At 39.0% G+C, this 72,089-nt stretch overlaps 2 protein-coding genes across 4 annotated transcripts; one reads left to right on the plus strand and one right to left on the minus strand.

Moving 5' to 3' along the window:
* Positions 1 to 24,479: 24,479 nt before the first annotated feature.
* On the plus strand, positions 24,480 to 38,902 carry LOC149298199 (fragile X messenger ribonucleoprotein 1 homolog B). Of its 3 annotated transcripts, none has more exons than XM_089487594.1 (15): positions 24,480 to 24,530; positions 25,286 to 25,338; positions 26,460 to 26,553; positions 29,963 to 30,034; positions 30,702 to 30,850; positions 31,153 to 31,246; positions 32,441 to 32,557; positions 33,305 to 33,475; positions 33,558 to 33,636; positions 35,646 to 35,759; positions 36,780 to 36,934; positions 37,413 to 37,608; positions 37,864 to 38,040; positions 38,351 to 38,433; positions 38,744 to 38,902. In XM_089487594.1, exons 1-15 carry the CDS (start codon positions 24,480 to 24,482, stop codon positions 38,900 to 38,902), a joined length of 1,764 nt encoding a protein of 587 aa, XP_089343720.1. The 3 variants fall into 3 exon arrangements, with proteins under 3 accessions (XP_089343720.1, XP_089343722.1, XP_089343721.1); XM_089487596.1 differs by having other exon boundaries at positions 35,646 to 35,755; positions 36,848 to 36,934; positions 37,413 to 37,612; positions 37,925 to 38,040; XM_089487595.1 differs by having other exon boundaries at positions 35,646 to 35,755; positions 36,848 to 36,934.
* A 9,134-nt stretch (positions 38,903 to 48,036) lies between these two features.
* On the minus strand, positions 48,037 to 51,790 carry LOC149298200 (phe13-bombesin receptor). Its single transcript, XM_089487765.1, has 3 exons — positions 51,360 to 51,790; positions 49,214 to 49,565; positions 48,037 to 48,444 (listed from the first exon to the last, which is right to left on the minus strand). The coding sequence occupies exons 1-3, from the start codon at positions 51,788 to 51,790 to the stop codon at positions 48,037 to 48,039; spliced, it is 1,191 nt and encodes a 396-aa protein (XP_089343891.1).
* Positions 51,791 to 72,089: the final 20,299 nt, after the last annotated feature.

Raw genomic sequence — 72,089 nt, forward strand, 5'->3', positions numbered from 1 at the left:
AGAACTTGACCAGCACCCAGATTACACACACGAATTACAGCCCAGCCTGAGCCATCTTTGTCCCCAAACAGCCCAGCGTGAGCCACCTTTGTCCCATAAACATCCTGTCTGTGCCATCTTTGTCTCATAAACATCCTGTTTTTGCCATCTTTGTCCCATAAACACCCTGCCTGTGCCATCTTTGTCCCATAAACACCCTGCCTCAGCCATCTTTGTCCCATAAACATCCTGCCCGTGCCATCTTGGTCCCCAAAGCTTAAACACCCTGCTTGTGCCATTTTTGCCTTTCCCCAAATCACTTATACATCTATCATACACACAAAACACTTATACACTCACTCAATCTGTCATTTACACAATTCCTTCACATAATTATTCATTCTCTCACTCATTCAGACAAATCATTTACACATATTCATTAATGCTGTCTCACAATTCATTCTCACCATTCATCCAAACATTAATTCTCTAATTAATTCACACAATTCATCCACACATTAATTCTCTCACGCATTCACAAAATTAATCCACACACCAATTCATTCATCCTCTCACTCATTCATACAATTCATCCACACACCAATTCATTAATTCTCTTACTCACTCTTTCTTTCAAGATTCTTACTACCTCCCTTTCTCACAATTTCCTATCCCTTATCACTATCTATCCCCTCTCCTCCCCCTTCTCACTCACTACCAACATCTTCTCCCCCCTTCTCAAGATCTACCCCCTCCCCCTTCTTACTATCTAGATCTAGCCCTCTTCTTACTATCCAAACCCTCTTCCCCCTTATTATTTACCCCCCTTTTTACTATCCACCCCCCTTCTACTACCCCCCCTTGCAGTTCACTTATCCTGCTGAAGTCCTGTGGTGGGAGCGCGAGGCCTCAGTCTCGCTGTCCTGCCACGGCCCGCAGCTTCATCATGAAGTGCCGCACCGCGACCAAGGCCTCGAGCCCCCACCACCGTAGTCAGGGCAGCGGTAGGGAGCAGAGGAGACAAAGGGAGCCGAGCAGTTGCTAAAAACTTTTTCATGTGTGACCACTCGGGGCCCCTTTCTCTCCTCCTCTCCCTCCCGCCTTGGCGTTGGGACGCACACCCCTAAGGCCAGCCCTGCACCCAAGCCTTTAAAAATAGAAAATAAATCCTAATGTGCACAAATCCTATGGCTTTACAGCAGCTGTAAGTTGCAACTCTCCAAATCTTAGCAGATCTGTAATTTTTCTTTTTTTTTCATTTGTAGGGTTAATTCGTTTCCGTGGCAAAAACTCATCAGTAACTGTCCCGATAAGCGCTATAGAGTCTAGGGCGCTCTATAAAAAGCAATTTGATGTAATAATGTAATGTCATTTGACAATTAAGTGCTCCCAGCAAAACCTATGAATGGGCTGCACATTTGATTACACCATGTTAAATACAGGTTGGGATCTCAAACAGCACACTACATATGTTTCTGTGGGGCTTGTTGTGGTCCCTTATTTGCTCAGATGAATAGTTATCTGGTAGTAATGCTCAGGTCACCTTGGCCCATGATTCATATAGGCTTATGTATTAAATACCTTCTCAGCGGTAAGATATTGTTACAATATGGAAAACTATGATGGATGCTAGTAAGGATTCATATGGAAGGGTATTACATTCTATTTATCTCCATATAAAGACAGGATATTTAATTACTTAAATCAGGATGCCCAACTAAAACTCTATTAGCCAGACGTGGTCCAAACTGAAATGTCAGGCCTCCGAATCTTCTAGATAGCCCCTAAGATGCTATTAATTTCATAGTGCTTTTAATATATAGTCATAGCATTAGTTAAAATATCTATGGTCCACAGCTTTACCAAGTTGGGTGGCACTAATTTATTTTACTGAATTTTTACAACTATTAAAAGTAACAAAATGGAAGTGCAAAGTAGAAATTCAAAAATGTGTAGCCTGTGTATTGGTGGGCTCAGTACCATCATGAAAAAGTACTTATCATACACTTAGCTTGGCTTTAATTGCTTCTAAGACACTTGTTCATTTGACAGAAACTGAAGTGCACTGTTTGCTCGTCCTTATACTTTACAGCACCTTGGAGAGCTCATTGCTGAACACTTAACTTCAGTGTAAAAGCATGCTTCATGGACTCCCATTCGTTCTAACATAGGAATTATATTCCAGGATACACACTTAACAATAATAAATGAAAGACTCAAGGCATCCACCCCAAATATCTTATACAAGCAGCCATTCACACAATAATCACGGTATAATGTTAACTTTTTCTATATAGTCTTAACATTTCCTTTATTAAAGCTATTTCCTTTTGCTTTGTTTACGTAAACTATATAAAATTAGCACCACTGAATATAAATACAATATAAACCCTTACTAAGAGTTTTTCTCCTTGTCTCTCAAAGTGTTAAAAACAGGCATTATCTTCTATCAAGTTTATTAAGACTTGAATGAAGGGAAGCAACATTAGTTCAAGGTATTTTAATGTTTTTTTTTCTAATTTAAAGTTGTATAGCACCACCAAGAGGATAAGTTCAGAAATCTTATAAAATGAAAGGTTGCGATATCATTTTATTGCGTAACGTAAATACATACAATACAAAGTACATGTATTTAAAAATAGTATAAAAATGAATAGTATTACACTTTTTTTTTTAAAGTTAGTGAGATTAAAGTGGTTATGATATTTTAAAATCCTTACATTTCTGTTGTTAACAGCACATATGGGATAACAAAAATCACAATTTAAGAGATGCACTGTATGTAAATATCATTTTTGAATGAACAAAATAGTACACATACTTGTAATGGCCTTTTACAAAGTGCTTGTTTTATTCTTAAATAGAAATGCTTACAGATCAGTTGATCCTCTTTCCCTCGTACTGCATTAAATGATGCGCAGCTTGCCTAGAGAATTTGGATTTAGCCTTTGGGTTGCTGGATCAGTATTAGAGCCTTAGCATTTTTTTACTAGACTTTAGAAAGCTGCAATTTAAATAAATGATAAACGATGAGACTAGCTCAGCTGAGAAATGACAACAGTCCTACGGCCCCCAGTCCCCATTCAAGAGAGTTTTAATACACTTCATTCCCAAAGCACAGTTGCCATCTGCATATCACCCACTAGGAACCAATCACCCCTGATATAGTCTTTCCCCTTCATGCATCTTGTACAATTGGTATTCCTCTGAATAAGCTGTGAGAACTATTGTATTGTTGCAAGAGAGTATGGAGCACTTAATCTAATAGTGGGACCTTAATCAAGTGGCCAAAAACATATTCCATTTAGTTACTGTTATTGGTGCTAAATTTGTTCTGATAAAGTTGCATATACATTGCAAGACTCAAACCTTTTATGCATAGACTTGGTATTATTGTTTTAGTTAAACTCATTTATATATGTATAAGTTTATTGCAATAAATTAAATATCATATATATTCATACATTTTCAAATGTTAATTCACTTCACTTGAAAAATTGTCATCATATCCACCCACAGGAGCAGTCTAGGACATACAAGGCAAGCTTTAACATTTATCTTAGTGAGGTGCAGTTGGTAGCCCTTACAAGCACAGTGAACAAAGAGGTCCATGTTTCAATTCTCTTTTAAACTTTCCTACTTTTGTGTGTTTTTTTCCCTTTTCAGTTTTCCCCAAGTTTAAAAGTAAGCACAGAGGAGGACCTCCTTGCTCACTTTTGTTAGTGGGAGAAAAAAACATACCTTGCTTATAAAACCTATGAAGGCTAAGGCTAGGCTAAAAGGTTGATGAATTTCCCATGCAATGGGAGATGCCATTCCTTCCCTAAAGTGGAGCTATACTAACCAAAAAAGAAAAGGGCAAACAGCAAGCGGTGTTAGCCTTCAGTTATAGTAAGAAGATGGATAAGACTGAGGGTGCTACACGAATATACGCTGAGATTACAAGCAACCTGAAGGATGCAGAATCACCTGTCAAAGATAGCAATGAGAATATCAATGCAACAACAATGAGTCAATGTCTACAGAAGTACAATGAGCCTTTCATGATGTAAAGAACATGGCCAGGACATAGAAGATACCGGAGAATAACACCAAAGGAGAAACCAACATCCATGCTCCACAACTTCAAATTACATCACAAGAAGAGAACATCAAAAGAAAAAGCCAGGCCTAAAGTCACAAAAGGAAAATACCTGTACAGCCATGTAGAAAAGCCCCTTTAAATCCCGGGATATATAACCTTCACCCGTCTGGCTTTCCTTTAACTACTACAGATTCCTCGTCGTATGAAACTCCACTTACACCAGTGGCTTAAAACAATGGGTTTATTAAAATAACAAATACATATATATGAGTATATAGAGAAGCGTCTGAAATACAAGGCTCTATGACTAACTATACTATGCTAATGACTCTATGTGTGCATGTAAGGATGGGGTGTCCCTGTCACCTTGATGTTATCCTTCCTTCTTTCTTTCTGGTTCTCTCTCTGTCTTTGTTGCTCACACAACACCTTTATAGCCACTATGCCCAAACAGTCCCAGCCAATCATCTTCTTAGTTTGTGTCCACTCATCCTTAGGAAGGCACAATCTTGTACCTGCACCAGCTGCCTGTAGAGACCGCTCTTGTCCATGAAGTTAGATTGCCCCCACAGTGCCTCAGGGCAAATTCAGGGTGGGTCTCTGGAATGTTGATATTGTCTCCTTTTGTTGTAGGACAAACACATGCTTGTCTCCAGCCCAGATACTATCTCCTGCAGTCCTTTTGTTGTAGGAGATTGTAGATTGTATCTCCTGTTTATTGTTCCCACCTGGTAGAGAGATAGCTCTTTGATGTATTGTGAGTTCCTGGACATTTGGGTTTCGACACTAGTGTAATTCCTTGAAACTGGTTTACTCAAGAGGAATCCCATTGTGTTGGGATCCAGCTGTTGTCCTTGGAGATTAATAGTTGACTTATATTTATTACAAGCCACCATAAAATTATTTAAAACGCACCATTTAAAGAGTGCCTTAAGTCATAAATCACCCAGATATGATGTTATATCCCAGTGCTTCGCAGTGAGTTTTACGGCCATGGAGGGGTTCAGGAACTTTCAAATGAAGGTGATGAATAATAATAACGGGGAACCAGAATATGAAGTAGTGTAGATGGTAATCTTGGCGAAACGTAGTGTAGAAAGATTAACCTTTATTCTTCTAATTTACATTTATCAAAATTAAACTGAAGCTGCCAATCTTCTAATTTAGTTAAATCATTTGACTTCTTCCACCCGGAAGGTCTACCCTGTTGCAGACCTTGTGTCGTCTGCAAACTGACATAACATGTCATACCATTTCTCCTCGTTACCATGTAGAAGATTAACCTTTAAGCTATTTCTCACATAAAGGGCAACCGCTCCTCCTTTTCTACCATCTCTATCCTTTCTGTATAATCTTTTTACTCATTATACCAGGTCTCAGTAACCACCGCTAAATCCACATTATCACTTGTTGTTAATACAAGAAGAGGCAGCAGTCAATCAACTTAAACGTAACTCAGCTCCGAACCCTGACATTAACTCTAGAAGAATAAATACAGTAATCACAGTACAATGAAGCTCAGACTATACTGTATCATTTATATACCGTATTTTCTCGATTATAAGACGACCCTGATTATAAGACGACCCCCCAAAATCTGAATATTAACTTAGGAAAAAAGAAAAAGCCTGAATATAAGACGACCCTAAAGGAAAAAAGTTTTACCAGTAAATGTTAATTCATGTAAACTATTTTTTTTAATAAAAGCTATGATTGAGAAAAATATTTTTTTTGTTTTTATTTCTTGTATTTTCCAGCCTGTCCCCCAGTTACGCACATCTGCCCCCAGGCTTGCCACACCAATATGGCACTGTGGCCCATGATATGCCTTTTAACCCTCTATATGCCACTGTGCCCCATGGTATGCCTTTTGACCCCCTATATGCCACTCTGCCTCCAGAAATGCCTTATACCCCTATATCCCATTCTGGCATTTAGGGGGTTAAAATGCATATTATGGGGCAGAGTGGCATATAGGGAGGTATAAGGCATTTCAGGAGGCAGAGTGGCATTAAGGGAGTTAAAAGGCATTGTATAGAGCACTCTGCCTCCAGAAATGCCTTATACCCCTATATGCCACTCTGGCATTTAGGGGGTTAAAAGGCATATTATGGGGCAGAGTGGCATATAGGGAGGTATAAGGCATTTCAGGAGGCAGAGTGCTCTATTAAATGCCCCCTTAACGCCACTCCAGAAATGCCCTATGCCCCCATTTAACTAACACACACACACTCTCTCCCCCCCTCCCCTCCCCTCTCCTCTCCTCTCTCCTCTCTCCCCTCTCTCCCCTCTCAGCCCTCTCTTACCGGTGCTTCCAGCCGGGGCAGCGGGTTGACGTCGCCTTCTGCTGCAGCCGGAAGGAGGTGGAGTTGGCAGCGGGGGTTTGTATGCGTCCGTCGCGTATACTTTCCCCGGCTGTCAGAGATCAGAGATCTCTGACAGTCGGGGAAGGTCTACGCGACGGACGCAGACAACCCCCGCTGCTAGCCACACCTCCTTCCGGCTGCAGCGGACGTCAACCCGCTGCCCCGGCAATACAGCAGGAAGCACCGGTAAGTGTGTATGATGGGGGGGGGGTGAGACAGGAGGATCCAGGTCCCCTGCAGCGGTGCGGGGGATCTGGATCTTAGTCTCCTAATCAGACTCTATTTGAGGTCTGATTAGAAGACGACCCCGATTAGAAGACGAGGGGTATTTTTCAGAGCATTTGCTCTGAAAAAAACCTCGTCTTATAATCGAGCAAATACGGTACTCTATCTCAACTACTGAAATGAGCAACAGTAACGATTAGCCTATTCGGCAGCCACATTTATAGAAATTTAGCTCATGGCTAAGTACGTCCATTTGGGCTGTGCCTATAGTGAACAGTTATCACAGCAGAGACACTGTATGAAATAACATTTACTTGTCCTCTTGAGCTTTCACACATAGGTAACACATTGTAACAACAATTGGATCAACAACTGCCTTGGAAACACAGCATCAAATCTGCCAAACGCAGGTGAGGATTGTCAGGTTAGCTTGCATCAAGATTCCGAGCCAGCTCACGTTGTACTGGAGCTTTAATCCTGTATTTCCTTCCATGATTTACACACTGTTACTGTAAAACGAAGCCTAACTTTTTATCAGCAGTATTTTCCTAAAATTGATAGATATGACTGATAACATTAATGGAGGAGACGTTAGCCTTCTCACTTATCTGAATTGAAACCAAACTACGCAGGAAATGCAGTTCTGTAAATGGGCGAAATCTGTTTAAACCACTTTATCACGCTCATCCTTAAAATACAGTACTCATTAATTTCTGTGCTACACAGCATCTGGGATCAGAAAGCGGAAGACATTAACCGCATAACCCCTTCATGGTTAAAATAAGAACACTGCAACCTCGGCATTTCCAGCCATCATTGTTAAAGAAGAAGACAACAAAAACAATTAAGTTTGAGTACTTTTATGGTTTATTTCTTAATACATGACTAAGCTGGCATGAATTGGGTTTACATTTCTACTTTCAATATACTGGGACTATAATTGATCAAGAGGCAAACGTTCATGAAGAATGAAGAAAAAAAGCGGTAATATTCTCAAAATCTATTCTGTTAGTCTAAACCAATATTTTATTGGATTCACTGCCACAATAAATGCGTGGATGGGATTCTTTGTTTATTTTCAAGACACTTATCAAAAATATACCTGACAAGATTACTCTGGAGTCCACATGGCCTTGCAGAATAAAATCTTTAAATTCCTTCAAGTGATGTCATCACGCTTTCAGCATTCACTGGAGATGGAACAGTATATTCAAGTATTGCTAGTTTTATTGTAATTTAGCATATACCATATTCTGTATAAATAATTTAATTAGATTTATATTATTAATAGTTAATTATAAAGTTAACAATACAATAGTTTTATAATAGTTGTATAGAGTTGTATAGATGTAGAGCTAGTATGACAATAGTCATAAGTATGATAGATGTAGAGATATTGGTATACTAAAATTATGCAGCATGTACATCTTTTCACATTGATCAATTTACTTATTACAAAAGTGACATCTTAGCACAGAATATTGGGTCAATCTTTAATAGACAACAAAATGTAACCATTGTATTGCTCTGAAATCAAATCCTTTGCTCCTAAATTGGTGTGCAGGCAGCAGGTGATGAGTGCCGCTGAACACATCTGCCAGCTAAGTAAATTGGGTGACTAAGTTGCAGTCCTGTTGCAGCAGCTCTCCCTCCCATGGTCCGACATATCTTGTCACAGGAAAGTGCTCCAGCCAAAATCAATGGCGTCACTTTCTACACATGTACATGTGGTCAGAACATACACCCACCTGCAGCGTTGCACAAGCCAGGACTGGAGCTGACTGGAGGTAAGTATATCATGGAACACATCTTCTGCATGGAATTCAGCTGGGAATTGTGGAAAGGGCAAATGTATATATTGGTGGATTCTACAGAGTACCCCCTGCGTTAGCAAAATGGACAAAATTTAATTTAAAGGGGCCACAAAGCTATCATATGCATTAAAGTGCACATGATGGCCGGAGTGTCCCTTTAGTCACAGGGCTATTCAACAGGACTCTGCAACTGCTATGAGAGTGTATCTGCCATCTTTCCTGCACCTAACCTGATGTTGGGAATGGACTTTCTAATAACAGATTGATGCTGTGTCCCTGCAATTTTATAAATTGTAATTAAAAATTTAAAATAAAAATCCACAAAACAGTAAAATATACTGTTTTGTGATTTATTTATCAAGGTGAATGGGTTGTACAACCCCTTCTTTTTTAATTCAACCCAATTTTATTCATCAGGATATGTAACAGTAAATTGTGATAATTTATGGTGTATGGTTATGGTGCATGCACATACTATAAAAGTCTAATGTACACTTACATGTAGTTAAGAAGTTCATGATATTGTAAACCTCTCTTGACTGATTGGGTCTTTCTCTGTTGCAAGTTTCCCTCTGCGTTCTTTAAAGGAAGAGTGAACATGTGTGCAGCGTTTTGCTATGAGGTTCTTAAGTGTTGCAATTCAAAGCTCTGCTCCACCAGGAATGAGGCATCTGCTCTTCTCTACCTACTCATGAGGAACAACTTTGAGTTCACAAAGAGGAGAACATTCCTTAGGACACATCTGCAAGTAAGTGTTTTTTTCCCCCTGTATCTCGTTGGTTTTGTTGGTACTATTAGATTAATAGGGACAGAACGTTGATCCAGGGATTTATTCTGATTGCCATATTTGGAGTCGGGAAGGAATTTTCCCCCTGGTATGGGGCAATTGGCATCTGCTTCATAAGGGTTTTTTGCCTTCCTCTGGATCAACACAGTAGGGACACAATATGTATATAGGTTGAACTTGATGGACTTTGGTCTTTTTTCAACCTTATGAACTATGTTACTATGTTACTATGTTACTATGATTATGTTATTACATGACTAACCAAGCAAATCCAATGGCAATTAGTTAATACAGCTGCTCTGGTTGGCTTACGGTGACTTTAATACAATTACCTACTTTGATTAGTTGCTCAACTAGGAATCATTTAGGGATGTGATAGACCAACATTAAGGTATTCTTTAGGACTGCAATAATGTGTTATTAATAACTCTATGGGGTATGTAGACCCCATACTCAAAGGAATTTCAAGACGTGCAGGGAAAGATGCGTTTCATGAAGGTGGGATTCTGCAGAATGCAATTGGGATGAGAGACACAAAAATTTAAAGGGACTCCTCAACTATGATGTGTATTAAAGTGCATATGATGGCTCCATTGACCCTTTAATACCTGAAGTGAGAAGCCAAAGGTGAACCTACAAATACAGCCACCCAAATTCTTTTTACAATGGTAGAGTAACTTTATGCATTTACCATTGAACCAAATAATAAATAGAACATAACTGAAGGAAAATGGAACATAGACTTTAATGAAATCATTGAAACGAGGATAAAGAATATGATTAACCACTTCAGTACCATGAATTAATGTTCCAGATGCAAAGCTGAAGACAACCTCTACTTCTATGAACTAGAAATCCACTTCATAAATTACACCAAGATGATTGTTTTTCTCTTTGGCATCGACTGAGGATTTTCAAGAGGGAATTTAAGAGAGTCACAAAAAACCTGCATCCTTTTGTCCCTGTAAAAAGTATTAGCACAAACATATGCAACAGGATTGGCTTTGTCAAAGCTTTCCATTATTTAGACGATGTTTCATGAAAAAGCATTTTTTGGCATTCTAAAATTGCTTGCTGGTGAAATTATGTCTGTAAATGCACAAGAATGTTTGGCAAACTTGAACTTGGCAATTGAAAAATTGCTGCCCTTCAGTGTATCATTACGTGTCTATGAGCTGCATTAAATAGAAAACTTCTGTGCTTACTGTGTTATGCAAGAACAATTGATCTCTTGTGTTTCACTGTGGAATTTTCTAACATCACTATTTATTGCCACTTCCAGAAGGTGCTATGCTATAAACCAGTTCTTTCTCTTCTCCTCGTCGACCTTCTGCATTCTTTGCCATCTGTCCTTTTTTATCAATATCTTCTGCCATGTTTAATGCCTATTTAGAACATCCATGCAACCTTTTTTTGTATCTTTTGACCTCCAGGTGATGTTGACTCAAGTCCTTTGATGTATCGTAATTGATTCTCCAGCAGTTGTTCTGTAACTTTCTGTGATGTGGATTCAATAAGAAGGGCAAGGATCATTAACTTCCTTATCACCTCGGAAAGCCTAAAGTGGAGATCAGACCTTTCTATCCTGAATGACAACTGATCATGCATATGGTAATTGTTTGCCTCAACAGAAAACCTTATAAAGAAAGACATAGAAAGGTGGCGGGTTACATTAATATTTATAGCATGTGCAATTTACAAGTTTATTTCACTTTGCATATTGATATGATATCGGCTTAAAGAATAATATTTATTTAGACATTTAACTACTATTAGGATCTGCATTGCAGCAAGCCACTATTATTCTAAGACTAAAACTGTAAAAAATACAGGCTCTTCTGAAATATCAAGATAGATGAAAATACATAAACCCTATAACTCTATAATAAAATTCTGAGCTGTAATAAAAATATTAGTGCAAGCATATAAAACTCCTAAATTAAAAGAGGACCTCCAGCAGAGCAGCAATAGATCTAAACTACAGGAAGGCATCAGCTTTGAATAACAGCTACTTATGAATTTCTGGAACTTTGAAGAGGAGGCTAACTTTTATAACATACTATGGCTGTGTACTTATACAGAATGTGCAGTGTAGAAATACAAAAAAAGATATGCTTCAACTTCCCAGATGAAACATTTTATTTAATCTTTTATACAAATGTTTTAACAAAGTAAAACACAAACTGTACAGGGAACGACTCATATTTCAGTATTAGATGTTTTAAACAATATTTTTTACACACAAAAAATCATGATTGTATATTTAAATCAACCAGTGATGAACAAAGGCACAAAAATTACTTTTTGGAGAGTAAACGTGTAATAAACAAACTAGTCGACCTGGGCCCACTTCCAGAGAACACCCTCCTGGTCACCATGGATGTTGAGTGCCTGTATACCAACATTCCACACAGAGATGGCCTGGGGCGTAATTAGAAACCACAGGGCCCTGGTGCAAAAATTGCCCCCCCACACACACAGCTGGTATGTGCCATCATTGCCCCCAAACAACTTGTCTGTGCCTTCTTTGCCCCTTGACCCCCCTTCCAACACACACTCTGGCACATATATGCAGACATGCATATACAAGTTACACACACTTGCTCATACTCACTAACAAATACATTCTCGCACACACACAATTACACGTCCATGCACACACACACACAATCAAACATACATGCTCACACACACATAATTAGACATCCATGCTAACAACTATACATACATACATACAAACAAACATTCCTGCCCCACTTACCTCTCACCGCTCCTTCAGCTTTCTGTCCGGCTGCTCGCACCGTTCGAGCAGCCTCGGTTTCACCGCGGGGTCACGTGATGTCATGTGATCCCGATACGTTCCTGCCTCCCCGTGCCGGTTCAAAATAGTTTTCAAAATAGACCCGCGGTCCATGTCTTAAGGGTGGTTTCTAAACTATTTTGAATGGGTATGAGGAGACCCAAACAATGGGTCGCACCAGGACCCCTGTGTTAAGCCAGTGGAAATGGCATACTAGAAACGAAACAACATGGATACAACTCATACAATTTATTCTCACCCACAACTATTTCAGGTTTGGACAGGACCTATACCTTCAGAAAATGAGGACTGCAAAGGGCACACGAATGGCACCACAATTTACCTTTTTTTGGTAAAATTAGAACAAGACGTCTTGTCCATATGCTAAACCTTTGGTCTACCACTGCTACATATTCTAATCATCTGAACAGGCTACCCTAGCATCAACCTCACAATGAGCCATTCGCCAACAGAAATTTATATCACCAATTTTATTCATAAATTGCATATGTTTAGAAGCTGCCTGTTAAATAAATAATAATTTTTGTAGTGCCTTCAACAATTGCTAGAAAAATGAACACAACGGCATCCCTAAAGCCCACTAAAATGCATTTCATTTATAATTGCTTAATACTTAGAAAATGTAAAAATGTGTTTTAAAGGAGACCATTTAAGGCTGGAATGGAGATATTTTCAGTTAACTACGATTTGAGGAACAATGATGATGCACTTTGAAAATGGGATGGAAGAATGACAACTGCATGTGTGCCAAAATGTCTTCATGATATTCTTGGCAATAAAGGAGTTAAAAGTCTCCGAGTATTATGTACCAATACTACACCAGGAGAAAGATAGTCAGGTTATTTTCTTCAGGTTGAAAATCACATTGTGTATTAAATGTACCCTACTAGGTTATCTATAAAGCACATTATTTGGCTTCTCAAAGTTAAATAGAGGTTAAATTGACCTTCCCTTGCACTGAGATTTGCTATGAAGAATTTAAGCTGTTACCACAGGTCACGGCATTCTAACAATGGGATTCTACAGAATGCAATATTAATATCAAACCAGTGTGTAGTTTCTGGTAATGGTCTTTTAGAAATCTGCTACTAAATTATTGTGTAATGTATGACCTAGACTGAATTTAAAATCTAATTAAGCCCTATGGGAAAATGTAAGCATTTCTTCACACCAAGCGACCTTCGGATCAAGAATACTTAGTCTTTGACTGCCCTCTGGTGGTAATAGTGCATCATCCGCATATGAGTGCATTCAGAGATAACCCCAAAATTTTAATATTTTTGGAGGAGCGTATATGCTCTGTAGTTCTATATAAATGGGAAAACAAGTATAGAAAAAAAAAAATCATAAGATACTAAAATATTGCTCCAAATCTCTTGTGATAAATTAAAGGCACTGTTTAGTGTCCCTGACCTCCTCCCTATTATATTCTATGAGTCCTTTAATATGCATTCTTCGAAAACAAAAGCTAAAACAAAAAAAAAGCACTTACCTGACTAAGTTGCAGTCGTGTAGCAGCAGCTCTCCCTCCCATGGTCCGACATATCTTGCCACAGGAAAGTGCACCAGCCAAAATCAATGGCGTCACTTTCTACACATGTACATGTGGTCAGAACATACACCCACCTGCAGCGTTCCACAAGCCAGAACTGGAGCTGACTGGAGGTAAGTATATCATGGAACACATCTTCTGCATGGAATTCAGCTGGGAATTGTGGAAAGGGCAAATGTATATATTGGTCGATTCTACAGAGTACCCCCTGCGTTAGCAAAATGGACAAAATTAAATGGGCCACAAAGCTATCATATGCATTAAAGTGCACATGATGGCCGGAGTGTCCCTTTAGTCACAGGGCTATTCAACAGGACTCTGCAACTGCTATGAGAGTGTATCTGCCATCTTTCCTGCACCTAACCTGATGTTGGGAATTGACTTTCTAATAACAGAGTGATGCTGTGTCCCTGCAATTTTATAAATTGTAATGAAAAATGTAAAATAAAAATCCACAAAACAGTAAATTATATAAATATATATATATATATATATTATACATTTTTAGAACTAGGATGTTATTTTAATGTACTAGTTCAGGGGTGTCCAAGTTTTTCCTGCAGCGGGCCACTTCATCAGAAATGTATATGTTCGGGGGCCCGCACTTATTTTTCACTGAGAGAAAAAACGGCCTTTAATAAGACATGCAGATCGAAATAAAGTAATGACACAAAATCCTTTACAATGCCTCTCACTGATTTCTGGGCCTAGAAGGTTTTGTCCACTGACACGACTACAAATTCAGGAGGGCGTTATATCTCTGGATACGTAAAAATTAAATAGTTCTATTTATTCTAGGGATGCACCAAAATGAAAATTCTGGATTGAAACCGAAACAGAAAATGACCCTCATCTTTAAAAATAAAATACATTTAAAAAAAAATAACCACTTTTAATAAAAGTAACACACCAAAATTGGACAATAAAATACAATAACAATATTAACATATATATAATTGCTAACAGCAATCACACTCCTATCATGCCAAGGCAACCAGTAAATGCTGGAACCTGGGCATGATAGGACTGTGATTGCTGTTAGCAATCACACTCCTAACATTCCAAGTCGGCCAATACATGCTGAAACCTGGCTAGCTGTCCCTTTGTGTATGTGGTCACTTGCAGACTAACTGTGCCATGCCCCCCACTTACACATCCATGCTATCACACATACACTCATTCATATGCACATTAATTCACAGATTTATTCCCTCAATCACGCATATAACCCCACCCCCACGCTCTTACCTGCACTGCAGATCTCTAACTCGCAGACTTACGTAGGGGCTGCTGTTTCTCCCTGTGTAGCTCGCGAGCAACTTCTCTTGTGCCGAACAGCGGAAGCAGGAAGGGAGCGGAGTCATGTGATATGACAAATTCACGTGACTCCGCTAGGTTCCGCTTCCTCTGTGCGGTACAAAAGAGACTGCAGTGCGAGCAACCCACAGGAAAGCAACAGGGACTTTGCTATTCTGTGATACCGGTTGCCCTGCCTGTGGATCTCACGCGGGCCGCACCTCAAGGTCCGGCGGGCCGCACCTCAAGGTCCGGCGGGCCGCACCTCAAGGTCCGGCGGGCCGCACCTCAAGGTCCGGCGGCCCGCACCTCAAGGTCCGGCGGCCCGCACCTCAAGGTCCGGCGGGCCGCACCTCAAGGTCCGGCGGGCCGCATGTTGGACGCCCCTGTACTAATAGTAGCACACTTACTGACTCAATTCCAGTTAACTCACAAGGTTGTTAGGTGGCTTGGTCATCTGTGGGTGGCTTATCTCTCCCATTCCATTCAACTGGCCTCTCCTGAGCAACATAGAAAAGAAAACCCAAGGGATGTCCAAACAAGAAGATCTCATAGGTGTTTAATATTTTAAACCATGACGCATTCTATTTAATGTTATACTGGTTTCCTTGTACTGATTGCAGGCATCACTTTCTAGTGGAAAATGTAATTTTTTATATATATTATTATTATTTTAAAATTGCTACATTGTTAACTGGTATATCTCTTACAATGCTATCCTGAAACAATACAAAAGAAACATTGCTTAAATGATGGATTTTTGCAATCATGATGTTTTAAGGTAGACATGCATCATAAAGTGATATAATAACCTAGAGGAAAAAAGATAGTGGGCACTCAATAGTTGGACTTTAATAAAATCATCATACATTCTTGAAGCGCTGTAAGGAAATTTTAAAAAGTAGCTATCACCTATGTGGACTTTAAAAGAGTATTTGGTCCATCTAGAAAGAGAGGGATACACCTTTTCTCTTGTGCATGACAGGTCTGATAGCTATCCAAATAAATTGTGGTAATTTGTAGGGCAGTTATTGAACTCCATTAAGTACTTTGTCTTGGTAGACATCTGTAAACTGAAGGTCTTAGATGCCCTTACTATTTGGACACATGCCCAGCTGAGCAGTTTAGAAAAAATGTAGACTTAATCCGTTAATATTGCTTGCTTGATAGAAAAGTCAAACTTTTTGCTCCTGGCATCAAACAGAGTTGTCTTTGGGAAAAAATAATTAAATAGATTGATCACCTGTTAAAATCCTGACACAGCAGATTCTGCTCCTAAAGATTTAGAATGTGCTACAATTTTCAAAACTATCTGTATCTTCCCCCAAACTCCGTAGGCTGCTTGAACTAATGTGTTCCTTTTCAATTGCGTCCTCTGGTTTTATAGTACATTTTTATGTTTCCTGGACATAATGACAGTCTAATTTTATTTTTTTTATTTTCATTTAGGTTCTCTTTTCTTATTGTCAGAACACTATACATCAGAGGTTTTCCGAGTCAATTTGAAATTGCTCAGAGGAAATAATAACTTTCTTTATTCATAATGTGCTTTGTGATATAGTTTAAAGGACACATTGGAATAATGTCTTCCCAAGCTGTGATGGAGTGACAGTGCTAAAACAGCTGAGGCATTTCTGCATTGAGCACAAAAAATATACAGAACTAGGCATGCAAAAGTTTATAAAGGAAAGAAAAGGTTTATTGGAGCAAGGATACAAATCACAGAGAGCAGTCACAAGTGCCACTGCGAGAGATTTTGCCTCTTGCAAGATGGCGGCATCCTTTAAAAAAATAAACTGCTCTAGACCCTCCTGAAAACTCTGCAGGTAGAATACAGGTACTGCATTCATTCATGCAAGTCAATGGAGCCCAGATTTCCAATCACTATGTGATTAGTAAATTAGTAAAAAAAAGTAATTTTTAAAAAATTGAGAAAAGTAAAAATAGCTAAAAAAATGAAAACAAATGTGGTAACATTTTAAAATAATTATGCAGTGATGTCACCATCAAGGGAACCATCCAGTTCAAACAAAATTAAGTTTATTTTTATGAGCAAGTACTAACATTAGCGCTGTATCTTCCCAAAAATCCTGACATGGAAAGAGTTAAAATACTAGCATTTCAAATACCCAAGGGGTTTCTACTTTAAAAAAATGAATGGCTCGATGGGGTAAATTGGAGTGGCCAGGTTTAATGATGTTCCAAATAGGACAAAGGTGCAGACTGACCAAAATGGAAAGAGCACACTTCCCCAATGTAGCCTTTTAGCCCCCAAACAACCAGACAAACCCATGCATGGGTGGTATCACTGTACTCAAGAGATGTTGCTGAATACATATTGGGGTGTTGTTTGACAGTAATGTATACCTGGAGTGGTAAATTCATACTTTACCACTGTCTAAAGCTTTGACAAAGGCTGGTGGTAAAATTAGTGCATGGAAATGGTTAAACGGTTAAATACTGGCATAAAAACATTGGGTATTTCTAAACTCTGGAGAAATAGTAGAATCTATTTAGCAGGTTTTTATTAGCTTTTTTTAGATGAGTAAAACATTTTTTAAATGAAATGTTTCCATCATATTTTATTATTTTTTTTATAGAAAAGTAGATGACATGATCAAAAAAATGGTATGATCACCATCACTCTGCTGCTCGTGTGAATCTCAGAGGCTTAACCAGTGAATGTTATTGGCATAACCTTAGCAGATAAAGCTGCTGTATTACAGCCTTGCCCATCATCAGTATTAAAACATATCTATTGTAAATGCTTTGCTCACCTATCACTTCATTCAGGATACAGAACAAATAGAGGCGCAAGGAAATATAATTAGGCATCAAAAATATAATGACAAAGATGCCAGAGCCAAAGAATGCAAATATTTAATTTGACAAAATAGTATTTTCTAGACAAGACAGCTGGTTAAATATAAAGCTATCTCATAAACATATTCAGATTAATGTGCCAATCATCCCAATGAATAAAAATATCCATTCATATGAAGGTGAAATCTTAAAATGTACTTTGACATTTAAAAGCCTTCCCTTCTACTGTTGGGGTGCCCTTTTTGTGCGCATTATTCTACATGTCCGATCCATTTTAGAAAATGTTGGTAAAATCTCTGTTTATCAATAAATATCTTTTTTAGTTATTTACCCTGTTAAGTTGTATTTTAGTTTTATGCCTGCGGCAAAAATCTGCTAATTAAACACATGGTCATAGTTTTAAGTTTAAATGTGAACAGCAATAGTATATTTCAATTTCAGTGCCATCTGATGTTCTGAATGAGTTACGGCTTTTTAAATTGCACTGGATGTATGCCCGTCGCACTAAAACCTGATGTCCATACTGGATGTTATGTGTTCCTTTACAGGCAAGCATCTGTCATGGTGATATTATTACTGCAGAACATTGCGTGTACCAGGACACGGATTTTATCAAATATTGGTTAAAATGAGCAGACTATAAAATCATGTGCCAGATAAAGGCCTTCCCGTCTGTAGACACAGCCAAGTGTTTAACCACGCAAGATCACATTCATGTTTTATGTGCAAGTGTACATTGTGTTCATTAACCTAACGCGATTAACAATTTTCTGCAAAAGCAAACAAAATGAGATTTGTATCAAAGCATTACTGAAAGCTCATTGCCTGCAATTTGCATTTCAGCATTTGATGGCATTTTTATCACCTCTGGGGAGGAGTGCATCTCAGATATAAAGTAAAAACACATAATTCTACTTGACAATCCTTAAAACTAAAGTAGTTTTTATTTAAAATATATATATATAAGATGACATTAACACAATGGAATTTTAGAAGAATAATAGTTTAATTTGTCAGAATGTTGTAAAAATAGGTCAGGATCAGAAATAGCCTATATAAGCCCAACTGATACAGGTGAACAGAAAAAAACAAGGGTTCAATCAGCTACATTAGGTTGCTACCCACATCCTGACCGGATAATCTCATACTCCTAATGCATTCGACCCTAATGGCAATGTTCAGAATTGAGCCCTGACAGGACGGATATGTGCCAGCGACTAGCAGTGAAGAGCTCTCGACCTACAAGAGGTGGAGCTAAATGGCTCTGCTGAGGGTTTCACACTGAAAAACTCTGTAGAGCATATGAAGCGAATTTTAGCAAAGAGAACTGTAAAAAAAATCAAGTTTCTCCTGTGAGAAGGGTTTTCATAATGTACACTTCAATGGAATGATATATTCCTAAAGTTACCGGCTATCTGTATGGTCCTGTGTTCTCGCTTGGCTGACTGCTTAAACAACAATGCTTTAAGATAGTTAAAGGATCACCTATTATGATGTCAAGTAATGCAGTTTATGCTTAACTAAACCAGAAAAGGTTTCTAAGGTAAAAGGTGAAATGCAAGGTGTTATAGAATTATAATTTTAAAGCTTGTGCTAACCATATGTAGAAAACAACTACTATATTATGTTTTAGTGTAACAATAGGTGGAGTTCATGAGAATAGATGACTCTTCCAAGCGACATTATGTTGTTAACATTATGTTGACGGTGTTAACTCTGCTTCCATACCCAACACTGATCCATGTTTTTTGGATCCACGCTGGACAAACATTCTGCAAATATACCTGGACTATCCCCTACTACATAACATATCTGCAACCCCATATGTTTAAAGCCCGAAACACTGCAGGCACCACATCTTAAAATATCCCCCAGCTGAATATATACTCTGGTCCTTGAACCTCTCGCAATTAGCATTCGCTCTGATCCTCGTATCACAGGGATTCCCCGTAATAATAGTGATAAGGGGAATCACTATAGACATTAAGATGATGGCATTACCAAAACTGCTGTATATTTTTTATACAATACCATCATATATCCCACCCAGATTCCTAGTCTAGCTCCAAAACGTCCTCACCTCCTTCATTAAAGCTAAATCTAGAATCTCACGACAGGACTTTTTTTTTTTTACACCTATGCCAATATCTTATAGCTTTTTGTACATTTTATATTATTTTATCTATAGTTCGGAAGTATCATTGAGAGATATGCACAGATATGCTTCAACATAGGAATTTCACACACACACAGTTTCATAAGCTTCATCTGTTTTACAAACATGTCTAAGAAAGTTTGTTAATAGCTGTAATGTTATTATTTTCAGCTACTTCTTTCTGGTGTGTTATTTGGCCTGATTAATGAGAATCTAGTATAGGACATTGTGCTTCGCTGCATCTAGTTTGTGTCTTCAATTATTCATAGGCTTCTTATACTTACATTCCTATTGATTTTAAATTACCAGGATCCTTATTGATGTTGTTGCTCTCTCAGTGTGAATGTTATTTTGTTTGGAGTGTACCATAGAGTGTGATAGAAGAATTAATTTACATACTTATATTGTTGATGTGGTATAAGCAGCGGTCCCCTCAGTAAGCAGAGGGGATAAAGTAAGCCAACACTTGGGACATTATTGGGTAGACATGCTAGCTGTCATGTCCACACACCCTAGAACCAATTCTAAAGGTGGAATAAATGCTGAACATTTATTAATAGATTAATAAGGTCAATGCTCCTGAATTAATTTGGTCATAGTTGGGAGGATATGTTCTGTACATGATTTAAATTTAAAATGCATGGAGCAATTCAATGCTCCTGACATTATACGTAACAGCAAACATTCTCAGCCAAAATTCACATAAGTCAGAAACGACCATATCACCTACTTATACCACAACATTCACTGTGCGAATGGCAAAACCACTTAACCACCAATGAGGTCAAAGGAAAGGTACAAAACAATGTTGTAGCACTCTCTTGTAACAGCACTGTGGTTACAGCAGTTGGCTAAGTTCCTAGACTTAATCAATAATTGATGAGAGGCCAATCATTGAGTTGGCAGAGATCTCAAAATAAGTCTGAGAACTCAATAATTGATCAGTGCATGAGGTTATAATAGCTAAAATAATTTATGGGAATCTCCAATCAAAAAAGCAATCATTCATCTCAATGGGAGGCCACCCAACACACACAGCAAGTCCCATGTGGAGAGAGACATTCATTCTGGTGTTGTCTGCATATTACTAGAGAACTAGGGCTGCAACAACTAATCGAAAATAATCGATAATTAAAATAGTTGTCAACGATTTTCAGTTTTGGTTAGTTAAATGATCGATTTACCATATTTGCTCAAATATAAGATGTTTTTTTAAAAATACCCCTCATCTTATAATCCAACCTCAAATAGAGGTCTGACTATAAGACTTAGACCCAGATCCCCCGCAGCGCTGCAGGGGATCTGGATCCTCCTCTGTGGCAGCCGGGGAACATAGACAACCTATGCTGCTGCCCGGCTCTTCCACTGGGGCTTCTATGGCGGAGCAACGGCGTGACATGACCTTCCTGTGCTCCGTCATAGAAGCTCTGACGGAAGTGCCGGGCAGCAACAAAGGATGTCTACGTGCATCGCACAGACGTCCACTGGCTGCCCTCACTAGACACCAGGGAGTCTGGAGCATGGGGGCAAGTCTGGGGGGCAGAGTGACATATCTTGGGGTATAAGGCATATCTGGGGGGCAGAGTGGCATATCTGGGGGGCATAAGGAATATCTGGGGTCAGATGTGCATAACTGGGGGACAGATTGGCAAATAAAAGTAAATTAAAAACAAGAAATGCATTTTTCTCAATCATAATTGTTATTAAATATGAAAAAATAGTTTACATGTGAATTCATATTTACTAGTAAAAAATTTTTAAGTGTTAAATCCTAGTTTTTATTACGCTGTTTGTTTTCAGCACCCAGTTTGTTCACTAAATGATTTTAAATAAACAAAAAATGTGCATATTGTTTTTTATCCGATTAATCGAAAAAATATGAAAATAATCATTAGTTACAGCCCTTTAGAGAACTAAATAATTATGTAACTCCAATTAAAGGCTACTTAGGACAACCACAGTACATTTACCTATGTATGTACGTACAAGTATGTGGTGTTAGAGTATGCACATTTGTGTATATGTAAGTGTATTCATGGTACAGCGTGCCATGTGTTAGCTAGCGAGAGTATGTGTGTGAGTCGTATGGCGTTAAGAGTGTCTGTGTAAGTGTATGGTGTTAGTGTGAGTGATTGTGTGTTTGCTGTATGGTGTTAACATGGGTGTGCATGTTAGTATTTTGTGTTATCATCCACGGGTGGATGTAGCATGCGTGTGTCAGTGTTTTTTGTGTGCATGGTGTTAGAAGTGTGTTATAGTATTTGATGTTTTGTGTGTTAGTGTATGGTGCTTGTGTGTCAGTATATGATGTTGCAGGGGCAAGCCTAGGTCTAGTGATGCAAGGAAAAGGAGTGTGTATGTTGTTAGATTTAATTAGTTTCCACGTTCATATGTGTGTGGGTTTAATTATGGGGGGGCTGTTGAAATACTGCTCCCATGAGACCCTAACCCTTGGCGTGTAGCATCATGTTAAAAAGGAATTCCCACCAAATGTTTATATCAGATTCAAAATATTGTGTTCCCCTTTTTTTGTTTTGTAAAATATAACCAGGGCCGTTATAAAATATTTGTCCCCCAGCCCGATGTATTTTATTACATGGTTGAGCTCATGCGCCCACATGCCACATGAGAGGCGTAGAAACAGGGCCACGGTGTAAAATTGCCTGGGGCACCCCAGCTTCACAAGCAACATGTCCCACAATGCTATCTTCGTCCCCAGGCACCTTGTCAGTGCCTCCAAGCAACATGTCTCTGCCATCTGTACCCCCAAACAGCCTGCCAGTGCCACCACTGCCCCCCCGAAACGGCCTGTCTGTACTATCACTGCCCACTAAAGATTCTGTGCCATCTCAGCCTCCTAAACAGCCTGCCTGTGCCATTTCTGCCCCATTTATGTCAGGAAAGATCAAAGGATCTTGCCAACAGGCACATGCTCCGTGTGACCGTCCCCTGAGCGTTGTGAGGCAGGTGACACATTCAAAGATACGAAACTTTACAGTCATTTCTTATGACTGACCCGTTGACAGTTGTTTACACAATTGAGCAAGGTATACCATGTCTTCACTGTGTAACTTACAACCATACCTGACAACCTTCTAAGTGACTCTTTCAAAAATTAACCCTTTAATTGCCCATAGTGAAGATTCAATGTAGGAACTTGCCAAATGTCTCCAACAGTAGTTCTCATGGAAACCTTAACATATTTATTATTATTTCATAATATACTAAAGTTAGTCACCTGTATTCAACCAGGCAGAGCCGGCCTTAGGGGTTCTGGGGCCCCCCATCCCAAATAAAGAAAAAAAAAATCTTCTAACAAAACTCCCCTTTCTCACTATCTATCCCCTCTCCCCCTTTATCACTATCTACCACTTCTGCCCCTTCTCACTTCTCCCCCCGCCCCATATCACTGCCTTCCCATCCCCCCTCTTTCTCATTATCCTTACTTACCTTGTTGAGTCCTGCGGTGGGAGTGCGAGGCGTCTGTCTTCCCGCTCTACAGGCTTCACAGCTGAGCGCCGGAATATGACATCATATTTCGGTGCTCAGCATGACAGATTCACAGAGAGTGAGGGGAGCCGTGCAGTTGCTTAAAACTTCATGAGCGACCGTTCGGCCCCCCTGCCCGGGACTTAAATTAAAACATTGTTTTTTTGTTGTTTTAACTTTAACATCCTCCATGTTATATAAAGTAAAAAACAAAACAAACCGGCCCTGCAACCAGGGACATCAATCATAACATTCGTAGCAAAAGCACCAATTGGGAGTCCTGGATATGATCCCAGCATTGTAGAATAAGGTGTCAGCACCATAATGTGTGATGCTGACAATCTGCCCCCTCACCCTGGGGACTTTGGGGTAAAAACCCTGAGACTTCCCCGGTATTTTGTATTGTTTGTATGAGCGTTATAGAGACATTCCGAACTCCTGGAAATAAGGGACATAAGTGATATAAAGTGGAACAGATATAGAGGTTCCAAAGCAGGATTGCTCCTGATTAAAAAGGGAAAGTTGAGATATATGCATTATATGCGCTACACCACCGCCTCGTCCCACGCGCCGCCAGTCGCGCTCTTCAGCAGCACACCCATCCGTCTGCTCTGACGACTCCATGGCAACCCCGCCAGACCCCCTCGCCTACCCGCCCAGTTCTTACGTCAGCGCTAACGGCTCAAGTATTAAAATAAATAAGGGAGGGAGAAGCAGTGCCTATGATTGGCCATCCTTCGGCTCGTCTGTCCACCCATTCGATATCTACGCTGTCAGTCGGCGGTGACGTCAGAACTGACGTAAAATCCGCCAGGTTAGGTTGCGTCCTGGTGTTTGTGAATGGGCGTGATCGCAGCCGCGGCCTCCGTCACGTGATCGTGTTTTAATGTTTACATTCGAGGCGGGTGAGGGAAATCCTTTGCCTGAAGGGGGCCCGTTTCGGTTTCATTTCCCGGGAGGAGGAGGCGGTTGTGGCGAGGGGTCGGCCGATGGTGCTCATGCTGGGCTCTAACAACTGACAAGGGAGACAGAGGCCTGGGGGGACCGCCTTATCCGCCGTCTGTCACCAATACATCGCGCCAAGCATCATGGAGGAGCTAGTAGTGGAGGTGCGGGGCTCCAACGGAGCCTTTTACAAGGTGAGGCCTGCCTGCACGTACGGCGGAAGATCTGCACCTAACCGGCATTTTATCTTCCATCAGGCTAATCCCGAGCTCCAGGCCTAAGACTAATGAATATACGAGTGGGCCTGTGTCTGCGGATAATGACTTGCAAAGTTCCCCTCCCTCCATTCATAGCCCAGTCCTCCCCTGTCTACGCTGAGCATCACCTGCTGCTGCAGCATCCCCAGCCTGGCGTGTAGATCGTGGGCAGCCAGAGCGATGTCTCCCAGAAATGCCCCCAAACCTTTGAAGGCTGTGAGCCTAATCCTAAAGCAGACACTGCAGCTTGTGTCACATCCACTCATGGACCTTCTCTCTAACATCACCTTACACTTAACCCTCCTCTCCTTACTGTGCAGGACACCCCCTCCCGCCATGCCCTCTGTAGGTGTTTTCTACAAATATAAGGATTAGATTACTAAAATATCCATTATTTATAACAATCCAATCCCTGTCCTGCTAGAATATCAAGCACAAGTATTTCACAAGTACTGTCGGTCCAGACAGTATTTGGTTAAAGAAGCAGAGTTTTCCTTTTCTCAATAACCTAGAAGACTGAAGTACCAATCAGACCGACTAACATTAAATATTCTCTTAATACAAATATTTTTATATTTTTTTTGTTACATTTTCTTTTTGATTTGTAACCTTGTGAATCAGACCCCCCCCCCTCTATTAAAATGCTCCAGTTTAGGAATATTGCTAATAGGTTGTTGTTCTTCTTTTTCTAGGCATTTGTAAAAGATGTCCACGAAGACTCCATAACTGTTGCTTTTGAAAATAAGTAAGTACCTGGTTTCATTGAAATTGAAGCCAGATGTACTCGGGTCATTTTTATTACATCTGTTCTTTCTCGTTTTTGCTTTTAACGATCTTCGCTCTCAGTCATCCTGAAGAATAGCTCCTAAAATAATATGTAATTCGTTAAAAGAAAAATATTTTGTAACATTTTGATACAATTTTTATTTACTAAAATGTGCAAAAACAACATTATTCATGATTCACTTTTCATCAACAAAACAACAATGTTTTAAATATACGTGATGATGTCATAACAGCGTGGTGGTTTAGTTGCCTTTGTTTCTTTGTATAATGTGTATATAAGGGATCAGAGGTTTAAATTTTAGACTGTAGTTTCTGCAAACAACTACTGGCCAACTATATACCGTGTTCTTGAACTTGTGGCAAGTGGGATTATTAGGAGTGGGCAAACTTGTGCACAAGTCCTCCATCCTCAGTGGCCACATTCATTGTGATGTAAGCAGTTACCAGACAAGTTCTGCACATCAGTATGGGTTGTTTAATCTAGACTGTTCTAGATCAGGGACGTACAGGTATCTGAATGGAGTAGAAGCCCCCAAAATAAATATTTAAGTCTTGCTGGTCATTCACTTTCATGGCAGCCGTCCCCTTATACCTGTCAAGAAGCACAGCTGGGTATCTACGCATGCGCAAGCATTGGAGCCAGCATAGGCTCTGCAGAGTATTTTTTTTTTATGGAAGGCACAGATTTCCTTTTTCTTTTTCTTACATTAAAATTCTGTGAATTTTCTATTAAAAACACTCCTCTGCAATAAAAAAAACAAACCTTAATTTGCAGTAGGTGTTTTTTACAGTGATTTGTCAACTTGTTTGAACTATTGTTATTGATTTATATGGCACCGGTAAAATTAGTACATGGGACATAACAAGTAATGTGCCTCGCGTGGCGATTTTGACTTCTAGGAACAAACGTTAAGGAGGGCTCTGCTCAAAGAAGCCTACAATCCTAAAGAGAGGTTGTGTTATGTGTGTGTGTATGCTTTTAGGTACCAATTAAACCTTCTTGAGGATGCTCAGCGAGCTTGTGTCTATTAGCAAACTTGATATTGTAATGAACTATAGTTGAAAACCATGTGTTTGCAGCTGGCAGCCAGAGAGGCAGATCCCATTCCATGATGTAAGGTTTCCTCCACCTGCAAGTTCTAGCAAGGACATCAATGAGAGTGATGAGGTAGAGGTAAGTAATCCATCCATTGTTTATATTGTATATGGAACCTTTCTTGATCTTCCATTCCTGTAATGTCTGAGTATTTAGTACAAATATAGATAATAAACTCTTCTTTTTTTTCATTTATTCTTTTTAGTTTTTGAGGGTGAAAGGCGAAGATGATTTCATGGTAGGTTGTGAGGAATGCCAGTTTAATAAAAAAAAAAAAATATATATATATATATATATAATGCTTTCCGCAGATTAAATGTGATGTATATTACAGAACCATAATGTGTTTGATGTGTATTGTGTTTCCGTCTGACTCAAAAACATGCACATTTGATAAGGGAACAGGGCAGTGCCAAAGTTTGGTTGAACTAAAACTGGGTAATGTTGCCGTTATTGATGTTTCTAAATATTTCATATTTTTGGGCTTTTGTGTACACCAGGATATGTGTATATTAAACCATGTAGCATTTGAACAAGTAGTGAGGAAGAGGCTTAGGATGTGGGGGACCTAAATTAATGACTGGCATGCCAGTGACCCTATGAGGACATCATTCTCCTTTTGTGATAAATCAGTAACACTTGGCTTTTAGCAGGCAAAGTGTGAAAAGAACATGAAACACAGGAATCTGTATGTGGAGAACTGACCATCACACCTATATGAGCATGTTGGACATCCCATTCCATAACCCCTGGGCAATTAATATGCAACTGCCCCGGCCCTTTGGGACTATAATGGTCTCCGCTCTTCTGGGAGAGCTTTCCACAAGATTTTGGAGTGTTTATGTAAGAATTTGTACCCAGTCAGCAGCCAAAAGAGAATTTGTGAGTTTAGGAACTGATGTTGGAACGTTCATTGTAAGCCAGGCCTTCTAATCCAATTCGTCCCAAAGGTGTTCAGTGGGGTTCTGTGCGGGCCACTCAAGCTCCTCTGAACCAAACTCATCAAATCACATCTTTATAGACCTTGCTTCATGCACAGGGGCACAGTAATGCTGGAACAGGCCCAGACCATTATCACTCCTCCACCAAACTTTACAGCAGGCAGTATGCATTCTGGTAGGTGGTGTTCTGCTGGCATCTGCAAAACCCAGATTCGTCCATCAGTCTTCCAGATAGTGAAGGGTGATTCATCTCCAGAGAATATGTTTTCTCTGCTCCAGAGTTTAGCAGAGGTGTGTTTTACACCACCCTAGCTCACACTTGGCATTGCGCATAGTGATTTTGTGTGCAGCTGCTCGGCTATAGAAACCCATTTCATGAAGCTGCTCACACGCAGTCCTCTGTAGTGAGTTGTTTAGTCTTTTGCCCCACTGAGTATGTGTGGTTTGCCGCTTCATGGCTGAGCAGTTGTTGCTTCTAGACCAGGGGTGTCCAACCTGCGCCCCTCCAGCTGCTGCAGGACTACATCTCCCATAATGCTCTTTCAGCTAATGGGCTGACTAAGTATGGGAGATCTAGTCCTGCAGCAGCTAGAGGGCTGCAGGTTGGACACCCTTGTTCTAGACGGTTCCGTTTCACAATAACACTTACAGTGGATCAGGGCTGATCTAGCAGGAAAAAAGGTGGCATCCTATGACCGTGCCAAAACTATTCAGTATGGCTCATTCTAGTGCGAATATTTATGGAAGCAGCTGGCTACCTGCTTGACATTATGTTCCTGTTAGCAATGGATGTGGCTGAAACACCTAAACTCAGTAATTTTTATCATATAGTATACTTTTGATTACATGTAGTAATTTGTATACAATATATTATAGCTAAATGCAAAGTCGGTATACTATGCATGACAGCATTTTTAACCTAGAAACATAGAATTTAACAGCAGGTAAGAACCAATCTAGTCTGCCCATTTTTCCTGATATAAGGATTCACACCTCAATTAGCCTTGGTCCTTTCCCAGAGTCTCAATGGCTTTTTTTCCCCCTATCCCTTGCATGTTTAAATTCCCTTACTGCTCCTGCTGGAAGACTGTTCCATTTATCCAACACCCTCTCATAAAAGTAGAACTTCCTTACATGACATCTAAACCTCTGACCTTCTAGTTATGGAGTATGACCTCTTGTTATGTTTCTCCCACATCTCCTTTTACTCTCCTTTCCACCAAGCTATACATGTTGCATTCCCTTAGTCCTTCCTGATACTTTTTATCTTATATTCCACTTACCGCTTTTGCAGCCCTCCAGAATGCTCTCCAATTTATCAATATCATTCTTCTTATGATCTCCAGACCTGTACACAATACTCTAGGTGAGGACTGACCAGAGGTCTGTTAAGTGGCAGAACCACCTCCCTCTTCCTGCTACTAATGCCTCTCGCTATACAACCCTGCATCATCAGAAGAGTCCCTCTCGTCTGTTGTCACTGACAGAATAGTCCCCGCAATGCCTTGGGAATTTTACATCCCAAATGCATTATTTTACCTTCACCTTCAAACTGCAGCTGCCACACCCTCGACCATTCTTTTAACTTACTTAAATCATTCGCATTTCGATTTTCCACCCGGAAGGTCTACCCGGTTGCAGATCTTTGTATCATCTCCAAAAAGACATAACACCATTATGACCTTCTGTAATATCACTAATAAAAATATTAAAAAGCACAGGTCCCAATACTGATCCCTGAGGTACCCCACTAGTGGCAAGTCCTTCCTCTTAATATACCCCTCCACTACTACAACCTCCTGCCTCCCATCACTCCAGATAGTTAACAATCCTATCCTTTAGAAATATAAAACGTGACAGCAATCTCCATAAAAAAATGTATTTTTATTTAACAGAAGATCACTTTCTTGGAAGTCTTCTCTTCCAGCCTTACTGGATCCTGTTTCAGTGCCTACTCCCAACAGTTCCTCTGCTTCCTAAGCTCACTGCTGTTGACCATTGACCATTTTTTGGACATGCATATGTACGATTATGATAAACTAAACAAGCATAAAGCTCCGTTCTCAGCAGTCTGTGTTAGGAGTAAATTGGCTGTACATGCTGCATTCTGCGATCTGGCTTTCAGTTGCATTTGGCAGCAAACCCCGCGTCCGGAAGTTTCCTACCATGCTCCTCTGAACTCTGCAGCACCAAAAACTATGGCAACCTGCAGGGCCCAAACTGCCAAAGGGCTCCTGCTAAGTTCAGTTCCTGGACTGAATGTTGGCAGCAGACTTCAGTGACTGCTTCAGTATTATCAGGTTTAGATCCAGCAAATATCAAGTCGGGAATACTTTGAAGAGTAATTTGAGGTTTGGTCGACACTGAAACGCGCATGCATTTCATTATGTCTTGTGTTTGAGTTTTGTTCATACTCCATTTTTTTTTGTATGTGCAGCTTTATTAGGTGGTGTTTTTTTCACGCACATTGATGTTTATTTATAGGAAGAGTTCTACACAAAATCTTGAAATCCATTGTCCCCCCTCCCCCCCCATATGTTTTGCAGGTGTATTCCAGGGCAAATGAGAAAGAGCCATGCTGCTGGTGGCTTGCTAAAGTTAGAATGATAAAGGGTGAGGTAGGAATATATCTTCTTGTTTTCCCTTGTAACTATACATGTTTCAGTCAAATGGAAAAATATTTTCTCATTGAGAATAAAATTCAGTGCTGTATACAGTAATCAAAATTTAGCAGCAATAAAAACTGGGTTTTATCTAAAATTCCCTTTTCTGCAAACTTGGATGATGACGTTGTTGATAAACAATTTTTTACAAACAAAAAACACTACATGGAACTAATTCTTTATGGTGTTTTTGTTAGTCTGGCTGGGTGATTAAGACTGAGCCATCCTATTTGCCACATGCAGGAAGATAAGAAGTCTGGGTGTTTTTCTCTTAGATTGTATTACAGTAACACTTCTAGAACATGTAGAAATTAGCTTATATGCAACTGCCTGAAAACATTCAAGAAAATGTGCAGTTTTTTTTTTTAAACTCTTCTAGTTTTTTTTTTTTTGTTTTTTTTGTTTTTTTTATACAAGTAATAATAATAAAAACGTGCTAATTCCCCTTTAATCTGTTGGTGTTATTATTCTGCCCAAACGCTCCCCAGTTATGGCCATACAGTATAGCATTTCAGTACTACATAAAATGTAGATGTACTTACAAGTGTTTATTCCTAAGTAAAATGGCGCTTTAATTAAGTTTTTTTTTTTTCTTTTTCTTATTTACTTTTCTTTTTCTTAGTTTTACGTTATAGAATATGCTGCCTGCGATGCAACATATAATGAAATTGTCACCATAGAACGGCTGCGGTCTGTGAATCCCAACAAGCCTGCAACAAAAAACTCTTTCCATAAGATCAAGTTAGAAGTGCCCGAAGATTTGCGTCAAATGTATGTGTATTTGCTAAAACTGGCTGTAAATCTATTCACGTTGACTTCAAAACATCAACTTTTTTCCATCAGTACCTCCGGCACTCCATGTTTGTTTATATGATGAATTGCGTTAGTAGATGCTGTCACATCCATCATATGAGATCCCATAGCCTTTCCTGCAAACCCTATCGTAATCTATGCTGTGGAAGGCTGTTATAAAACAGGACACTTTTTTTGTTTGTTGCATTATTGAGCATCTTCACAGTTTATTGACTAGTGTATTGTCTAGCGATATCATTAATTTGGGATGTTTGTTTTAGGTGTGCAAAGGAATCTGCCCACAAAGATTTCAAAAAGGCAGTGGGAGCGTTTTCGGTCACATACGATTCAGAAAGCTGCCAGCTGGTCATTCTGGTAAGAAAAAAAAAAAACCTAGGTGTTTAGTTCATCATTTTAACTGCCTTTGGAAGGGCCACCAGATTTCATTCAGTAAAGGGTTTTTGAGATCATTCAAAACGGACTTCAATATGCATTACAATTAAAAATTACATTTTGAGTCCTGTGATTCTAGAAGACTAATTATATTGCCATAAAAAATAGACCGTCTTACAAAATAATAAAACAAACACATTTTGTTAACATGCACCGTGGCGCACAATATTAGGTATAGAACCCTTTTCTAGTCTTTTCTAAATATATTGCCATAAAAAATAGACCGTCTTACTAATTTTTTATGGCAATATATTTATAAAAGACTAGAAAAGGGTTCTATACCTAATATTGTGCTTCTTCTAGAACTGTGCTCCACGGTGTGTGTTTAGAAGACTAATTCACCCTTAAATCTGTATTTGTTTTTGCCTAGAGAGTCCTTTACAAGGTTTCGGAAGTTTAGCATTTTCACCCAAAACTCCTATGTTTAGCAAATAAATCCATTTGACTCTTTCTGCTGTGTTTATATCTCTACTTTCTCCCTATGTAGTTTACTAAGGGCACACGTTTCATGTAAGAAATAGAGTATTAAAACCAGCTTTAGATATTCTACGTGATATGTATACTTACAAATACCGTTAACATTTGGTTGAAATAAGGAAATATATGGTGAATATCCTCCAGAAATAGACCTTGTTTGACAGTAATATTGTTGCATGAGCCCGATTTAAAGTAATTAAGATCATCTTGACTACGTCCTCGAGTCTCTTACCGTTTACTTTTACTATTTGGGCTCATCCAGGTTATAAAGTAAAAAAAAGAACCAAATATTTCAATCTTATTCCTTTTTTATTATGTAACGTATTACTGATCTGATCACGGATTAGTGACATTTTATGTCACTGATTATTGATCGGATTAATTGACACAATGTCACTTAGTTAATCCGGTAGTGGTTACTTTTTTTTTTTTTTTTTTTACACTATTCGATTTTATTTTTTAGGTCACTGTTTGTTTATCATCAGCCAGTGACCTAATTTGATGTGTTTGTATTATACACAAGTACTTCAGTCTTTCCCGCAAGGTTGAGTGTAGCGTTTTATAGCTGCAACATTACAGTAGTCTTCTTTATTCTATGTTCTGATGTTATGATCGAAAGGTTTCTCCTTTGTTGCGCAGTCTGTCAATGAAGTGACCATAAAAAGGGCAAACATGTTGAGCGATATGCATTTCCGAAGTCTTCGCACCAAACTCTCCCTGATGTTGAGAAATGAAGAAGCCAGCAAACAGCTTGAAGTATGTTACTCTAACTTTGTTACTACATTTATTGTTATCTTTATAAGATTTTACTGCAAGTGAAACGACAGCATGTATATATGTCTCCTGTAATAAAAAAATGTCTTGCACAATAGACATATGGTAAACATGTAAAGGGGTGCTATGTTGCTCTAGATAGTCCCTGATTCATTCACATGTATTATTATTATTTATTTTGTTTAATTACTTTTTGGAGCAGACTGGGTCTAATATTATCTTCATGGTGGACATCACAGTCAATTAATAGTTGCATTATATGTTGTTTTTTTATGATTTTATTGAATTTTAGAACTGAAAAGGGGAAAAATGCGTCTTAACCTGAAGGTTACACTATTATAACAAGATAACCTTTCAAAGATGAATTAAATTAGGATTTGTATTCTCAGACATAAATAAAAATCACATGTGAAAGTGGAATAATACAGTCCTTTTTAATGGATTCATATGAGCCTGATTAAAGAAGGGGGATATGTCCGTTGTCTTTTAAGAGGCCCGGAACATAAATAGTTTTCAACATAAGGCATAACAACCCCTGTCCAAAGGGGTTGTTATTCTTTTATACAGTTTACTGTACCTGGATTTGAAACTATAATATAGTAACCGGTATTTCTATTTCTAGTTTTCAAAGTAACCTACAAAGGGACGTCATCCTTATTGGTTATGACGGCGTGTGCCAGTATTATGGCTTATTCGTGTTACTACTACCTGATTATTATTTTTCTTTAGAGTTCCAGGCAGTTAGCCTCCCGGTTTCACGAGCAGTTTGTTGTTCGAGAAGATCTGATGGGTCTTGCGATTGGTACACATGGAGCTAATATTCAGCAGGCTAGGAAAGTTCCTGGTGTCACTGCCATTGATCTGGATGAAGACACGTGCACATTTCATATTTATGGAGAGGTAAGACTTTTAACGTTTGCGGTAATATATGCAGCACGTCTGTCTGTACATAATGCGCTAAGCGTTGCATTCTGATTTGTAGGACCAAGATGCTGTAAAGAAAGCTAGAACTTACCTTGAATTTGCTGAAGATGTCATACAAGTCCCTCGAAATTTAGTAGGTATGTAATTTAATTTTGCAAACAAGATCAAAAAATTGTAATCTTCATTTAAAGTGTTTTAATATGATGTTTCCGATGCAGATAACTGTACAGAATGCAGCTGACCGGTTACTCATTTACTGAGGGACTACTTTAATATACATTGTTTCATCATTCTTTTATAGACTTTCAGGGACATTAAACTTACCATCTTAAGGGATAACAGCTTCCATCGCTGACCGACATACTGCTGATGTTGGTTTAATGTCTATCATCCAAGTGTTCACATGTATAAATTCATTTGTTTTGTGATTCTGTGACCCTGTTCAACTGTTTCATGGTAAAGCCGCTGGTATACGGGGGTACTTACTGCATTACGACTCTGACGTTGTCTAGAATATTAAAATATTTTTTTATATGGCCCCCACAGCAGTAGTGCAGGAGATTTTTATCGTTGACGGCTTTAGATGCAATTGAGTCAGCAGGCGTTTAGAATTATTTCATTAATAATTCTTTCATACTAGTTGTATTTTATATTATATGTTTCTTTTTTATGGCACTGATACAGGTTTAACCGACAATGGGCGGTTCCTAAACCCATTGAAAACAATGCATTTTGAGCCCGTACATGTACGTGCTTTGTCATTAACCCCTTCAATCCCCTATAGACGTACCGGGACGTCCAAAAAACGCCCACTAAGAAACCCCTATGGACGTCCCGGTACGTCCAGCCCTTCGTGCAGCGTCAGGGACACATCCCTGCCGCTGCACGGGAGACCAGGCTGTCGTTTGACAGCCTGGACTCCCCCCTGGCAGCAGAAGCCGGCTTTCTGCTGTCCGATCGCCTGTAACAGCTTCCGGCATGAAAGCCGGTACCTTGTTACACTGTAAACTGCAGTTTCAAACGCGCTATCAGGCATTCCCTCCCTCATCGGAGGACAGGATATCCCCGCAGGGGACCTGCATAGAGATCACAGTGTGATCAGTGCAGGGGGATCGCGTGGAGGGGAGTGAGAAACCATCTCGCTCACTCCCCCTCCCGTCCTGAAAGAGAAAACCAGAAAAAAAAACAATTTAAAAAATATTTAAAAAATCATTAAAATATAAATAATACTAAAAAAAATTATAATGTGAGCTGTGATGTCACTGTGACATCACTGGCATGTTCAGGAGGTCCCTAGGAGGACCTCTAACCATTACTGTGTTAAAAAAAAAATATATAAAAAATACAAAAAAATGTAAAAAAATTAAAATAAAATTAAAAAAAAAAAAAGATACTAAAAAAATTCTTAAAAAAACCTTACATCCCATTGCCCTAGCATAACATCTAGCCAGTATAACCCTCCTGCCCCGTTCACAACCCCCAAACCCGTTAAGCCATAGGCATAAAAATTATACAAAATTATACACCTAATAGTATGCTCCCTGGTGCTGGGAAAGTCTGGAAAATCTATATAAATTAGGTATTTCTGAAATCGGGACACCTGATTTTCCATCACTTTACCTAATTTTTTGAGGATTCATAGGGAAACTGTAAAAAAAAAAATAGTTTATTTTTCTAATCTTCGCTAGTTTTTACTAAATTTCTCATTCTAAATTTTCAGCTAATCATCCAACTATGGTATCAAACGAAAGCTCTATCTCTCCTTGAAAAAACAATATATAGTTTACATGGGTACACTATTCACAGGAAAAAAAATCATCGCTAAACCGACATACCCCAAAAATGGCAAAATTGCTCTGGGCTTTGAGGTACCAAAAACCCCTGGGATTGAAGGGGTTAAGGGGTTAAATTTCAACCAAGATAGGATTCTTTAGAAAGATTATTTTTGTAACTGGACCATTTTAAAGGGAATATCCTACCATGTCCAACCCCCAACATTACTTAGCAATCCAAATAGAAAGCAAAATGCAGAACATGGTGCGTCCCTGAGTATGCTTATTCTGCCCAGCATGTTTTTTGCTATTTTCATAAGTCTGCACCAGGAAAATGTTTCTCTATTTTTATTGTTCCTGGTCTCTTCTTACAGGTAAAGTGATTGGAAAAAATGGGAAACTAATTCAGGAAATTGTGGATAAGTCCGGTGTTGTTCGAGTGAGGATTGAAGCAGAAAATGATAAGAATATTTCCCAAGAGGAGGTTTGTATGACTTTTCCTTTATCATTTTTTGGCGAATTACATTATTTTTTTATGTTGACAGTGCTGCTTATTTACACCTTAATACAAATTCTTACAATCCCCACTTTCCAATATGGTAATTGAGTGCGGTCATATGAATGCACTAGGACACTACCTTATGTGCCTACCTTTTATACGTATGTGCCTACATTCCCAGACCAAAAGACATTATATCTTTTCAGGCCATTTAAAAATAAGTGTGTGTGTGTGTGTGTGTATATATATATATATATATATATATATATATTTTGTGACAAAATACCCCTTAACTTGGTATTCAGCCCAGGAATCTTTGCTCACACACAGTCTTCCAGGTTGCGGAGACAACTCAGACACAAGAAGGGTTAAATAAAAGGCTGGGGCCTGTTTTTATTTTTAAGACCGAAACAACAGATCAAAACAAATAATAAAAAAATAAAAAATCCTTGCTCTTATGAGCGCTAACTAAACAAAGTTCTCTAACCGAACTGCGTTTGTATGGCTTATCTCTTACCAGCAAAACCAGGCTACATGTAATAGCAGCAATCAATAATATAGCAGCTCTCTCTCCCTCTCTCTCAGGGAGCCAAATGATCTCCCTCTGCTCAGGTCAGGAGGCTATTTATCTGCCTCTCCCTTTAATTAGTGAAAACAGGTGAGTTTGCTGGAATCTCCGGACTGGATTCCCACCTGCTTGTTCCTCTGCTCCTCGTAAACTGTGGAGTGGAGCACTGGCCCACCCTACTCTCCAAGTGCTCCCCCCCCAGGGACCCAAAAATATACTATTTATCATGGAAACACAATTCCAAACATCTCCCTGGGGCTGGTAAAAACTACTGAGGGTAGCCACCCTGCAAAACATAAGGAGATATATACACTCCATTATTATCCCATGCTTTCTGTCACAATACATATATATATATATATATATATATATATATATATATATATATATATATATATATATATATCATTGCTGATGTTACATTGTAAATAATTGAAGAAGGCATTACGATATTGTTGCTGTGTGTTAATATGCATCCCTTTGGACTTAGACTTTCTTCTTTCTCACAGGGAATGGTTCCTTTTGTGTTTGTGGGAACAAAAGATAGCATTACCAATGCAACCGTTCTTTTGGACTACCACCTTAACTATTTAAAGGTAAATATAATTGCAATGTGTAAACTGATAATACCATTGGAGTTAATACTGTGATACAGTGCACAGCCTGCTGTTGGTAGCCATTGTGTGTTTTTTATGTAATAAATGATACATGGAACATGTTTGTTACATCATTACACAAGGTTCAATTTGTAGTATAATTGAATAACGAAGAAAGTACTTACCAAGAAAATACTAATAATAAGGAACAAAAGAATATGAAGCCTCCCCCTATGTGGCACCAGAATGAGGAGCTTGCACACACACCAAAATAACTCAGGTGCTTAGCTGTGCCAGGAAGGGCCAACTCCCCAGTAGATCAAAATAAAGAAAGGCTCCAGGCACTCAAGGGTTCCAGCTCGGGCAGATTTATTGAAGGACGACAGCAACAACGTTTCGACCTCACAATGAGGTCTTTATCAAGTTAGTTTATCCGCCTATGTGGCGTGGTAATGTGGACATTTTTTTTTTCACCCAGGAAGTGGACCAGTTACGCCTGGAAAGGTTACAAATTGATGAACAACTCCGTCAAATTGGAGCTAGCTCAAGGCCTCCACCAAATCGTTCAGATAAAGAGAAAGGATATATGAGTGAAGATTGTAGTGGTATCGGCCGAGGAAGTCGACCTTACAACAACCGAGGGCGCAGCAGACGGGGTGCAGGCTACGCCTCAGGTATGTCTCTCGGTGCTGGGTCACTTTTTTCCTCGCAAGTGGCTAGGCCGGTTTTCAGTTTTAACATGGATACATTTAAGTGCCTGTACTACACAGCATATGCTTAAACAAGGTAACAAGGGTTAAATTTGTGACCCCACAATTCCTGATTCCCCATCCACTGTATCTATTACCATGATAGCAAATAGCCATGTTAAATTTCAAAACCCTTTATCAAAAGACTGTAAATATGTGTGGTTTAAAATTCTTGGGCAGGTACAAATTCAGAAGCATCAAATGCCTCTGAGAATGAGTCGGACCACAGAGACGAATTGAGCGATTGGTCTTTGGCCCCAGCTGAAGACGATCGGGATAATTATCTCCGAAGAGGCGATGGACGTAGGCGGGGTGGTCCACGTGGACAAGGGCCAAGGGGACGTGGTGGCTTCAAGTGTAAGTCTTTTTATTTTATTATTTTTGTGTTTTGCTAGGAGAATAGTATGATTTTTATGATAATAATGGTCATATGATCATAAAGCTCTCTTAAAAGAAGTGCAGTTAATAAAGAGCAAATGCATTAAGCACACATACGTTTGTGTGTGTGTATATAGCACATATAATTTATTGTGCACGGGCAAATTAGAGTATGGTTCTGGTTTCTGAAAGCGTAGTTTAGTTTGCAGTGGTTAAATATATATTTTCATATTTGTACTTTTGTGTGTTAATCCTCCCTCTCCCATACTTTACTTTCCTTCTCTTCTAGTAAATGATGACTTATCAAGAGCTGACAACCGGCAACGCAGTTCAAGAGAGTCTAAAGCAAGGACATCAGACGGTTCTCTCCAGGTATATATATTTATAAGTTCTCCAGGTATATTTTTATAAGTTCAGAAATCTCACTTAGTTTTTGTTCTCTAAATTTAACGATATTACTTATTTTGATTTTGTAATACACTTCAATGATCGTAAGAAATGTCTTTTTTCTTCATTATTTTATTTTAACAAAACATTGAAAACATTAATAAATCAACAGATGTATTAGGTAGATGGGGGTTTATGAAATGAGAGACTTCAATTTGAAGGCCTTATTGTATTATCCTATTAGAAAGCACCTTAAGAATAATCTATTTTTTTTCTTATTTTTTTTTTTTTAAAGATTCGTATTGACTGCAATAACGAGAGAAGTGTACATACTAAAAGTTTGCAGAACACCTCCATCGAGGGCAACCGCTTGCGCGCCGGCAAAGATCGTGTTCAAAAGAAGGAGAAACCTGAAGGCGTGGATGGCCAGCAAATGGTTAATGGCGTACCGTAACCATACATGTTTGTAGTAATAGACACAGTAATAGACAGTCTCAACAAAATAAAATTTAACAAAAGCATCATTTTGCATTAGAGAAACCTGTTAGGCCAAAGACAAAGGGGCAAGTTAATGCAGGATATGAGACAGAGTTCCTGTTAGCCTTATTTTGTTAGTGTTGGCTGTTAACAGTTTTCAAATGTCAGGCGTTGTAAACATTTGCATTAAACATCAAACCTTCTGAGGCTTTCAAGTACATATTGCACTTGATTTAAAAAAAAAAAAAAAAAAGAAAGTATTCTTTGTTTAAAAGAGAAAATAAATGAAAACGTAATAAGCTGTGTGTTGGTATACTTGTGTTCAGTTGTACCATTCTAATGCAGCTGATTAAAATTAATAAAAATAGAAACACTGCTATCTTGAAAAACGTAAGATTGAATAATGAATGCGTGTAATTCAGCTGGACTTACGCTTCCTATTGTGCATTACGTCTTATGTCCTTTCACATGTCTAACTCATTGGAAGTATCTAAGTGGGACCTTAGGTTTGTGTAATGTAATTAATTCTCATTTTCATTGGGCAAAAAAAAAACCACAAAAAAAAACACAAAGTGTTGTATGATCTGTGCCTTTTTTTATATCTTGGCAGGTAGGGAAATTTGGAGGCAGAAAACAAGGGAGAGGGACTGTAACAACTAAATGTAAAATATATGTAGCAAATCTTGTCAAACATTAGGAGTTTTTAGAAAAACTGCATGCTTTACATAATACTTTACTTACATAAACATAAGTCTTGGCTACAAAAAAATGTAGAAATGTGGTTTTGCACTGACAAATTATTAAGCAGTCGACGGGGACACAGGATATCTTGATTTTTCTTTCCCCTGTTGCAAGAGATTAAAAACATTTCAGTTTTAGTTTAGTCTGTGATTATTGTGTACCCATTTACAAAATAGATTTTTGTTTCGCCTAAACTGTTCTATTTTTCTATACTTTTTCATTTCAATTTATAAATTGTGATTATTTTTTTTTTTATTTTTTTTTTCCATTTTTTTTTTTTTCGTCCTGCCATTTTGGGGAAAAAGCAAATGCATACAAGCGCTAACACCATTCAGACCTAGGATGGGCTGCTTATCAATGAAAATAATGTTCTAGGAATACAGAAACACATGTACATTAAACGTGGAATCTGGTAGTTCCGCGTGATGCTTATAGAAGAAGGCATTCCAAACTTTTGTTTGCTTGATCATTCCTGAAAATGTTAAATCTGTTGACTGCGGGGAAGCTGTGACAGATTCTCTGTCCACTTTTTTTCTTTTCCAGGCTCAGAGCTGCTTTGCTGTGTCTATCAGCCTTTTTTTAATGTACAAAATGTACAGCAAAACCTTGCTTTTGATGTATGTTGTGGAAATCCGTTTTTGTTTCAGGTTTTCTCTCCCTCGACCCTTTTCTGCTCTTGCATACTCGTGAGTGAATTAAAATAAAACGGCAGCAAACTGCACAATTCATACTTAAAATGTCTTACGCATATTATTGCCAAACACTATTGTTGATTTCTAGTTTATTTATGTTGGGAATGGATGCTATTGGGAAAACAAAACAAAAAATGGTTCCTTGCACACATCTGTAAGCTGTTTTGGTTTAAAATACTGTAATTGACTAGCAAGGTGGACTAACCTTGTGGCGCTCTTGGGGCAATATCCTCTGTACATATTAGCTGCAACAAAACGGATTTTATGTTGACATATTTGTTTGGTTATAGTGCAATATATTTTGTATGCAAGCAGTTTCAATAAAGTTTGATCTTCCTCTGCTAAGTGATGTCAATTGAATATTTGCATAGAAGAAATTATCCCCTTCAGACCAGAGATGTATCTGAGAAAATTAGGGGGCTCTGCTGTCCTCCTGAGACCTTCCAGCTGGGGCGTCCGTGACAGAGTAACTGTGCTTGTCCTGCTTGCTGTTTCCCCAGATCTGTTAGCGCGGAGCCAGCGATTCACGCTACCAGTGACCAAAATTCTAATAAAAATGAAAACCTGACTTAAAGCTAGAAAGAGACCACCCTTTATAGGAACCGCTCAACAAATTGTACTACTCGGCTTTCTTACGTGAGTGGTAACTGGGTTCAACAGTTAATTTCCACACACACACACTGTAAATTTTGCCCAGTGTTTTATAAGGGGTGGTCTTTTAGTAAATATAATACCCTATGCAATAAGTTCATTATAAATGTAAAGGTCAAATATGCAATACCAGTGGGAAGCAGGTCATGTCCCGGCACATTATTATTTAGCCCCATCCTAGAGTGTAGGATGCATAAACCTCTATGATTGCAGCCATATTTTATTATACATGATATTGTCAATGAAATGATAAGAATTGGAATATATATTCAAATATGTATTGAGTTCCAGTTCTTATGCCTTCCTGGTTACTCAAGACTTATCTGTGGTGGAATCATGATTTGAGGATGAAATTCCAGTGTATGCAAAGCAACTCATGTATTCTTGGTCATTTGTGGAATTAATAGTGATTTGTTATGTGTCCGTGGGGTGGTTTCACATATGACTTTGATTAATTGTATTTTCCCCTGTCACTCCCAATCAAACAAGAGACAGCTACGCCTATCCGAATAGGGCAGGAAAGAATAAAACCCTCAGAACCCCCCGCATACCCACAGTTCTTTCCTGCTCTATTCCAGGTAGGTTCAGTCATCCCCCTATTTGTTTTCTCTGCTTCTGTTTTATTTTCATATTTTAACTGTCCTTTGTTATCAGAATGTTGCTAGATAAGGCAGACCTCCCTGAAGGATCTCCAGCTCCTTAAAAGGCTACATCCAAGACAAAGCATCTGGAAAGGAGTTAGAAGTTCTGTTGGAGAAAGCCACTGGTGGCAAGTATTTTCTGCAATGTTTTTGTCCCAACCCATTCAAGGCATCCAGATTTTAGCATTCCAGACCCTAGTCCGGATTTTTGGATAGGCCTTATGGTTCCAGATTTCAGCCTTTCCATGGTAGAGGCAGACCTTCCTCCTTTAAACAAGAGGACGGGGCTTCTAAGAAAGCATGACGCCAGAAACATTGCGGTAGGGGGCAGGCTGAAGAGTCTTCTTCATCAATGGGCTCTTTTCTGTTCAGACGCCTGGACCCTGGGAATCATTTCCAGAGGGTATAGTCTGGAGCTTGTCAGTTCTCCTCCAGAGCACTTTATAATTTCTATGCCTCCTCAGGAGAATGGTACTTAGGGACCTAGATCAAGAGTTTGTGACAAATCAAGTGTTGATCCCTGTGCCTCCAGGCCAGATGTTTACTCCCACATCTTCGTTGTTCCCAAATTGTCAGGAGACTTAAGACTCCTCATAGATCTCTAGCTTCTGAACTGTTTTGCGGCTTACAGGAAGTTCAGGATGGAGTCTATCTAGTCCACCATAGAGCTTCTTTCCAAGGGAGATTTTCTTCATGTTCTCATCAGGCAGGAGTCGCAGTAGTTTCTTCGGGTGGCCATTCGGGTTGAAGAATTCATACAAGATTTTTGGTCAAACCAGGAACGTTGTCTTCATATCAATGTGCTGGAACTTCTGGCAGTATGGAAGGCGCTCCTTTCTTGGAAATCCAGGTTGCAGGGAAAAGCAGTGAGAGTTCTATCACACAATGGCACGGTGGTGGCTTTCCTGAACAAGCAAGGTGGCACAAGGAGTTTTCAATTGGGCACTCTTCTTCACGTTTTGGCCGTGTTCATTCATGGGAAGGAGAACATTACCGCAGATTTTCTCAGTAGAAGATCTGTTCTTCAAGAAGAATGGAGCTTGAACACTGCAACATTTCTGCAGGTCACGAGACACTGGGGTACTCCACAGATCAACCTCATGGCGATGGCTGCCAACAGGAAACTGCCTCTGTTTTATTCCCTGCCATTGATGGGCCGCCCGTTAGCTCTGGATGCCTTTTCCCAAACTTGGGACTTCGATTTGGGTTACATCTTTCCCCCTCTTCTTCTCATCACCAGGGTTCTTCGAAAGATCAAAAGAGACAGATGCCAGGTGATCCTAATAGCTCCCGACTGGCCCAAAAGTTAATCCGTCTGTCCATAAAGCCTTCAAAGAAGTTGGAGAACCTGCTACATACTAGTCTGCCTCCCAGATATGCCTCTTGACCCCCTATTTGCCACTCTGCACCCCAGATATGCCTTATACCCCTTATATACCACTCTGCCCCCAGATATGCCTTATAACCCCTCTATATGCCACTCTGACCCACAGATATTCCTTTTAACCCCCTATATGCTACTCTTCCTCCCTGATATTCCTTTTAACCCCCTATATGCCACTCTGCCTCCCTGATATTCCTTTTAACCCCCCCATATGCCACTCTCACCCTCCCCCGACTTACCAGTGCATCTCTAAACTTGTCCCCCCACGCTTCAGATTCCTTGGTGTCTAATGGGGCAGACAACCTCTGCTGGTGCTGCTGCCGACACTTCCTCTGGGGCGTCTATGAATGAGCACTGGAAGGTCATGTGATGCTGGCGCTCCGTTATAGAAGCCCCAGAGGAAGTGCCGGCAGCAGCGGAGGTTGTCTGCGCGCATCGCACAAATGTCCACCGGCTGCCAGAGAGTTGGCTCCAGGTCCCCTGCAGCGCTGAGGGGGATCTGGATCTTAGTCTTATAGTCAGACCTCTATTTGAGGTCTGATTAGAAGATGACCTTGAATATAAGACAATGGTTTGCTCTGAAAAAATCCTCTCATAACTGAGCAAATACGGTATATGTTTATGTTGCTCCCAGTAGATGGCGATCCAAGATCACAAATATCTAATACATAAAGAAAATGCCAGGTGTAAAGTTGGAAAACAACCTACACAGTCTACATTCACTATTAGTTATAGGAAAGTTTCAGATTCTATGATACAGTGGATATAAAAAGTCTGCACACCCCTTTTAAAGATAAATCATGTCAGAACTTTTTCCACCTTTAATGTGACCTATAACATGAACAATTCCGTTCACAATTCCGACCTATAACGTGAAGAACCGGAAGTTGGCGCACGCGCAGTTCGATTCTGGACCCGCCCCCTACTGCGCATGTGCAGTTTGGCCCCCTACATAATTATGGGCAGAATCTATAGGGCAGGGGTGTCCAAGTTTTTTCTGCACTGGGCCACCAGAAATGTATATGTGCGTGGGCCGCACTAATTTTTCACTGAGAGAAAATATGGACTTTTAGCTTTATAATGCATATTAATACAGGGTTAATTTGGCGATAATGAAAGAAGCAGTGGAAAAGTTGTTTTGATCAACTTTTATATGTCATTCTATCAATAGTAATTTATTTAAACAGTAAAACAAAGTCAGTCCACAAACCATTTAAAACAAGTTTAGCCAAATAAAACTGCACAAGGCTGGAGCACACTGTGGGTACAAACTGGATTTAGGATGGCTGATGCACACTGGAGGCAAGGCCGGATTAAGAGCATCATGGGCCTGGTGCTGATCATTTTGGTGGCCATTTTATGGAAATAAATAAAATAGATAGAATCTTAACTCCTCGCCATCCCTGTGTACTGGGTAAAGAGGACATCAGTGCTCGACAGTTAATACAAGATAGAATCTTATGTGATGGGATTGGGAGTAATCAGTACACTAAAAAAGTCATCATACACGGGATGCCTGAAGCCACAATTTAGTGCCACTAATCCTTTTTAATAAAATATGCAGATTGAAACAGAGTAAAACACAAAACCTTTACTTTTCCTCTCACTGATTTCTAGGCCTAAAAAGTTTTGTCCTCTGAAGTGACTGCAAATTCAAGAGGGCGTTTTATCACCGGATATGTAAAATTAATTCCTGCAGAAAGTAAAGGGCCAGGAAACAGATGACCGAAAACACACATACCAGGACAGGCTCTGCCACACCGACACCCAAACACACACACACCGGCACAGGCTGTGCCACACCGACACACACACATCGGGACAGGCTGTGCCACACTGACACCCAAACACACACTCCAGGACAGGCTCTGCCACACCGACACCCAAACACACACACACACACACACACACACACACCAGGACAGGCTCTGCCACACCAACACCCAAACACCAGGACAGGCTCTGCCACACCGACACCCAAACACACACACACACATCAGGACAGGCTCTGCCACACCAACACCCAAACACACACACACACACCAGGAGAGGCTCTGCCACACTGGCACCCAATCACACACACACACACACACCAGGACAGGCTCTGCCAAACTAACACCCAAACACACACACCAGGACAGGCTCTGCCACACCGACACCCAAACACACACACGAGGACAGACACTGCCACACCGACAACCAAACACACACACCAGTACATCCTCTGCCACTCCAACACCCAAACACACACACCAGGACAGGGTCTGCCACACCGACACCCAAACACACACACCAGGACAGGCTCTGCCACACCGACACCCAAACACACACACCAGGAAAGGCTATGCCACACCGACACCCAAACACACACACACCAGGACAGGCTCTGCCACACCAACACCGAAACACAGCAGGACAGGGTCTGCCACACCAAAACACACACACCAGGACAGGCTCTGCCATACCGACACCAAAACACACACACCAGGACAGGCTCTGCCACACCAAAACACACACACCAGGACAGGCTCTGCCACACTGACACCCAAACACACACACCAGGACACACACTGCCACATCGACACACAAACACATACACCAGGACAGGCTAAGCCACCACGAAGCATAAAAAATTATATTTTTGCCCCTTGTGTATTACTACCTTTTGATTAACCATGTGCCTGCTGCCTGCCATAGTGCCCACTGGACAAGGATGGTTTAGCCTCTGTTATCTCCGGGTATCTGCTCACTACCCGCGTGGCCGCTCTGCTTTTCTTCTCACCTTAGTTAGTAGCTCCATTGTCATGATTCACACTCGCTTACTACCAGACTTCTTTCAATCCTGGACCACTAGCCAGTTCCTAACAGGGGGATAAGGAGCCAGAGAAAGAGAGTGTGTGTGTGTGTAGGGCAGGGCTTGACAAATTTGTTGTGAATCTAGGCGCCAGCTAAAAAAGTTAGGAGCCAGGATTTTTTTTTAAACTAACAGTTGGTCAGGAGTAATCTGATCATCATCAGCCCACTTACTAAACTCACAGCATTTGACCTGGAAGCACCCTGGACTTTCAGGTAAGTGCTGTTTTTTGTTGTTTTTTTTTTTAATTATTATTTTTTTATATATATATATATATATATATATATCAGGCTCGGGGGCGGGCTCTGAGTGGCTGTGCTCTCTGCCCAGACTCCTGGGCAGACAGCAGCAGCAGCACCCCCGCGTAGTGACGCGGGGGCATTTTTTTGTGGATGCAAGAGGCTGACAAACTCCTAGGCACCAGGACAAAATTCTGAGTCGCCATGGCGACCTGCATCTGGGATTTGTTGAGCCCTGGTGTAGGGTGAGTGAGTGTTGGAGAATAACTTTGCATGTTAGTATGTGTGTGTGTGTGTTAGTTATGGGGTGGTCATCGAAGAAATACTCCACCAATCATACCTGTAAACTGCAATTGCTTTCTCCCCCTGATTATATCTGTAGGTTTACTTACTACCTATTACTGCTTAGACTGTAAGCTTCACGAGCCAAGGGCTCTTTTCCCTACCAGGAGGCTAAGTTTGCCAGTCTGGGACTGTTTGCACTTAATTAATAAACATATACATAAAATATTTTGTAACATGTAAAGCACAAGCTACTGTACTCTCTCCAATTTTTGAGGGCACTGGAAGATCACTTTGTCTTCAAAAGATGGTAGGTTTCAGCTAAAAAGAAAACAGTTTTTTTTTTTTTTAATTGTATAAGTTAATATTTATTTTTATCTCACAGTAAAGAAACTAACAAAGAATACACCAATCAACGTGAGAATTAAAGAATATATATCATATTGATGAGATGTCATGTTGAGGATGATTACATGCAGCTTATAGAAATACCAGACAATTTGAATCTTGTTTGCTGTGGAACCAAAAGTGGACACGAGGAAAGAGATGGGGCGTCATGAGTTTGTAATGTTATACGTGAGTTTGATGTATTGCAGGACCTTGTGCTGATATGAGCAGCGAAGGAAGAGGCACGGACTGTAATAGACAGTGGCTGCAATACATGCAGCTCTAATGATCTAATGGCTGTTCTCGTAGTGTCTTGTAGAGGTAGCAATATCTATGCCTTTTCCTTCTTGCTTAAACTTTCTGTTATTGCACCACTTCAGATAGTTTATGATGAGATAAAGCAAGTTTAAGGCTCAGCCTTTTGCACCATAGAGAGCTGGAAGTCTTGCTGTCTCTGGCAGGTACACCTTGTGCTTCAGCGAGGACCTATGAGGTTTTCCAAGGGAGGACTGAGCGATCTAGCCCTCTGCTATGTTTTCATGGAAAACAAGGACATTTCTAGCTATAACTGCAAAAAGGGTTTCTATTATCCTTTTAAACTTAAACTTGGATTTGCGTACACAACGTACCATTGGAACACAGGAGTGATGGGAGTGATAAAGGGCATCTGTACATCTATGTAGATGTTCCATTAACAAATCAGCCATTTCCAACTACAATAGTCATTTACAGCATTAACACCATCTGTGCTGCATTTCTGATCCATTTCATGTTACTTTAATGGACAGAATTTTCTTTTCTGTCAAAACAAGGACATTTCTAAGTGACCCCAAACTTTTAAACCATAGTATATAAAGATATATATAGACATATAGTTAGAATGAAGAGCACGATGAAAGATAGGATATGAGTTATGAAGCCAAGGAGAGAGAAGGGGATTAAATGCAGAAGTATTTAAACCGAGATATATAAAATCAGAACATCTCAGTATGTGCACTCCATTGCCGTCTAATTCACTAATAGTTTGGTTTTAAAGGGATAAAGTCAGTTTCCCATTGGTGTGCTTTCCGATATCTACCCCTACCAGCTTTAAGAAGACCTCCCGAAGCACAGAATTACTAAACTATAGTAACAAGATTAAAAAAAAACCAACCTAATAGTAAACAGAACATAACAATGGAGTAAAAACAATGTTACTGTATAAATATATATATATATACATTTCTAGAAGCATATAATGCTAAATGCTGTCACTCTCTTTCTTCATGTCATAACCTCCCAATAAGGTTACACTAATCTCCGACATCTGTATGTTGCCTTTAATGGCGGTAATCCCTGTGGCGGTACTGCTGTGCGTAGGGCTCAGCTGGCTTGGTGGTGCTTGTGTCTGACAGCAGTATACTTGCTTTTTGAAATGTTGCCTGAAACTTCTACTCAACCAATACAGTGCAAATGGGTTGACGCAAGAATTGCTGAATGCTAATACCCGGGCGAATATAGTGGCCGATAGATGAAGCAATGATGAATTTACAGCCGAGTGATATGTGAAGGATCTGTACAAATAGAGAATGTGGTTTGGCAGCCAGCAGAAGGCAAAGAGAGCCACCAACACCAACACCGTCTTTGCGACTCTTTTCCGAGACTCAATCTAGATAGGAAAAAAATAAAGAGTTACTTAATATGACAAGGTAACAAAAAAAAACACACATTGATAAGACATTGCAGAAAGTATTTTATAGAGCGTGTTGCCTCCTATCACTTTCTCTCTTTCTTTCTGTGCAAGAGCGATAGTCCTCCCCAGCTGTGCACAGTGGCATGTGAACATATATACAGGGCACCGTATGACACCTTCAGCCAAGGGGGTCAAGAAAAGCCAATCCCGGCTGCACGCGTGTGCATATCGCACTGTCACTCAGAAACACACTCTCCCTCTCACACACACACACTTACCTGGAGCCTTGTGCACTGCTACTGTAGGGTCACACAACACAACATTACATGGCCCACTCCACCCCCACCCCCCAGGGCACTGGCCCTGTCTTAAAAACTTGGACCTGCTAAGGTATGCAATTGTCCCCCTCCAGACAGCCTGTTACACAAACACTTGAGGAGGTTCATTTTCTGTCCACCAAACATTGTTGGGTAACCTGCCCCCAGCTGACACCATTCCCATAGTCATGAAGATCTCTTTCACCCATGTGTTGGGATAGAAGCAAGTGTGCGTGTGACCCAGTTTAGAAGCAAACATTTCTGTGTCTCTTGTATAGACTGTATTATGCATAATATGCCATTTATTATATGTCCTCTCCTCCCTTTCCTCTTATTGTTTCTATTTAGCCAGGAAAGTCAATAAAAGAAATACAAACTCCCTTATTTCAGCATGCACCATCTCCTAAAAATGCATTCAGATGACGAACCTGCTTTCTGGCGTGCGTGTGTTCCTCCGCAGGCATGTTACATGTGCTTTTGTAGAGTGTTTTTGCAATGAGGAAGTAGTAGGCAGAAATAATTGACAATGGGACAAGGTAAAACACCAAGAAGCACATCAGAGAATGCACCTCCTGCAGTATTTTCTCAGATACAGGATAAGGAGCGCAAGCTGAAAAAGACGTGTTTTTTTCAGGGTTTCTGAATTCATACAAATCCGAGAAGACCGCTTCCGGAGCAGCGAGCAGCATTGAAATCATCCAGACACAAAGTGCTTTGCCGCATGTTTTCAGGACCGCATTTGAGGTCTGCAGTTCCAGGGGCTTCACAATGGCTCTGTACCTGTTGATGAAATAAAATCTGTGGGTTAGCGGAGACGGCAGATTCTAGCAGTTCAAGTCGTTTTTCCCTTTTAGAAATTAGCATAATAATTGCAATCTTGAAAGAGAAACCTTAACAAGCGCTGCAGGAGTCGTTATGTGGAGAGATTGAAACCAATTTGCATCATAACTGCGTAAACCTTGAATTTGCGTGTATTTTTTTGTGGAAGATTTATTCTATATCTAAGACAATTTAAACAATGCATCGAAATATTTTAAGTGGGTACTTTTGGACAGAAGTTCTATTAAAGCAAATAACTAGGGGGGTCAAGGCACAGCAGTATATGAAGGACCTTTTCTTAACCATCACAACAGAGTACGGGTGATGTTTGAGTACGATGTGCCTTGTCCTCCGTATTAATACTGTACACCCATATCATATTGTAGCTAAATAGATAATGAATGGATTAAAATGGCCTCCATGATAAAGTCTTACCAGCTGTGTCTGTGATCACCTGGTGATCATGATATAATTTTTAAAGCACAGAGTGTCTTGTAGTCCAAATTCTTACGCTAGATCACCTTATGGTCCACCTGCCTTTTCAGAGCGCACCAGGATATTTGTAGAAACAAACAGTCCCAGAAGAACTGCTCCAGGGACCCCATAATCATCAATGATTCCTGGAGCCTCTGTACCAAACTCACAAACTTTCCAGGTATCCAGATAATGCTAATTATGTACAACAATTTAAGATTACTAAAGCTCAGAATCTTATAATACATGGATATTTAATAAGATCAGAGACAGAACCAGTCACAGCAGTAACTTAGGGCTTGGGCCTCCACCCTTCTACAGCCCATCATGTTACTCCCCCAAAATGTCCTCCATGTTAAGAAAGCCCACCCTTTCTTCCTCCAGCTTTCTACTTATTCCCAGTTGTCCTGTTTTTTTAAGACAATCCACCCTGATCTAGGCAACCTTGTGTTTTTTTTAAAAAACACTCCCTTTTTCCCAAGGGTCCCTTTTTGGAACACAAAGCCACTTTTCCCTACTTCCAGGACCCTCCATGTTATTGGAGTTTACAGTGATCCAAGAAAACCTCCACTTCTTCCTTAAATGTCTCTTCCTTAAAAACAATGCACTGATACTCAAAATATGCATATATGGGGAGCACACTAATGTGGCACTATGAGGGGCCCAAGACCCCCAAAAGACTGGGCCTAAAGCTGTACTGGCACCTACGCTTGCTGTAGTGTGTCTATAAAAGAAACTCTACAGATGCCTATACCAGGCATGGGGAGGCTCTGAGAACATTCTGGTTATCTATCTATCTATCTATCTATCTATCTATCTATCTATCTATCTATCTATCTATCTATCTCTCTATCATCTTATATAGCACATAAACAGGGTTCACTGTGCGTCTATACACATTTTTGGAACCTGTCATATAAAAGAAATTGTCATGAGTGTTCTTTTAGCTTGGAGAATCATTAAATCGATATTGCCAAAATCAATTACCAAGAGCTTATCAATGACCTTTAATGATATTGCCATATAAACACTGATGGTTCTTTCATTAATGCATAAGATCAAGTGACTGTTGATCCATTTATATTTATTTTAAGGATAATCATATACCTTTATTTTAAGTGTTGTGGGCTAATCCATACAATGGAATGACAAACAATATTATCATGATACTCTACAGCGTAAATTATGATGGTTTTTAGGTAGGTAAGCTCTTGACCTTCATCTATCGAAAATTGATAAAGAAAATGTTAGAATACAAATGTAAAAAAAGTAATTTCTCACCTGTCAGCACTGAGAACTGTCAAGGTAAACACAGATACCCCAACTGAAGTAAGCTGTATGAATGATATGATCTTGCAGCCAATTCTTCCAAATAGCCATGTGTCTACCATGTAGCGGGAAGCATCCACCGGAACACAGGTCAGCAGAAGAAGCAGGTCTCCAAAAGCCAGGCTTGTAATGAAAATATTAGGAACAGTCTGCATTGACTTAATTTTGAAAAATACTTTTATAAGTATTGTGTTCCCAAGGAGACCAATTGAAATGATAACGGCATATGTGACGGATATTATTACCAGTATTTCCAGTCCCGGTGACAGGTCATCACTATCATCTTGATATAAAGTAGAACTTCCATTAGATGCTTGCAGAGAAGCTGTACTGTCTGCAGCAGGGGATAGAGTCTGGTTAAGTGCCATGAAATTCTCAGGCATGTTCTCTAGCAAGATTATTCAAATATCTTCCAGTTCAGTTCAGTAGTGATGAGACGCATAACTAAATGCTCTAGCGCTTAGCTTGGAAATCTTCAGATTTATTGGATGTGATAAAATCTGAACTATTTGAGTAAAGCCATATCCTCCAGTACTCATCAACCATAAAGAGTGTTTAGACTAGGGCTCACAAATGCTCTGAACAGTGTGGGAGGTACTGAATATTACTATTGAATTTTCACACCGGAATCTTGGGGGATGTGTTCTGTTCACATTATTCCCTACGTTTGTTTTAAGCAAATGTTCTTGGTGATGCTGGAAAACTGGCATTCTAAATACCTCTTTATTGATCTAGTATAATGTAAGTAGGATGTTAGAGACTGGTCACTAAGACTATTTTGGTTATACAAATATAATAGTAATAATACCAATTATAATATACTAAAGTCATTGGAGAATTATTATTTTTTAGCGACAATTATCCTATTTTTTTCCACTCTTGTCTTATTACTTTCTCCATTTAACCCTTTTTAGATGTTTCTTTTCTTTAACCATTTCCTATTGCTGCTTCTTCTTCTTCATCACGCTATGTCTTTCTGCCTGTTAACTATAACAGTTGCAGCTATAACAACCTCCACTCTTCTGAGAAGGTTTCCCATGAGATTTTGGAGTAAGTCTGTGGGAAATTTGTTGGATGAGAAGGCTTGGCTCACAATCAGAATTCCAATTCATGTTCAGGGGGTTGAGGACAGGGCTCTGCGTGACCACTCAGTATCCTCCACCCCAAACTAATCCAACCACGTCTTTATGGACCTATGTTTGGGCACTGCGGCACAGTCATGCTGGAATAGAAAAGGTCTTCCCCAATCTGGTGCCACAAAGTTTGAAGCATACAATTGACTAAAATGTCTTTGTATGCTGTGGCATTAACATTATACCTGGAACTAAGGTGCCCAAACCCTGAAAAACATCCCCTGGCCACCATCGGTCCTCCACCAAACTTTTGAGCACCATGCATTCAGGTAGCGTTCTGGCATCTGACAAACCCAGATTAGTCCAACAGAGTGAATCGGGATTCATCACTCCAGAGAACACGTTTCCACCACTCCAGAGTCCAGTGTCGGTGTGCTTTACACCACTCCAGCTGACACTTGGCATTACGCATCGTGATCTTCGGTTTATGTGCATCTGAGGCAACCTTATTATCTATTTTTTACTAGTATGACCTCCTGCTTTATATCTCTTATTAGAGTGCTTTGTGATGCTCACAGCAAAGAAATGGGCTTAGTAATTTAGTAAATAACTAAATTATACCAAAATATAATTTAAGCTATTATTTTCGCAGGTTAATTCTGTGGTTGAAACATATAATTTGATGGCAGGTAAGGACATTCACCCTTTTTATCCTGCTGTAAAGTCTCAAAACTTAATAGGTCCATTATTGGTCAATGTAGTGATATGCCTTTCATATGCATGTTTAAATTCCCTCACTGTTAACATCGACCACTTCTGCTGGGAGGCTGCACCACTTATCTCTCACTTGCTCAGTGATGCATATAAATGTGTGCCTTTTTAGTATTCATTGAAGAATAAAACACAAGATTTGCAATATGTTATTGATGCATTCATATGTATATACTGGGGAGCTCTCCAGAATGTCCCTAAAGGCTCATAGCTATTTCAGGATCAACTTGACCGACCACTCAACGTCTTAGCGAATATTCTCAATATAGTAAGAGGGTGGTGAAGGAGCCTGGCAGTAATCAGTAGAACTTATTTAAATACTGAAACTGTGTATTAACACTCAAATAATCAAGACATCTATCACCAGTCCTATTGCATGATCTGCAAATATATTATTATCATTAGAAGATGTACCGCTTGTCTGTTCGGGTAATCCACAGGCGTTTTGTTTTATCCTTAACCTATATATGGTTTAGAGTCATATAATATTCATCCAAAAGCCAATCGGCTACCAAGGAACATTTTAATAATAATATGACTAATTTAAAGCCTAGCGCTAATATGTGTAAATAGCGGCCATCAGCGGAGCAATGATTTAGAAGATGATTTAGATGAACACTATGGAAGATGATGCCATTAAGTGTCTTTGCACGATGAAACAATAAAGAATGATATAGATGATGATAAGGTGCAGCAGTGCCACTGGAAATGCATATAATGAATTGTTCAATGCATCTCTTTTTTCTGCGTTGTTACTGTTTTCTGCGTTTTATTTTAGATTTTCCCAGTCTTTTAAGAACTTGTTGTCCGGTTGAGCGTCTGTATGATGGAAATAGCTCTTATTTAATCTGTACTTCGAAAAAACCTTCCAGGTTCTATTATATTACATCATTAGTTTAATATTGTTTTTCTCTTTAACAAGCTGAACATTTTAATCCATAGCTAACTCTTCAATGCAAGTTACTAGCCACTATTGTATCACAGTCATTACATTTACATTTTATTTAGCCGTTGCCATGGTCGAGAATACAACGTTATCAATAACTAAGACAAAATTAACAGTAACAAGGACTTGATGGTACAGAAGTGAGTGCCCTGCGCCTGGGCGCAGTCCCTCTATTAGTTCATCTGATCTGAATATTTATGGTTGATACCATATCATCATCTTAGCATCTCTAAGCTTGGGCTTTGACCTGTATCCAGAATTCTTATTCTGCTTTGTGACCATAAAGTTTAACATTCTCTATTTTCTTGCACTTGTGTCCGTTTTCCATATTCTAATACTTCTTTTTCATTCTAATAATACTACTTAGCTGTTAAGATTTAAGTAGTAGCAAAAATCCTATGAAAGTATACTGGTAGATCCATACTATCTCCACTAGACTTGGGCACCAGGGGGCTCTTCATGTTCGTCTTCGTGCTCGTCTTCGGCAAAAAAAAAATCTTCGTATTCCGCGAATATTCGCCTGTTCCTGTCTTCTCTTTGGGCGAATATTCGTGGACATTCTTCGTGTTCGTTTTTTCTTCGGTTTTTTTCCGGTTAAGGGGTTAATACGGGGTTAACGCAGCAGCTCTGGCACCAGGAGTTTAAATGTCCGTATGAGCAACTCTATTGGTCGTCAGCAGGGGACTCTGCCCCCTGCTGGCAACCAATAGGGTCACTCATACAGACTTTTAAACTCCTGGTGCCGTAACTTGTCCGGCAGATCCCACTGGTCTCCCTGTTCTATCAGTTAAATGTCCGTACAAGCGACCAATAAAGTCGCTCGTACGGACATTTAACTGATAGAACAGGGAGACCAGTGGGATCTGCCGGGCAAGTTGCTGCATTAGGATTTTAAAAGTCTGTACGAGCAACTCTGTTGGTCGCCTGACAGACTTTTAGGCTCCTGGTGCCGTAACTTGTTGCACCTTAAGGGGTTAAGGGGCCTTGCAAGTGAGACTATTGGTCGCTTGCACGGCCCTTTAACCTACGGGAGCGGAAATCCATAGGTTCGCTGTCAGGGGTTACAAAGACCGTGCGTGTGAGCCTATTGGTCACCTGCAGGGTCTTCCTCTGGCATCAACCAATTGGTTTTACCGCCGCCGTCTTCTCTTCGTCGTGTCTTCGGAACGAACACGTTTTCATGTTCGCCCGAAGACGAATGCACAAGTCTAGTTTTCACAAGGTTTTGAGCAAGAATAGCATGACTTATGGACTCATGTATGATAACAGCAGAAATCATGAATGTAGAGCATGATGATTTTTGACAGCATGTCATGATAAATGCAGTGTAATAAAAAAATGCATTAGACTCTCAGTCAATGTAGATAATGTTCAGGAAAAGAGAAAATTGCACTTCTTCCTTCAAGTGACAAGTTAAACAATGCACTATTTCAGAAAAACATAATGGCTTGCAATACAAGACGTGGAACAATTGATGTCACTTACCCCCAGAGTAACGTTCTTAAACGTAGCTTTGTAAAATCATGTAGTGGCGTAGATTACTAAACATTGACCAGGCTGGACTTTGTAGATGTGTAACAGAACTTCAGAAAAGGGTATTTGATGAATGAGTTTTAGTACTCACAGAATCAGGGATATGTTGGCCGTGTCAGAGACACTAAACTGTCCCTTTTAACACTTAAAAACAGAGCTTAATGCTTACTATTATTATTAGGCCAAAAAACAGCCTGTAGAATAATCACAATAACATATGTATTCTGAAAACATAAGAAATTACATAATTGCACGGAAATCTGGAAACAGAGGAAGGGGTGATTTTTGTAGTAATTGCCGGAGACTTGGTAGCTGGAACCTCATCATTCACTAGATGCAAACTGGTAACAGTTTAGGATCACTCACTGCAGTTCTGTGGTTTCTACCAAATAAATCTACTTTTTTATATTAATTAAGATTTATTCCCAATGTATCAAGGTCAAGATCTCCCATATTGCTAGAATAGTGTTTCTGTCAGAACCTCCATGCATGTCTGCTTAGTTCCTTCCCTTGTGTTGACATAGATCCTACACCTCCACAAATGGAAAAGGTACAAGGGGTACATGTTGGTGCACGCTCAGATGCCCATTAAGGCGGGTATAACTGACCAGGTTAACTCACTGATTACTTGGTAGTAATGACGTCACATGTATAGTCTACTTGACTTGCAGGAGAACATTCCCATTGCATTTGACTGGTCTCCAAAAAATGGACGTAACGGCCCGTTTAAAGGCACCTTTGAATGTGGAGGTCATTAAACCCGACTTCTATTGAAAGCATGAGCTTTTTCATCTTAGCATTTTTAACATGTCATTTAAAAAATGCTCCCAAATTAAGATGTGTAATTATTAAAGGTCATTGGACTATTGTTTCCTTATTCTTAGGACCCAAATGCTTTGGCATAAATATCAGAATATATACATGAGGCAGAGCCTTCTAGATGTATATATATATATATATATATATATATATATACACATACATGAATACGTGTTTGATACTAATCTGTTGGCACATATAATGTTTATGACGTGATAGTGACAGTACGGATAGCTCAGTGCTTTATTTTTGTGCTCTTCCATAGAACAGATGTCCTCAGGAGGATCTGGCAGCTTGACAGCAACTCTTCAGTGTAATAACAAGTTAATGTGTCGGAGATAAGATGCAAAATCACAAACGTTACCATAGCAGTAAAACTCGAAAATGTTTGTAACGTGAACCAAAGCTAGGCTTTCATTTAACTTTGCAGGTAGTTTGTCAGAGAAGGACTTCTCGTGGGCTTACAAAGTGTGCCAATCCCACAGCTGCTACACTCTCGTGCAATGCATTTTGATACAGAATTGTTAAACAAGGATGTGTTACATTCTGAAAATGATAAATAGAAAGGGTACTTCATTTGGAGAGATACAAACAGCTGTCCACATGATCTTAAAGAAAACCTCAAGCCATCACAGGCATTTTAATGCATACGGTAGCCAAGAGGTCCCTTTACATTGCATTCTGTAGAATATCCCATATGTATTCACCGTCCAATAGAAAGCTGGCTCTCAACGGGGTTTGCATCCCTTGTCAGTATAAAGAACTTGCGAAGATTAGCCAGTGTTTTTTATATATATAGATTAAAACCATAGCTCATAAACAACTGGAAGCCGGACTTTTTTATTGCAAATCCAGATCCAGAAATGACAATATTCCTCTTGTGTCGGGATGTATGGTTGCCCGATTAGGAGATGCCAACTGAGCTGAGCTGATAAATATTCCACCTACGTAAGGAAAAAGAAAGAAAGCTAATTACTGAGGATGTTTTTCTGTTTGATAGTGGAATAGGCAGATATTCCAATAATTTAACCTCAACACTTTCAAAGTTAATCACATTCTATGCTATTTACCACAATGCTCAGGATGTATTAATGACCTTTTAGCAAGGAAAAATGTCACGATTAATACCTAACAGTGGAGTGAAATAAATTGCTATTTATAGGTATGATTTTTACCTTTTGCAATAAAGTCCTTTTTATTTCATATTGGGCAGGAAAGGGTTGTAGCCACGATAAGTTAACAGACCTGTAAATGTATTTATTATATGGAGGCCTATTCAGAGAGGAATAATGCATACTGCAGAAAGTGACAATTCTAGCAATTATATTGTTTTCCCGATGCTTTATTGCATTGTCTGCTTACCTTTACATGCTCAGAAATAATTACTCCCAAGTCCCTCTCTTCCATTGTCACTAACAGAACAGTGACCCCAATGCTATATTCTGGGATTTTAATGGATACATCTGTCACCATAACCTCATAAACGCCAACTATCCCTGGCCAGAGTTACTCCTTACCATTAACACAGCTTCTTCCGGTAAATTCATCTCTTGTAAAGCCTGAGAGGCTTGATGCGTTCGACGTGGAAACGGTCGTATTGGACCGGGTGGACTGGAAAGAATCTGACGGTGATGTATGCGTGCAGCCATTTTGTTTTGCTTCAGCATTACTCAGCCTGCTCCAATCTAAAAAGTACAAGAAAATGGCACTGTTAGAAACCATTAGCATGGTAAAAACATGTCCATCCTGAATAAAGCACTGTGCGCGGCTCCTAAAGTAAATTCAATGTATTTCATATTTATATAACATGGAGTTGATGCGGTAGATTGTAATACCCAATTTAGTGAATAAACCCCTCTGCTTTTATTGAGTCACCTAATGTTCCTGAGCTCATCATTTTACATTTTCCTTTTGTACCAATCTCTCCTATTACATATTTGGTGCTACTTGGAGATATGTCAGATGGTTTATGTTATTTCAACGTAAGCTTGACGTCATTCAAGGTATATAAATAGATCCTCACCAGAGTAATTGTCAAGCCTAAACTTCCCACAGCATAAATGCATCCTCCATTGTCTCCGCACATTTTCTTTTATCAAACAGTGGAACACAAAGATAAAGAAGCCTGAAAGAACAAGGAGCATATCATCACGAGAAGACCGGACACCTCTGTATCCACTTGCCTGAAAGGGTAAGGAATACCTTAGTACATATGAGAGAAGTTAAAAAAAAAAAAATATATAAAAGTAATAAGACTTGAATGTCTTCTCTTTTATTGCATCAAGAAGACCTGCATTGTTTCGGAAGCCGGGAATAAATGGCAGAGAAATACAGATACATTAAAACAGAATCCAGAAGACAAGTAGATTTTTACCAGGCTGCTCTGCTTAATAGATTGTAATTTCACTTGTCGATCTAGTTATTTTATAGCTATCATCATATAACGGGGGGTACAGTACTGTCAGCACGTATGTTTGCCAGACACACTGTATTTGGAGTACGTATGTTCAGCACTGTACTTTCTACCTCCCCTTTAACCTTTTGGGGATTTGGTGTACTTCATTGCTTATGTTGGGTTATCTCCATTCCTATACAGTACATATAAAAAAAGTTAATATACAATATTGCCCACTTTTATGTGGGTTTGTTTCCAAATAGCTGTTTTAAACATTAGTGATCAATATATCACCGGCATATGGAGTTAAACCGGTGTAACTACTTCCCTGTCCTGACCTTTGCCCCTTTATCATCACTTTTCCAGACTTTTCCAGACCCAATCAGCATCCGTCAAGGGGCGCTGATGAGCAATAAAGAAAGCATACTGGGCTGTAAAATGTAAGATCTGAGAATGTGACAGATCATCTTTAAATATTAGAAAGTCAAATTTATTTCTCTTCAAGTGTACTTTATTGTGAAATATATATATATATATGTATTTACCTTGTAATGTGTTAAAAATTGAGAAAAGGTACAAAAAGGCAATTCTTACAGGTCCCCACGCAAAAAATGCAAAGCCCCAAGTTATGCCAAGTAAGAAGGCGATGCTGATCGCGCTTTTGACGTCATGTAGAAAGAGAGACCTCCAATCTTTCTTCTTCTTGAATTTCAAGGAATTGATTTGAACAAGCACCACAATAAACATACATATATTTATAAGAAACATGGCGCAAAAATAGGCCACGACAGTTACGTAGAATACAACATCATCCTGAATCCAGCAACTGAGAGAAAAAAAAAAGAGAAAACATTTCATGTTAAAGAAAACTTCCTTACAAAGTACATTGAAGCCCCCGACTCTCTTTATATTACTACCTCTTTTTCTAACATTTCTCCTCCTTTGAAATACACTTTACTCCTTTACTTTGTAAAAATCCTTTTCTGTGTTAAATGTTGATATGATAATAATATAATATGATGGATAGTAATATAGAACTAACAATAGCTCTACTACTTACAATAAATCGGAGTTGTCCTGTGAGACAGCGTAATGTGTGTAATCGGAACCACCTCCATAAAAATCCAGATCTATCACCAGTACGATGGCAACTATGATCGCTGGGATTCCTATGGCACAAACGTATAGGTCAGTGTAACACGACAGAAAAACATGTATGACTGTATGAAGAGGTGGACGTTGTACCTACCCCATCCGGCAATGCAGAATTTCAATATGTAGTTATGTATGTACAAATTAAACACTTTGACAAATGCAAAATACATGTGCACAGCTTCCAGTCCCATCCAGGTGAAAGCGGCCAACAAAAAGTAATGAAGCAGAGCAGCAGATGCGATGCACAGGCCATAACTTCTAAACGACGATAACCAGGTGTTGAGCAAAAAGAGCAAATTTAGCAGGAACAGCGCAGAAGACAGGTTCATTAATATTTTGGAAGGGTAATCTCTTCTAAGTTGCCTTAAAAAGAAATAAAATAGCTTTGTAACACAGTCTTAAGAAGGCAATGACAAGTATTTTCAGGAAAAAAAAAAAGTAAAATAAAAAAAAGCCTTTAAAAAAAAAAAAGACATCGCATTTATTTATAGAGCACAAGCAGACTGCATAACACTGTTACAATAAGGGGATAGCGAAAATGAACAACATTAAAGAATGACAATATACAATTTGGCAATAAGGTTAAAGAAAGGCGTGATTATTGGTGTGTTGGGAAACCTTAAAGAAAAGCCTTGCTGGTTCACCGATTAGTCTGTGGCTTTGCAGGAATGATTCTATGTAAACCAAGTTCGATATCTAACTTACTTAAACACGCAATACGTCACCAGGGCGATTCCCAGGAAAAGAGAGGCGATGCCACATGCTACGTAACTCAGAATGCTCAGTATGTGCCCATCTACAGCATTGATCCCGGACCTGGAAATATCCTATAAAAAAGTGAAAATTAGTTATCAGATCCAACAAATCCCAATATTTAACTGTAACCGAAATGACTAAAGCTATGTTTGGTACACTGGCAGGCTTTTTGTCAAGTTACTTGTTCGCTTCCATATCACTTTATCCATTTTTATGTAGACAGCAACAGGCGTTGTGATGGACGCTATACCAAATGCCCCATAGACATCAATGACTTCCACATGTCTTGTAACGGGTACACCTGGGGATAAACTACCCCCCCGATGAATGGGTTTGCAACACCTTATTACTTACTAGAAGTACTCCGAAGTGAGTGAGATGTGAGCAGTGACAGGTGGTGTAGTTTGCATTTGTAAACGTTACTCGGCATCCAGTTGCGTTCCATCCGCCATGGCCGTCTGCATTATACAGAGAATTCACGAAAGCGCCATGTCAGCGATCTTAGCATTATAATACATGTGACCATTGTGCTTGTACTTGTTTTCATTGCAATTTTCTTTACTAAAGTGTTTCGAACAAGACGCATATCACATGCAAAGATTAAGAGGTTGTGTTTGTACTAATGAATCTATGTGAGTACAGACAGAGAACGTAAGAGGGATGGAAAAAGAAGGAACATAATTACACATTTCATTCTATCGACGCTGAAATATAGTCATAATCCCCTAATATAGGTCGAAACAAATAATCGCATCATAAACCCCAAACTATAAAATAGTATTACTTACTATTTGTATGAAAGTCCCAAAATACACAATGCACAGGGAGTTTTTCCTGAAATAAAGTGCACGGAATAATCTTCTAAGTAATGAGCATCAAACTTAAATACCCACGAATATTGTGCGACCCATGTCAGAGAAATCATTCTAGAATTGCTGTAACAATTATTTAAAAAATATATACTGCATTTTTACAAAAGCCCCGCAATTGAGAGTCGGAAAGCTTGCCGTAGGTTTGATTGAAAACACTTCTGTAAAATTAATCATTCGGTGATTCAGCATTAGTGATAACCATTGACCCTCTTTCTCATCAAAGATGAAATCTCCATATAAATGTAACAGGTAGTCATGGGAGATGATTACGATCATAACAGACGGAGCGAGGAGTGATCCCGGCGCATACATTTTAGTACTTTTTAGGAGCTTTTTAGATCTGCCTTTCTCACGCTGTAGACTTTGAGAGGATAGAAGGATAACTCACCTTATTTTGAAAAACATGCCTTAGAGTTATGTCCACCGGGTCTTTTAGCCCCTGAATCCGAGTGTTAGACACGCTAGCACTTACAACATATGTGTTTAATACGAGATTGCTTTCGTCATATTCCTACAACACAAGAAGTAACAAAACGAAGGGAAAAAGGAAACAAAATTGCGTTTTTGGCTTATTCATTCTCCCGTAAATAATCATTCATGTAACGCATGAGGTTGTCTGTTGTCCAATACACCCAGTAACGATATATACTGTACAACAATGTAACTAAACAATAAAAGCATACAGCGCATTTATCTGATAACTGACTATCCTTCTACGTAGGAGATCAATTATTTCAGTTCATTTTGTTAAAGAGGCTGTAGTATATATATATATTAAGTCTGTGTCCCTACGATACAATGATTGGTTTGAGATACAGATGCCAACTGTTCCATACCGAGGCACAGAATTAGTAGAATTGTGTATTCATCATATTAAATTAGGGGAAGCATACTTAAGAACTCTTCCTGATCACGAGCTTTCGTGAAGTCAACGGAAGCTTCTATTAAAATAAATGGGAGTAGCTGCTGCCAATAAAATGTACACCAGCCAAACAATGTGATATTCATTTCAAATGGATCCCCTCTCCCCTTAACTTCAATAAAAACCTACTTTAGCACCATTCCAGCATTCAGTAGAAACAGGAGAGGAGAAAAGGATACATATATCTTATTTTTTAAGTCCAGTAGCAAAAAGAACCCATGCATTGATCTCCATGCGATGGAGACCATGCTAAGCGGACTCATTATTTTTAATACAATAAAAAAAGTAAAGTCTGGCCTTTTCAAATATAAGCATTTACCTCAAAAATTGATCTTTTACCAAAGAAGTTGAACTGTACAGTAGCTGTGGATGTAGATGTGTGGTCTTGTACTGATCCAGGTAGGTGTATGAAGGCCACAGCTTCATCAGCTGGTACTTTCTCCATAGTAATCTATTTAGAGAGAATTTTATATGAGTAAAATCCTCTAATACCAGTAGTTCCAGTAATAATTCAGCATTATGTAACATAGTACACAAGTACATCATCTCCCTTTATTTTTTATATACATTATAGTGATGTAATTATGATATACCTAGTCCCGTTTACATGGGTTCCACCATCGAGCAGATCTTATGATCGTAGTATGACCCATGCATGCAAAAAAACAGGACGGAGCTCACTTGGTCTTTATTTGCCAATCATAAGAAAATAACAAGCTAGTATATATTAATAAAGTGGCTTTGATTTACCAAAATTCCCTCACGCGTTTCGCACCTTCACTGAGGCGCTTTATCATAGGCCTACATTATAATTCTATTAACCGTAGAATAATCCCACCTCAGGATTCATTCCATCCACGTAAGATGTAACGGTGAAGAAGATTTCTTGAAATTCAGTAAAATTAACTTTAGTTACTGATACAGCCAATGTTTGTGCGGTCATATTGGCCTCCAGTCCTGAAAAATCCATTTGGTATCCGATTTCCTCTGTGACATTCAGAATTCTGAAGAATAGAAAATCGAACAGAGTTAAAAGAAACAATTAGTATGGTGAATATTATATATATATATAGGGAAATGAAACACATGTGCATAGCTGTTATTTTTTGTTAGCCTTTGCATGCAGTCAGTCGAGTTCTTTATGTAGTAAATATCCCTCCATAGCCCCGCTTCATTTTTATTACTGCACCCGCATTTACAAAAATGCTTCTTTATACTTCAAATGTGAACAAACTTATCAGCTAATTACAAAACGATAAGGTTATAATGCGAAGCTGACAACCAGCAAATTAGAATGCTCACTGATGATGTCTGTGTTATTTTAGGTCAACAACAGATTCTTTACAGTAAGGGCAATAAATATAAATATTTTTTTCTTATTTATTCTTTATTAAATATTTTTTCAATAAAACAAACATTAAAAGACAAAATTAAGAAAAAGACAATGCTTCATGTACATATATACAGTATATTGGGGTATATAAAATATTCAATATCTTTGATTTATTAAATAGGAACCATCCTATTTCAAAATTTATATATTTTTTTAAAATGCTATCAAATACAATGGATGCCATGAAAAGGGGTCTGGATTTTTTTTTTTTTTAGAAAAGCAGAACATACAGGGCTATAAATGATAGAATATAACATATTAGAGCCCATCTGAATCTGAAAATTAGCATAATTGGGGGGTTTGTTTTGCCTTTTTTGGATCAAAAGCAGGAAGAATAGGTAGAAGTGTTGAGCTTAATGGACTTTTTTTTAACCTAAATTATTATGTTACCTCTGTGAAGGAGATAGCGGTTTGACCTGCTTCTTCAAGTTCTATTTGAAAGTTGAAATATATCTTTCATGGGCATTCAGCAAATGGTATGAGTTCTTTCCCAACCGCAACTGAAGTAGTACTTATCCAAAAATATATAACAAGGGGCAAAACCTTAGTGTTGGCATTGCTTTAAGTTACCAATCATCGATAAAGCTCTCTTAAACAGTTTTACGCAGTTTTTCTTTTTGTTAGAAAAGTTAGAGTATGGAAAAACCATATCAAACCTGTTGGTAAATTCACGCAGGTCGACTGCTTTCAACAAAATGGAATCTATAATATCTAATGTAGTCCTGGCTACACTGAGATCCGTTTCTCCCATTTCCACTATATTGTACACTTTGGAAAGAATGATTTCCGTGTCTCCCTTTGAAATGGCGCCTGAGTTGCTTGTGATATTCCAGATATGTATTGCCATATACACGGCATTTGCTGCATGACAAAAAAGACATTATTTTAGTTAGCTATTTATAAAATAGTTATTTAGTTTGTAACATATTAAAGAAAATGTATTGATTTGGCATTACCTGGTGTTACAGGGATGCTTTGAAGATCTTGTATAGAATTTGGAAGTGGGTCGAAGGACGGGCATCTTTCCAAATTAGGCTTTTCCCACTCTGCTTTTTCAGTAGTGATATTAACATTGCTAACATAAAAAGCATAACATATATATTAGCAGCATCTGTTCAGAGAAAAATTGGGTTTACTGACTGAGTAACATTGCTCTTGTGGCTGTTAAAATAACATTTTACGTCTGTCAGTGTGTTTGCAGATGGCTGCTCCTCTGATTTCTACTTGGTGAAAGTTGCCAAACATTGCAGGATGCTCCTGGGTTTGTTAAAGTGGAATTTTTATAGATAAATTCATGTTTTTTTCTTTTCTTTGAGTATAAAATACAGTAATGCAGTGTGATATTGAAGAAAAGCAGAATTTGATGTTTTCGGAAATGTAGTCTAATCTAAAGAGTCTATCTCTGCCCAATTCTGTCCACGATCGTCAACTTCACTGATACATATATGGTCTATATACCATATATACAATACTTGTCTTATATGATCTTCCCTGGATAAGTTGGTAGCTTTTTTTGCATTCTTTGATATCATTTCAGCTAGTTTGCTATTTCTCTCAGCTGTTGGAGTTGGAATATAGATTCACACGTTAGGAGGTGAGAAGTGAAGCTGTGTAATTTCATCCTTAATAGCAAAATCTAAACATTGATTACTATCACTAGAGGTTTGCTCCTTTCTCTTGGATGCATATTAACAAAAAGAATTCTGTTTAAACAGATATCTTTATCTAGTCTGTTGTTTCCGTGCACTGTACAATAAGAGTTACACTACTGGCTCATATTTTAGGATTCGGTGGTCTTACCAGTATCTAGTGGCTTGGGTTTTAGAATTCTTGGAGCACTGAACTCTGGCCGTTTCTGTTGGATTTTTTTCCACCCACTTATACACTCCTTTATCTCTGGAATACGTTGATTCTGGAGGACATGTTCCTGGAACTAAATAGACCTGTCTCTTAGAAAATGTCAGCCATAGAGAAAAATGTGATTAAATTCTAGATTTTGAAGCTAACCTAAAAGCATTGTTTGTGTGCTGAAACATGTTTCAAGAGTTTGGAGAAAAAAAAATCAATTATCAGCAAACATTTTGACCTCTAAATCATTTTCTTTGAACAACTGTAAAGATTGTACAAAATATTTTCTCGATGAAAGAATTGTTTGGCGTCTTGGATACCTAGAACATCTAGAAGAAACGCAAATATCAAAGGAAATATGATACGGGTTTCGGACATGTACTCTGCAGTGAAATATATATTGTTACCTATGATCTGTACATAAACAACCGAGAGATTTAGGGTCAGTTCTGCATCCGAATAGTCCTGACTTTCCAGCAGTTTCTCCAGTTTGATGGCCAACGATTCTGGAGGGTCTGGTGAAATCGCTCGGATAATAGCTTTCGATTCCTCGCTGTGGAGAGAAGAAGCACATTCTCATGGCTACAGTGTTTGATGGGTGACTCCGATATCTAAGAAAACACGGTCACAAGCACTTTATATACTAACTTGAAATCCACCGTGTCGCCAATGGTTTCCCTTCTCTGACAAGACAATTGAAAAAATAAAAATGAAATCAATCAGTGAAATCAGAAGAGAGATTCCAAATATAATAGATTAGGATTAGATGCATTAAGACAAAGCTGGGTAACTACAGACCCCAAGCCCTACAACCCGCATCTTCTTACCCCAGATGTGGCTGAAGATGATTGGGTATATGGGGCTTGTGTTCTCCAGTTACATTTGTATTAAAGGTGCTGTTCCATTTAGACAAAAGTACTTTATTTAGTATGATGAGCAAACATTATATTTTGCTATGATTTTTTTCTAATGGTGAGTTTAGTTACAGACGTTTCAATTCGGCAGGTGGAACAGCATCTTTAAGGGATATTAAGAGATTCAACAGTAGAGAATCAGTTTTATATATGAAGAATATCAGGGGAATGGTTTAGGCATCTGTGGGAAGCGTCAAATGTGAGTAAATGTGACTGATAACTAACTAAGGCAGCTAAATGTGCTCAAGCACATAGCATGTAAAATTCACCTGTCCTCTGTAGCACTCATTACAGCGATCCAAACTGTCTCTGGAAGCAACATCAGCACAAAGTCTGTGATCACTATGCACAATTCTAAGAGATGGATGGAGAAATGTAAACAGCACCAACACTGGACTCTGGAACAGTGGAAAGGTGTTCTCTGGAGTGATGAATCACGCTTCACTATGTGTAGGTGTGAGGGATGAATCTAGGTTTCTGAAGGAGGGATAATGGCCTGGGGCTGTTTTTTATGGTTGGAGCTAGGCGCATTAGTTCTAGTGAAGACGGATGTATGATTCCAACTTTGTGGAATCAGATTGGAGAAGGTTCTCCTGTTCCAGCATGACTGGGCCCCAGTGCACAAATTAAGGTCCATAAAGACACGGTTGGATGAGTTTGGTGTGGAGGAACTCGAGTGGCCTGCACAGAGCCCTGACCTCAACCCTGTGTCTGATCTCACAAATTCTCTTTTGGCTGAGTGGGCACAAATTCCAAGAGGGGTGAAGGATGTAGCAGCTGCAAAGGAGGGCCAAGTCCATATTAATAGCCATGGTTTGGAATTGGGATGTCCAACAAGCTCATATAGGTGTGATGGTCAGGTGTCCACATACTGTTGGTCATATAGTGTTTGTATAGTATATCCAGCATATACAATTACATATCTTATGTTAGTTCCTTTCAGGAATTAAACAGCAACTTTGGGTTTTCCTTAAAATTCTAAAAGAACTTTACCTTTCTATTGCTTTTTTGTGACTGGGATTCCCAAGGTTCATTACTGCAGCAAACATTGAGATAACAAAATAAGGTCAACAGATTGCAATTATTGTAGTAATGATTGCAGGGGAAAGTTTCTGTAAAAAGCAGGGTTAGTAATAGTATTGACAGAAGTCATGAGGATGCAAAGCGTCAGAGGGAAATACAGCGAAAGCACAAGGTGATGCTAGTTAAAAAGTTATATTTTAAAAAACTGATACAACGTGTAAAAAAATCATGGATTTTCACAATGATAAATTATTCATATACTCTAAAAACATTTACCTGTTACATGGAGAGCCAGATTAAGAAGTCATTGAGCCCTGGAAAGGCAACCTACACAGACTCTTATTATTCCTTTGCATGTTTTTTTACATATACTGCAATTTCAGTCTAAGTCTACATCATGTGATCACAACCAGCATCTTTTCTGTTGTGTCTATGGCACAAGTTCTAAAACGTTTGTCCATTCAAAAATACAAACACTGCTGTCTGTCGATAGACCGAGCTTTACGTACATCGCCGTATACAGCTACAGTACAAAAGCATACATTGCACAGTGCAGAGACTTAACGCACCTAGTTCAGAAACACAGACTTATCACATATGGAGCGCTGCAGGCAAATCATCACAAATGGGGTTATATGCAGAAACAAAGAACTATTACATACACTCTTCTTTGCAGATTACACACACCATGGTGTATGTAATTATCATTTTTCTCCTCTTTCCTTTCTTTTCCTTTCCCTTCTCTTCCATTCCTCCTTCCTTCCTCATTTATCCTGTATGTTTTTATTATTTTCTCTGTCTCAGTGCTCCCTAACTAGTTTTCACTATTTTCATCATCTTTAAACCTAATGGGGCTCGGGACACACTCCCCTCAACCTATTTGTACCTCCATGGAGTAACTTTTCTGGGCAGCCACTGGCGCAGACCTCTCCGCTGTCTGTGTGGCCCCTGCACCCCTTGGAGGTGTTAGGAGAGGTGCCAGCAGGTACATAGATCTCCACCAGGCTCCATCACAAGGTTTCAAACCTGTTTTCCCCATCCTTTCCTTTTCTTAATTCCCACAACTTGTATTTCCCCAAATACTTTCATTCGCTTCCCTTCCTCCGTCAGCATGGAAACATTTACTTATACATTTTGGGAATTTCACAAAATGACCTTCATATTGGAGCACCTTGTACTTTAACAATAGTTTCTTTTGACAAATTACCAATACCATAGCAATGCTTTAGACAAGAGCCTTAGCACAAAGATATCGAATATCCTCTCGGGCGAAGAAATACTGTAAGCAATTAAGTGTCGCTTAAGTATAGAAAATTCAATCATATAAAAACAAATCACCAAACTGAGTGAATTCCTCCTCATTTGGTTACAAAATTGCAGCAAAAAATATTTTGTTAAAAGTAAAAAAAAAAAACCTAAAATGTTATTCATATGTATCCTATTCTTTCCTGAATATACATTGCAGCATTATTTATAACACCTATAAAACCAAAGGTCTCCTAAAACGTATGTTGTCCAACCTTTTTAATGTGGAAGTTCACGTACCATGCGGAGGGACGGTGGGAGACAATGTTAATTCAACTGCATGATAGATTAGAACCAATAGTTTTTGCAGATAGGCCATGTAAAACCCATAGCGAGCAATCTCTCGTCTATGGGCTGCCAACTTGACATTGATAAGACGAATAAATATTTTTTTAAGTTTAAAATTAAAACACTTAGGAGGTGGTTTTCTAGTAGATTCTAATATATTCAGGAATAGGTGGTTTGTATATTTCTTGTCAATTATGTTGAAGAAAATAAAAGAGCTTGAGGTGGCCATCTTAAGAAGTAGCTGGAGGATAAAAGCCAAAGGTTCGCTTACCATGATACCAAGGTTAAGAGTAATGTCCACATTTCTTTGGATAAAGGCTATGTCACAAATTAACAAACACTTTTTTTTACATAGGCAACATATTAAAAAAGAAAATAAGGCAAATTTCATTAGGTTTCATGAGCCTTAATAAATAAAGTACTTAGGTGGGCTATACTCCATTACATACCTCAACTCGTCCTCTACATTAAACTGAACTACAAGGAATTCCGTGTCCTCTAAGATGACATCCATCTGAGAAAAAAAGCAAACAAATACAGATTTCAGCGCAAAAAATCTATGTGACTGAATAAAAAAATGATACTATCATATAGTTAAAGATCCTACACAATGATTGCCTGATCGTTATTCAAACTCTTAAGTATAACCAAATTAGGAGTTTTTATTATTATTATTATTATTAGAGGTTTATAAAAATGGCTTACCAGGTTTTTAGTGATGTTTGCTACTTGCTCCAAATCAAGGATGTCATTTGGACTGAGGATTGAGATATCCATTAAGAGCATGTAGAAAGTCACTGGAAAGAAAATGTATAAATAATTGAAAGAATGTGTACATTGTATGCTAAACAGTTAGCAAACTTCAACTTTAAAACAATCTGCACCTGTACTAGCAGCTGTGGATGTGTCCATTGTAGATGTTTTGGTAGTACTCCCAACCTGTGGTTCCGTGGTATAGTACGTCCAAATTGAGGTTGTTCCATTAGAAATATTTGTAGAAACATCAGACGTTGAAGGTAAATTGCCTGGTGGCCCGGTGCTTGTTGCAGATGATTTGTCTGAAAATAAATATTTCAACCCGTATAAAATATGCATTTTCTTACACCTGTGGTGTATGAATCAACGGGGTGCGATGCAGTGGGGTATTCTTTCTAAGTGGTTGCAGACCCTGTGACCCAATATTAGGGGCAGATCTTTCCAATGGGACCTAAATCCCTGTGTCACTCTATCCTACCCTGACATCCCTCTTTTCTAGGACCTCACAATGTTTGCTGGGTACAGGCATATAACCGTGTTATACCTAAAAGTCAGTAATATTCAGATGTTTAGCATGGGAACGGAAAATGTGCTTAGGAGTAAAACTGTGTAACAACACAAAAAGTGATGTAAAAACATGATGGCATGTACAAGTGTGTGTATTAGCGTGTGTGTTAGTGTGTTAAGGGGCATTCTCGGTCTAGAACGGCCCTGGGTGAGATGGAATATTTTCATCTCACTGCAACTCTACATGTGTTGGCTGAAACACCAGCACTCTGCAAAATATAGAATGTATTTTATCTGAGTACACTGCGTTTTACATTGTTAATATGAAAGGCAGAGGGAATGATAATAAATGTCTCTGTGGAGGACTATGTGCTTTAATGCACAAAATATATAGCACACACTATTCGGGGGAAAAAAGGTGTCTGAGGTTATTTACCACGGAATATTATGTATCATTTTCTTTCTTCAGAATCTTAAATCATACTGCAATTGTGTAACAGCTTTTTTGTTTACTGTATCTATTTTTTTTTGTACTGTGCCATTATACTTTGTGAACATGTTTTTCCTATGCAACAGATAATTTGGAAAGCTATTTGGAATATGAATTTGTATTTGGAAATGTAAAAGAACATAAAGAATATATATTCTTATTTGTTCAATGGACAGTTTACTAACAAAGAGCATGCATTAAAGAGTTCTGTGAGCATGGGGTGCCCCCTTAACTCTTCCAAGGTGTTGAGCAGTACATGATGAAGGGGCAAATGCATAGGAGGGATTCTGCATCACAAGATTTAATGGGACCTCTCAGCAATCATATATATTAAAATGTATAGGAGCAGCAGAGAGCCCCTTTAATATTTATTGTGGTGTGTATTTGATAATCTTAATATTCCAGGGGCATTACTGTTCTAAGCAACCGTTCTCCACATTATGTATTTGGACCTTCAAGCCAATGTGAATCACATCAAAATCTGTATATATTTGTAAAGCACTGCAAAACCCGCAATGAAACAGTGGTATGTTGATTGTTTAAGTAACAAACGTTATTTTGGACGACACTTTAATGTGTGCTTTTGTTTACTGGGACTTTGAATGGTATTCCCATGTCTCAGTTCTTGACTTGATATGCTTTCTGAGTCAATCACGTAGGTTACTCAAATGTTTGAACTAATGCCTATTGGTCACAATTTTCCTTGTTTTCAGATGGGTCAGGGAATTCGGTAGACTTAATATTCAGCAAGCAGAATCCAGTCTCTATTGGATTCATTATAAAAACACTATAAAAACTGTATAATAACAGTATATTATAATAACAGTATATTATAATAACGTGTACCTGTTGGGAAGGGTGATTTGGATAAAGGCGTGTTCTGACTGGATTCATTAGTAGTGATGTCTGACAATCT

This window comes from Sceloporus occidentalis, unplaced genomic scaffold, assembly GCF_023333645.1.
Source record: "Sceloporus occidentalis isolate IW3139 unplaced genomic scaffold, rSceOcc1.0.p SCAF_34, whole genome shotgun sequence".
Taxonomy (NCBI): Eukaryota; Metazoa; Chordata; class Lepidosauria; order Squamata; family Phrynosomatidae; genus Sceloporus; species Sceloporus occidentalis.

Bases quoted from the DNA above. Each gene is read 5' to 3' on its own strand.
- LOC149298199 (XM_089487594.1), top strand. From the start codon at position 24,480: ATGGAGGAGCTAGTAGTGGAGGTGCGGGGCTCCAACGGAGCCTTTTAC. The intron at 38,041-38,350 runs GTAAGTCTTTTT...CTTCTCTTCTAG, and splicing joins GGGACGTGGTGGCTTCAAGT to TAAATGATGACTTATCAAGA. The intron at 38,434-38,743 runs GTATATATATTT...TTTTTTTTAAAG, and splicing joins CATCAGACGGTTCTCTCCAG to ATTCGTATTGACTGCAATAA.
- LOC149298200 (XM_089487765.1), bottom strand. From the start codon at position 51,790: ATGCCTGAGAATTTCATGGCACTTAACCAGACTCTATCCCCTGCTGCA. The intron at 49,566-51,359 runs GTGAGAAATTAC...TTTCATCAACAG, and splicing joins ACAGTTCTCAGTGCTGACAG to GTACAGAGCCATTGTGAAGC. The intron at 48,445-49,213 runs GTTCGTCATCTG...TTTCCTATCTAG, and splicing joins ACACGCACGCCAGAAAGCAG to ATTGAGTCTCGGAAAAGAGT.